The sequence below is a fragment of the Melozone crissalis genome, unplaced genomic scaffold, assembly GCF_028551555.1.
Source record: "Melozone crissalis strain CALT ecotype California unplaced genomic scaffold, PUWL_Pcris_2 ptg000016l_1, whole genome shotgun sequence".
NCBI classification, from domain to species: Eukaryota; Metazoa; Chordata; class Aves; order Passeriformes; family Passerellidae; genus Melozone; species Melozone crissalis.
The window spans coordinates 3,137,289-3,208,281 of record NW_026535794.1 but is presented as its reverse complement, the minus strand read 5'-3'; the positions used below and the strand labels follow the sequence as shown (position 1 = coordinate 3,208,281).

General features: G+C 44.8%; 1 protein-coding gene across 4 annotated transcripts; it reads right to left on the bottom strand.

The window, feature by feature from the left end:
• Positions 1 to 48,134: 48,134 nt before the first annotated feature.
• On the bottom strand, positions 48,135 to 70,388 carry SEC22C (SEC22 homolog C, vesicle trafficking protein). Of its 4 annotated transcripts, none has more exons than XM_054274141.1 (8): positions 70,338 to 70,388; positions 65,922 to 66,110; positions 65,285 to 65,494; positions 62,095 to 62,258; positions 60,453 to 60,635; positions 51,701 to 51,819; positions 50,561 to 50,626; positions 48,135 to 48,782 (listed from the first exon to the last, which is right to left on the bottom strand). In XM_054274141.1, exons 3-8 carry the CDS (start codon positions 65,464 to 65,466, stop codon positions 48,582 to 48,584), a joined length of 915 nt encoding a protein of 304 aa, XP_054130116.1. In that variant the 5' UTR covers positions 65,467 to 65,494; positions 65,922 to 66,110; positions 70,338 to 70,388; the 3' UTR covers positions 48,135 to 48,581. The 4 variants fall into 4 exon arrangements, with proteins under 4 accessions (XP_054130116.1, XP_054130119.1, XP_054130117.1 ...); XM_054274144.1 differs by having other exon boundaries at positions 66,059 to 66,110; positions 70,338 to 70,380; XM_054274142.1 differs by lacking the exon at positions 70,338 to 70,388 and adding an exon at positions 67,610 to 67,698.
• Between the last annotated feature and the right edge of the window lie 605 nt (positions 70,389 to 70,993).

The following is a 70,993-nucleotide window of genomic DNA, read 5'->3' as shown; positions in this document are numbered from 1 at the left end:
AGGATGGGTGCTCAGCTACAGCAAGAAAAGCACAACATCAAGGTGTTTTGGGAGAAAATGATCTTCCTGGGAAATCTGAGTGTGGTTATCCCACCAGATCACCCCACTGAAGCAACTGGAGCTTCCCAAGGCCACTCACAGAACAGAGGACAGAATCCAGGGTTTCCTGGATGTTCCAGGTGTGCTTTTCCTTCCTGACATCAGGAACAGGTTTGTGAGATCATCTCAGGTGCATAAGAACATTATGAATCTGAATCTGCGATTCAGATCTTGGCTGAATCACATTCCCATCAAAGAGCACAATCCCAGCAGTGGCAGCTCTGGGTCCCTGTCCTTGCAGGGGAAAATTTCAGCCTGAGCTTCACTCATCAAAATCAGAGCAACTCCGTGCTCTGCACTCCTCTGTGCTCAGAGGCATTCACTGAAAGTTCATCTCTTTTCCTGTTGATTCTTTATCTTTTTTTCTGCCTTGGTCAGGGTCAGGATTAAATGTGTGAGGTGGAATTTCTTGTTGGGACTCAGATGTTTATCAGTTCTTATCTCTGTCACACTCTCACAAACCCTGAGTTCTGCAGCACTTCACTCTCACAAACTAAAAATGGAGCCCCATCTCTCTCTCTGCAAGGCCTTTGAAGGATCAACTGTCCAATTAAGAAATGACACGTGCTTTAAATCCCTGATTTATTCTTTAGCCTCTGTTTTAGGTCAGCCTGCACAAGGCAGCAGGGATTTATTCAAAGGCCTCCATGGATGCACCTTGGGCAGCACAAGAGCCCAGCCAGGGCTGCACCCAAGATGAACCAAAATGGCCCCAAAATGCACGAGCGCTCCCGGGGTCTCTCCCTGGGATCAGTTCTGCTCCATTTGCACCTTGCAGTTCATTGTCCCATTCCAGCTTTAGCCCAGGCAGTCCCACCCTGCTTGTTTTTCTCTCTCCAGCCCACGGTGTTTGTGCTCTGGGGCTGAGATTTGGATCATTTGTCCTTGGTGCCCAGCTGGAGCAGGAATTGTTTTGTCTCCCTGCTCTGTGCACAGAGCTCACCATGCCCTGATGTGAAGCTCAGACCCACACACTAAAGCAGCACAGAACCTGAAAATATAAAAGCCAAAACCTGAGGCATCACCCCTGACCTCCAACACCCCCTGATGCTCAAAAAGGAGTGAGAGCCTGAGGGAACAATCTTTGCTGTACAACGTGTGCCTTTGTCCCTAGAAGTGCTCTGGGCATTTCTGTGAACATTTCAGCACTCAGATCCTGATCTGGGTCACATAGAGCTGTCCCCATCATTCTGGAACATGGGACACCCCTTCTCAGGAGAAGAAAAGTAGAGAAGAGCAGGTGACACCAGCCTATGACACACGCCTGTTCCTGTGTTGTTCTCCTAAATGAGCAATTTCCAAACAAAAGGAGAAAAAGGAGCATTCTTAAAGAGTTCAGCTGTTTTGATGACATTTTTGAAAGAACCTATTTCCACCCACACAAGTTGTTCATTTGGAAAATTTCCCTAATTGCTCTTTTGTTATCTTAATTCTCCAACTTTGATCGGAGCGCTTTGATTCGAATGAAATGTTTTATTCTGAGGGTTGCAGGAGCTCAAAACACTGCTTTCCCTAATTACCCTGATTGCAGAGCCAGGGCAATCTGCCTGCCTGGCACAGGGGGTGACAAATGGCCGAGTCACAGCTGAGGCACTGAGGCCACCACAACTTCCCAGCCAGGATAAACCCAAAATTCTGGTTATTCTGGTCCTGTTTTGGCTGCTTTTGAGAGATAGGCAATGGAGATGGGCTCAGGAGTCAGGGGTTGATTCCAGCTCTTTTCTTAGGCTTTCCCTAAGGTTTGGATGCCTCTCCCTGAGCTCCTCAGCACACCTGAAATCAGTCTAGAGGACAATTCACCTCATCTTTAATAGGACACATAAATAGGTCAGGCATTTTTCTCCCTAAAAATACCAGCTTCTTCCCTAAATCCATTATCAGAGCCCAGGGATAGAATTTATTTGCCTAAAATCAGGTTTTTAGTGTTATTTGAGAGCCATGGGACTCCACTGTGTGCTCAGCTGCCCCTTCAGCAGCACTGAGCACCTTGTGCATCCTTCCTGTCCCATACAGATATTTAAAATACCCCAGATTGTGTGAAAAGGTACCAAAATCTGTTTAGCGCTGATCATAAACTTCAAGAGACAGAGAAAACCACAATTCTCTGAAGAGTTTGCTCTGATAAGTGAACTGCTGTCACTTTTCATGTTTTTCTCCTGGATTTGTTGTGTTTTTGTCTAGATTAAAGAGCCCATTTAACATCCAACCCCTCCCTGTCAGTGATGTCCTTTTAAAGACAGCAATCAATTCCTCTCTGGACAGAGTGTTTGGGAGATCTTCAAAATTATGAAATAATTCCCATGGAAGGCAGAAAGAGGCAGAGCAGGGCAAAAATAAACCTGGACAGAAGCTGTTTCTTACAGAGAATTCAATCCCAGGCAAAGCACAGAACTCACAGGACTCAAAATTGTACAAAAAGTCTTCTTAAAAAATGAATTTCTGGTTCTTCCTAGCATCATTTCCAGAATTGAGTGTTGTCCATGCTTTTAGGAATGGATATTGTCCCATGCAATAGGAATTTCCTCTTCCCTCACATCTGCTCTTGGCCATCACAACCAAGGTGAGCTCACTAATAAAGGAGATTTTTAGTGCCTCTACAGTGGGAAAAACTCAGCACAGGGAAAGGGAGCTCTGCCAAACCAGCCAAAGAGTTTATGGGAAGGTAATTTGTTAAATCTCTGATTGTTTTTATTACCAAGCTTTCAACCTCTGTGGCTTCAAACAGGAGGAGCAGAGATTTTATTGCAGGCATAAGCTAATGCAGGGAAGTAATTATGTTAATGAAGCAGGCAAAGAGCTCGGTGAGGGGAATAAATGAGCTCCTGGGACACATCAGGGCACCACTTAGCAGGGCACAGGTGGCAAATGTCACCAAGGAATGAGGGATCTGCAGCAGCACTCTGGGAACAGAGGAGCAAACAGTGTTTGCTGCTCTGAAAATAAAAAAAAAAGAGAAAATTTAAAAATAAAGATGTAGAGTTAGCGGTCAGTGATCTGCAAAATATTCAGTTTATTGCTTTGAATTCTATCTGAAGGTCATAAAGCTACTGATTCATGGCTGAGTGCCACACAACTGCCTAAAAATGTCATCAGAAAATGAGCTGGCCTCTGGAAGTTTCTGCTTCTTGTGCCTGATGTAAAGGAGCCTGGGTGACTAATTTGCAATTGTCTGTTGTATTTTAAACATCTGATATTAGACAAACACTGTTCTTCCCCTCTTGTTTCAGTAGATGAAAGAGGAAATGATGGCCCTGTCACAGAGGCTTGGACTGCCTGAGCTAAGCAGGACGAGTACCTCACTGATGTTCTGACATTTTGTGTTTGTTTTTGTCTTCATGAAACATTGTTCATTTAAAGATGGGCCTGCTCATTGTAAGGGCATTGGGCTAGATGACCTTTGGAGATCCCTTCAAATGCAGATTCTTCCATGTTTCTATGATTTGGCTTCAAAATCAAGCCTTCCCTCACCAGACAGGTTTTTCCTGAGTGTTTGCAGGAGTGATGAGAGCACTCTTCTACAAAGCAAGTGCATTTTCAAGAACCCTATACTTCCTTCTTTGCCAATAAATGGGTCCAAAGGAGGATAAAAACCATCTTTCTCCAGCCTGACCCTCCCCATCAGGCACCACCTCAGCTCCAGCTGCTTAAGCTGCCAATTCCACAGGATGTCCCCTCTATCCAAACCTCCTGCCAGCCCCTGTCACCCTTCCAGGGCCACAGGAGGAGCCCACGATGGCCCTGCTGTCCCCAGGCTCCTCAGCACCAGACTGACAACACCCTCTGCCCTGGTTTGAACAGACAGATGTGTGCTAAGGAAGGCAGGACCCTCCCTTGAAATGGAGAATGTGAAACCCCTCCCTCTGAATTATTATGATTTTGAAAGTAAGGGGCTCTCAGGTCCTACTCCTATGGGAGTAGGAATAACAGTTCTTTCAGAGGAAAAAATAAAAATATAAATGCAATAGTACCAAAAAAAAAAAAAACCAAAAAAACACTGTCAGAGTCAGAACATGCTCTGACTCTCTGTGTGTCACAGATAAGTTTTTATGAAAATTCCTTTCCTTAGGATTTTTCCTCCTGAGAAGTTGAGAGGCCTCAGGAACAAAATGCAAACATTGATTATCTGCTGCTGTGGAATGCAACAGGTGCATCTGTGATTGGGCTCATGTGGTTGTTTCTAATTAGTGGCCAATCACAGTCAGCTGGCTCAGACTCTGTCCAAGCCACAAACCTTTGTTATTCATTCCTTCTTATTCCGTTCTTAGCCAGCCTTCTGATGAAATCCTTTCTTCTATTCTTTTAGTATAGTTTTAATATAATATATATCATAAAATAATAAATCAGCCTTCTGAAACATGGAGTCAGATCCTCATCTCTTCCCTCATCCTGGGACCCCTGTGAACACGGTCACCCCTGTGTGTCAGGGCAGTGTCCCAGCCCCATCCCAGGGGGGCTCAGCCCTCCTGCAGTGCCAGCTGTGGCTCTGCTGCAGCAGGGATCCTGCACAAGGGGGGAGTTTTCCTCTGCAGCTCCAGGGCTGCTGCAGATGGGCCTGGGCTCCCTCTGGCCATGCAGGGCAGCAGAAAGCTGCTCCTCTGGCAATGCAGGGGGCAAAGGCTGCTGTGCTGTGCCAGGCCCAGATTGGATCCAGGTAGGAATGCTTGGCTCCGCCCCTGGGCGGAGCATCTCCCCATGGGATGCTGGGATTGGATCAGCCCTGCAGGGACACTCAGTGGCCACGGACAGCAGAGATCTCCTGGAGGGAGGGTTGGCTGTGGCAGAGATAAAGGAAAAACTGCCCCATGGACAGCAGAGGACTGCCCCACATCTAACAGATGGAAATAGAATTCACATCCCAAACCACATCTTGCAACCTGAGACACCTTCACAACCTGCCCTCCTCTCCTGGGACTCCCAGGCTGATGGGATCTCACATCACAGGGCTTTGATAAACAGTGATTGATTTGATTTTCAATTTTATTCTGCAGAGGCTGCTTCCAGGGTGCACCAGACACCTCTGGCAAAATGCTCCATCTGAAGGCACGGAAAAGCCAAGAAGGAATGTGAGTCATGGTGAAGTGTTTTAAATGCACAAAAACTCTTTTTTTTTTTTTTTTTTTTTTATCCTGTGGCACTAAAAGCTGCACACTTGTCCTATTTTTAGTGCAGCTGGCAGTACATCAGCATCAATATAGCTACAATATTTTAATGGGTGACAAGTTATGGAATGAGCCATCAGTCCCTGGCTAATGGATGGGTTCTTGGCTTGGCCCAGTGTGAGTTGTTCTTCCTCTCTTTCCTTGTTCCACAATTTCCTGCTGCTGACAGCTCCCCTGTGACAACTCACTGCCACTCATCTGAGTGATGGCAACTTTTCAGTGGGTCCAGCACAAATGTTGTGCAATGGGCACTGAAAGTAAGTAAATACCCTTAATTAATCCCCTTCCTTCTGCCTGTTCAGGCACGGGAATGTAGCTATGAGCATGTAAAGTAGCTCATTCCTATGAGCCCTAATGATGGCAGCATGATTGAGATGAATCATTTTAAATCCAGGAGTGCAAATTTAAATGTCACTCCTCCATCTCAGGCTGTTGACTGAGGTGTGACATTTTACAAGGGTTTGTGGTGGTAGGATGAGGAGGAATGGCTCTAAACTGAGAGAGGATGGATTTTTAGTTTAGGAAGAAGGAAGAAATTCTTCCCTGTGAGAGTAGTGAGGCCCTGGCACAGGATGCCCAGAGCAGCTGTGGCTGCCCCTGGATCCCTGGAAGTGCCCAAGGCCAGGTTGGATGGATCTTAGAGCAGCCTGCGATAGTGGAAGGTGTCCCTGCCCATGGCAGTAGAGATGGAATTAGATGAACTATAAGGTCCCTTTCTATTCAAGCCATTCTGTGATTCTGTGATTTGACCCATTAATTGACAAAGTCTCAAAAGTCCTTCTAAACACAGGATACCACTAGACATTTTGGTTCATCTTGTGTGCAGCCCTGGCTGGGCTCTTGTGCTGCCCAAAGTGGATCTATTGAGGCCTTTTAATAAATACCTGATGCCTTGTGAAGGCTGACCTGGAACAGAGACTGTACAGAGCTAAAGAATAAAGCAGGGATTTATTAAAACCCTCCATGGATGCACCTTGGGCAGCACCAGAGCCCAGCCAGGGCTGCACCCAAGATGAACCAAAATGGCCCCAAAATGCACGAGCGCTCCCGGGGTCTCTCCCTGGGATCAGTTCTGCTCCATTTGCACCTTGCAGTTCATTGTCCCATTCCAGCTTTAGCCCAGGCAGTCCCACCCTGCTTGTTTTTCTCTCTCCAGCCCACGGTGTTTGTGCTCCTGGGCTGAGATTTGGATCATTTGTCCTTGGTGCCCAGCTGGAGCAGGAATTGTTTTGTCTCCCTGCTCTGTGCACAGAGCTCACCATGCCCTGATATGGAGCTCAGACCCACACACTAAAGCAGCACAGAATCTGAAAATAAAAAAGCTAAAACCTGAGGAATCATTTTCTACTTTATTCTTTAACTCTGTCTACCCTCTGTTCCAGGTCAGCCTTCTCAAGGCATCACAGATGAGCTGATGCTAAACAGGAATCCAGAGGCAGGGAATGGTCTGGAAACACAGCCAGTGTTTCCCTCACTGAGTGGGGAGAACCAAGTTCCCGTTGTGCCACCACTCAGCCTGTAAATTATCATGTTTAGGAGAACACTGCCTTCTCACCCAGGTGGTTTTATGGCTGCAAATGTCATGTGAGCATCTGGTTTAAAGTTCTCCTGTCCCAGCTTTCCTGGGTAGAGGGGGACATTCCCCTCCACAACTCTACATGCTGCTCAGGGAACATTTCACAGGCCAGGACAATCTAACCAGACATGGCACAGAGGACATCCCCAGCCCTATGTGGAGGGCACAGGCTCTTTCTTCCTCCTGAGAGCAGCGCAGCATGCAGAGATCTCTGTCTTCCCTTCCCATCAAGGTTTAGCTGCACATCCAGAGTCACCAGGCGACACCCCAATGCTCAGCATTCACAGCTGGTGGAGAAATTGTGCTGCCACTGCCTCAAGGAAAGCCCCCAGGGCAGGAGTGACCTGACAGCAGGCAGCAAAGCTTCTCCCTCTGTGATGGATCCTCCTCCTTCAGCAGGATGGATGGATGGAGCTCTGATTTCCTGGGCATGAACAATCTGTTGTGCTGAGGGCCTTTAACTCACCAGACAAATGCAGTGGGAGGTACAAAAGCTGTCTGGGCAGACACACAGCCAGGCAGCTGGACAAGAAAAAGGGATTTTAGAGCTTGGTCATGATGGATTTCCAACATACTCAGAACTGAAGTGAGGGCTCTGCTGTGCTCATTCTCCAGAGAATGAAAACAAGGGGTGAAGAACTGAGGAGAGCTTCAGGAACACCTTGGTTTTCCAAGTTAAGTAAGGAGACAAGACAAATTAAAGGCAATAAAAACTCAGTGCTTCTTGGGGTCATTGATTAGGGCAAGAAGTCGACTGTGGCCTCTGCAATTTCATCCTGAGGGATGTTTTCCTGGAAGTTACCCCAGCATTGCCAGGGATGCTGCTGTGCTGGTGTGGCTCCTTTTGTCAGGAAAGGGCCTCAAAGCCACCAGCTCCTCCTGAAAGGAGCCACCAGCTCCTCCAGAACTGCTCTGATCCCCCAGGCACTGACACCTGCCTGCAGGCTCTGGAGCAGGTCTCACCGATGCAGGTACAAACTGCACAAAAAACCAGACAATTCCTGCTGCAAAAGTCTCCAAATCCAAATATAAGACAGAAAAATTGAGAGGAACGTGCTCTTTTATAGACTGGGAAGTGAGGCACAGGTGGAATGTACAATTCCCCCAGGGTCACTCAGGGAGGTTTGGCAGGGCATGGGAGTAAATCAAGATCTCCCGAAAATTCAAATATAAGAGAGAAAATCCAAATATAATCCAAATAAATCCAAATATAAGAGAGAAAAATTGAGAGGAATGTGCTCTTTTATAGACTGGGAAGTGAGGCACAGGTGGAGTGTACAATTCCCACAGGGTCACTTAGGGAGGTTTGGCAGGGCATGGGAGTAAATCAAGATCTCCTGAAATGTGCTGAGCTCCTGAAACCTGGAGTAAATAAATCCCTCTTTGCAGTCACAGCAGAGCCAGGAAACATGAACATCCCTGTGATGTGTTCACAGGAGTTTTTGGCTGAGGGAAGAGACGAGGATCTGACTCCATGTTTCAGAAGGCTGATTTATTATTTTATGACATATATTACATTAAAACTATACTAAAAGAATAGAAGAAATTATTTCATCAGAAGGCTAGCTAAGAATAGAATAGGAAGAAATGATAACAAAGGTTTGTTGCTTGGACAGAGAGTCCAAGCCAGCTAACTGTGATTGGCCATTAATTAGAAATATCCAACATGGGCCAAACACAGATCCACCTGTTGCATTCCACAGCAGCAGATAATCATTGTTTACCTTTTGTTCCTGAGCCCTCTCAGCTTCTCAGGAGGAAAAATCCTAAAAAAAAAAGATTTTCCATAAAAGATGTCTGTGACACATCCCTGCTTGGAAAATGCAGCTGCACATCAGCTGAGTCTCTCTAACACGGTGGGATTTCCCTGGAAGAGCAGGACAGAGAAACTTGTGTGGGATCCCTGCAGTCCAGATGTGCATTGGGGGCCAGATTTTACATTATGGGAAAGAGGCTGCAAACAATGAGCTCTTAACCCCAGAAACAACTTTACAGAGAACATAATTGAACCCGTACTGGAGAACTCAGGGTATTGCAAGGCTTGGCTTTGGCTGTGACACATAGACATGAAATAGATGCTAAAGACCACAAATGCTGTCACTTTGTGGGTGCAGAGAGAGAATTCAAGTGCCATTATTTCTGCTTGGCTTGAGCTTGACAACACAATTTTCTCCCAACTCTTGTTAATGCTGGCATAAAGAGAGGCCAACCACTGACACACACCATCAGTGCTAATAAAAACCACGGTTGCTTGGCTCACTGAGATCCTTCTGAGAGCTCCTAATAAGTGGGAAACTGCTGCTATTACCACTCCAGCTCCTGTGAATGTCAGCCTTTTAAAAGAGGGACTAAACTGCAAGGGGGATGTATCAGCTTTACAGCAGCAATAACATTTTGATTTCTAATCCACCATTATTTTAAATGAGAAACTCTCACTGCTGCAGCTCAGCCTCCCTCATTCCTTTGCTTTTTATGACAATTTGCAGGCGGTCCCATCACTGGGCTCTGTGGGAATTGATCCCTGATATGACCCAATGAGGGAAATGCCCACTTCCCACATCATAAAATCTCCCAGAAAGGTTTGGGTAGGAGGGGACCTTAAAGAGAATCCAGTGCCACCCCCTGCTATGGGCAGGGACACCTTCCACTATCCCAGGTTGCTCCAAGCCCTGTCCAACCTGGCCTTGGGCACTTCCAGGGATCCAGGGGCAGCCACAGCTGCTCTGAGCACCCTGCTCCCCTTGTCTGGATCTAAATTTACATCTAGAAATAGAAGGAGTTAATGTTTCTGCCTGTCCATCACATAATCACCCTCAGGGACCTCACCCATCTTCTCAGCCCCCCTTTTTACCATTTTCCCTGTTCACAGAGGCCAGCCCTGGTTTTTCGGTCCCTTCTGGTTCCTCTGTGACTCTGAGAGGCACAATTTAATCCCAAGGGTTGATGGAGGCATTTCTTTCTCACTGCAACATCTTTCAGTTCAACTCAGCCTTTTTCCTCTATCTCAGGCATGCAACAAGCTCTGAGCAACCTTATCTAGTGGAAGGTGTCCCTGAGATTTTTTTTTTAAAAAGGGATTTTTAGGGTCTCTTCCAACACAACCCATTCTGTGACTGACCCAGCCAGAGATCCACCTTTGCCGATGGCAGCCTTGTAAGCACTTGGGTGCAGGATGAAGGTGAGAGAAAAACCTCAAGGAGATTTTGATGGGAAATACCTGCAATGACAGAGCCTGGGGCTGCATCCTTGGCAGAGCTGAGACCTCGTTAGCACAGCTCTGCACTTATTTGTGGAATTTGGGATACACTTCAGCCTAAAAGGTGCCACATAAATCTAATATTACCAGGAGTTATTAAAGACTCGGGTGATGCAAAAATCAGAACTTTCAGTGGCTTTCTGACTTCATCTTTTGTTCCTTTTCTTGTTTCACTGCAACAAAAAGGGGGTGAGAAGGGGAAGGAAAGGAGCTCAAAGGTACCAAGGGGAGTGGTTACATCAGCTCAGTTTGTGGAAGCCATCAAGCAAAGATAGTGGAAGAATCTTCTCTTTTGAATGAGAATTTTTTTTAAATGCTGAAATGAAGGCTGAGTACGGGAGCAGAAGGAGCAGGAGATTCATTGGGGATGGATCTGCAGGGACTGGGGTTGGACTCAATGGTCCTTGTGGTTCCCTGCAGCGGTTCCGCGGCCGCTAATCCTGTGCCTGGCTAGCTGAGCGGGCGGCCAACAGCTCCACTACAGCGGGGGGTGTCAGTCCCGGTGGCAAGGCCCCAGGACTGGCAGCTTCAGGCACCCCTCGGCGGTGAAAGCCTCGGGCTGTGCCTGCAGGACGAGGTCTCGGAGGATAGCTGCGAGACAGGGCGGAGTAAGCAAGAGCCGGACACTCTCTGGGGTAGAAACTGGTTTAATGTCCCGAGGGACGACCAGCAGGGATGACGAACTGGGGAGGACCAGCAGGGAGTGCCAAAGAAAATGAGCAGAACATGAGATTATAAAGGGGGGTGGTAACTGGGGGTGAACCAATCTGGGGAGGTCAGGGGAAGGGTTTAACACAACAGACTGGTGAAAAGAACCAATGGATACAGTGTAAAGGAGGGGCCCCGGGACCTCAGCCAATCACTACTCCCATTGTAGGGAACCTTCTAGAAGACAGGGAGTGGTGGGGAGTGATTGACTGGGTCCAGGGAGGAGAGAAAATTATACATATTTGGGAATATGGGGCGGGGGAAGTTACATGACAGGGGGCAACCATGGTAACGAAATAATAGACAGAGACTAGGGAGGGGAAAACTGGGAGGACAGAACCATCATAACAAATGGGGGAGAAACGGAACAAACCAACACACCACAACATCTCCCTGTTTTTTGTTAAATAAAATTGAAAAGAACGGAAATGTCTGTATATAAGATTTAAAAGGCTGGATTCTGGGGCTGGTCAGTCCATGAAATCTCTTCCTCTTCATACAGTTCCTGGTGGTATGGGGGTGGTGCAGAGAGCTCCTCTTCTTCTGCGGCTCCATCTGCCTCCGAAGAGTAGTCTCCCACCTCAGGGGACTTTCCTGCCTCCACCTGATTGACACTTGGTGCAGTGGCTTTATTGATAAGTCTCTGGACCAGCCCACGAACCAGCGAAAAACAAGTCAAAAGTAAAAGCAAAACTAAAACAAACTTCAAAACAGACTCTAATATAGAGCTGGCCCAACTGCCCAAGCCCCAGCCCTTAAAAATGTCCCTCAGCCAATCTGATGTTTCTTGTTTTATCTGGTGGACTTTATCTTCCATCCTCAGGATGGTGTGTCTGACGTCCTCGGCTCGCGATGATAAATTCATGCAGCAGAGGCCCTCAAACTCCTCACATCGGTGGTGGTGGAGCAGCAACAGAAAATCTATTGCTGCCCGATTTTGGAGTGTCGCCTTCCTTGTTAATTCCTCGTCTGTAAGGAGGTCGTATATAGCAGCTGAAGTCAAGTTGGCTTGTTTAACTACCCAACACTCTAGGCGGCCCAATTCACCTAGAGATTTCGCCACTGATACCCAAGGTAATAGGATGGTAAAAGCGACGGTTTTGGAATGAGACCAATGGGTAATTTCATCATCACAGTCTTCAGGGAGATCTTTAAGATCTCTTTTAGCTCTAGCCAATTCTGCTGTGATGTTTGTTCTTTTCCAATTCACAATTTGGGTCATGTTGGGGGTAAACAGCGTCAGCTTGCCAAATGTGCACGGCCCTCCGACCAGACCAGAGGGGATGCCTGCCCACGCTCGGTCGCCACAAATTAAAAAGACTCCCTTAGGAAGGGTATATGGGGTGCGACCAGTGGTGGTGGGGCCACTGATCTTCAAAACGGCCTTGCACCACTGGTAAGCTTGATACTCGATTTTATTTTGCTGCACCACTTCATTTCCCTTCTCTATGGGGGAAAGGGAATACTCAAATTGAAAACAAATTGAGGAGTTGGTCGAACCGAGTAGATGAAGTTCAGTGGGCTCGGAGGGTAAAGGATCCAGCCTCCCCACTCCGTCTCTCCAGGCGTTGCTAGAATCAAAACTAGGTAGGATAGTGAGGCTCCGGGCCAAAATTGGAGAAAGGGCTGGCTGAAAAGCGGAGGGGAACTCGCCTGGAGATAAAGGGATCCCCACAAGGCAGGACGACATAGGGTCCTCTGCTGATCCGGCGTCGAGGCATATATGGTCTTGCCCCAACGCTTGAGCCAAGGTACGCCAGACGTTCACCCTTGGCTGAGGGATGATCCAGGCTGCCCATGGTGGTATGAAAGAGCAGATGATCATGAAGAGCACAAAAACGCTTGAGCGCTGACACGGTTGAGGGCTGAGCTGGGCCATGGTGTTGCGGAGTGGGCCAGGCAAATCAAGGAAGAACTGAAAACGTAAAATAAACATTGTTAAAACACAATTTCCTTAAACTGATGGTTCTGTCCCAAACAATAAATTAAGCTCAGAGGAGGAGGAATCGGAAGTCGGGGAGGAAGGCCGGGAGTCGAAAACAACACAAAAAGGGGCACGAAACAAAGGAGGTGAGGAAGAGGATTCCGGAGGGAACCTGTCGAGGAAATAAAAATGGGAAGAGGTGGAAGGTTTCCTCCTCCGCCGCCAACATGCCTCTTGTACCTGTGGTACAGCCTCTGATGTCTTCGCCCGCTTGGGATGGAAGGGCTTGACCCATTTAGATGGAATCCATTTGGGTCCTGAGGGAGTGGACACGCAAGCGTATCCCCTCCCCCAGGTGACCAGGTCAAATGGCCCTTCCATCCGCCAAGTCTCCGGATCCCTTATGAGAACCGGAGGCCTGGCTTTCGGCTGCAGCTGTTGGTGACTGCCAAAATGCCGGACAACTGGAGGATTCAGGTTGTCGAAAGAGCAATTGAGAAAATTGAGAGTGTACAATGCTCTCGACAACCGGACGTGGGGGGTTTCCACCTTCACTGCCGCACGTTGTTTCTCTAAGGTCTTCTTAAGGCTCTGGTGGGCCCTCTCCACCATGGCTTGGCCTGTCGGGGAATAGGGGATGCCGGTCTTGTGTTCTATTCCCCACTGCTGCAGGAAGCTCCGCAGTTTCTTGGAGGTGTACGCTGGGCCGTTATCAGTTTTTAAGGCCCTAGGGATGCCCAGGACAGCGAACGCCAGAAGCAAATGCTTCTGGACATCCGCAGCCCTCTCACCTGTGTGAGCAGAGGCAAAGATAGCTCCCGAGAAGGTGTCAATGGAGACGTGGATGTAACACAACTTCCCAAAAGATGGGATGTGTGTCACGTCCGTCTGCCACACTTCACAGCTCGCCAAGCCCCGGGGGTTCACCCCAGATGCGATGGTGGGCATCTGATGGGCTTGGCATTGGGGACATGTGGCCACAATCGCCTTGGCCTGGTCTTGCGTAAGATGGAATTGCCTGACCAGACCTGGCGCATTCTGATGAAAACACTGATGGCTGATCTTAGCCTGGCCGAACACATCTGGGAGCGGGCCCATCGTGACAGCAGCCGCGGCCAAAGAGTCAGCCCGACGGTTGCCCTCCGCGATGAACCCTGGCAGGTCGGTGTGCGATCTTACATGCATCACAAAGAAGGGATGCTCTCGGCGGGAGACCAATTCAACTAATTTTGAGAGCAAGTTAAACAATTTTTGATTAGAGACCTCCTGCAGAACTGCCGATTCTGCTCTAGACACCACACCAGCTACGTATGCAGAATCTGTTACCAAATTGAAGGGACCCTGAAACCTCTCAAATGCTCGGACGACTGCGTCCAACTCAGCTACTTGTGGAGAAGCCTCCACCATGGCAACATCAGCCTCCCACCGCTGAGTCTGAGGATCCTTCCAAGTCATTACTGACTTATGGGATGCTCCGGACGCGTCAGTAAAAACTGTCAGAGCATCTAGAGGCTTCCTGCTCTGAATCCCTTTAATTGATAATTTAAATTCCGAATTAAAAAGTTTATGGGCCGGCCGATCAACTGCAACGCGGCCAGTGTAGCTGTCTAAAGCAAATTGTAGCATTTCGTTAGTTTCAAGCAGTTCATTAAAGGTCTTCAATTTAAGTTGGCCCGAAACCAATTGAATTGGAAGATGGATGCATGCAAAATCACAGCCTGCCAGCTCCCTGATCCGAGATCTCGCTTTCCGGATCAGTTCGGCTATCAGCTCCTGTGGCCTTGTCATCCTTTTGGACCTGTGGTGGCTGAGGAACACCCACTCTATGATTAAGAGGGGGTCGCCCAGACCCTGGTCCTTTAAACTTTTGTCCCATTGATGGATCAAGCCGTGAAGATGTGGCAGTTTCCCTAAAACAATGAATTTGAAAGGCAGGCCCGGATGGTAGCGGTGGGCCTGCCTGGCCGAAATGATCTTTTGCACCTTCTCTAGGGCTACCCGAGCCTCTGGGGTGAGTTCCCTAGGAGAACTTAGCTCCTCTCCCCCTTTCAATAAATTGAAAAGAGGGGCTAGGTCTTCGGTTGGTATGCCTAGCCAAGGCCTCACCCAATTTAAAGACCCACACAGTTGATGGACATCCGCAAGGGTCTGGACTGAAGTCCTTATAGCCAATTTTTGCGGCACAATGGTCCGCTTCGTAATTTCAAGGCCCAGGTATTTCCAAGGCGGCATCCTTTGAATTTTGTCTGCCTGGAGCTCGAACCCTGCAGCAACCAACGCACTGGTTGTCAGGTCAAGTGCATGGGCAAGTAGATCATCTGTTGGGGCGCAGACGAGGATGTCATCCATATAATGGTGTAACAGGACGACATCCCCGAGGGCTGTACGGACGGGAGACAGCAGCGAAGCGACGTACCACTGGCAGATGACAGGGCTGTTCTTCATTCCTTGTGGAAGAACACACCAGTGGTAGCGCTTGGCCGGGGACTCACGGTTGATGGAAGGAACCGTGAACGCAAAACGCGGGGCGTCATCAGGATGTAGGGGAATTTGAAAGAAACAGTCTTTAATATCGATAATAGCCAGATTCCAATCTTTTGGGAGCATTGTAGGGGATGGCATCCCTGGTTGGAGAGGACCCATGTCAACTATTAGCTCATTAATTTGGCGGAGGTCGGTCAGGAGCCGCCACTTATCTTTGTTGGGCTTTTTGATTACGAACACTGGGGAGTTCCAAGGTGACATGGTCTCCACCAGGTTGCCCTTGAGTAACTGCTCCTGCACGAGCTCGTTGAGCGCCTTCAATTTTTGCTTGTTAAGTGGCCACTGCACTACCTGTACTGGCTCATCAGATCGCCAATCCAGCTTCCAGGTAGGGCGCTCCTCAGTGGCCACTGCCCGAAAAACCTGGGGAGCCTTTGGAAGGTCAATTCTGGCTCCCCACTGGGCTAGCAGGTCCCTTCCCCACAGGGGCTCGGTGTAATCTAAAATGAATGGGCGTACTGAAGCCAATTGCCCATCCGGCCCCATAATTTGTACAACGCTCTTCGATTGTTTGTCCAATTTTAAACCCCCTACACCTTGGATGTGTCCAGCTGCGTTTTGCAAATCCCAATGTGACGGCCAATCCCGCGAGGGAATGATCGTCACATCTGCTCCTGTGTCCAGTAACCCCCGCACGATCTTGCGATCCGCGCCCAGGGACAGTTGACATGTCAACCTGGGCTTTTCTCTCCCCACAACCTGTGCCCAGGCAACCGTTGGAGGCGAGGACCCTTGAGATGACTTGGGTTCCTGCACCTCCTCCGGCACCGGGATGGCTTGGGCGATGACCCGGCCCTTGTGGAGAGAGAGCGGGGGCTGGACGCAGTACAGCCCTAAAGCAAATCGGTCCCGGTCGGTTGCTACCAACCCCGGGACGATGTGTAAATCTATAGGTGTATATTTTGTGTCCCCAACAATGATCCACCTGCTGCGTCCAAGTCTCCTCCAGCTGCCGGGATGTTGAACGTCGGCAGTCAGCAGGTGGAAATTGGTGTCCGTTAGATGGATATCACGGGTCAGCTGCAGCCTGAATGGGGAGAACGAAGACATAGTTGTTACGGCAGGCTGAGGCTGAAACCAACAGGTACAAAACGTCAAGTCCGGATAAGAAATGTCTGAGGCATGTGACGGGCCTTTCTCCGTTCCCTCCTCCCTGCTTGGTATTACTTTGCCCGCCTTATTTCTATCTTTGCGCAGGGAGGGGCTGCGCTCGTTGTCTAGTTTTTTGAAAGCTTCCCTTCCTGCTTTCCAGCAGGGCACTCTTTCCTCCTATAACTTAAAAACTCTTCCCGCAGGGGGCAGTCAGGCATCCAGTGCCCCGTCTTCCCGCACAGATGACACGGGTGGGTGCCTGGATGTCTCCTGGCTGCCCCTGGGGTCGATGATCCAGCGGCCGCTGTGATGTAATCTTCTTCATCGGTGCTATTAGATGAAGCAAATGCGACCGAAGTCCGCTTGTTCTTACTCTGGTGGGCAGGCGCTCCTGGCAGTGGAACTTCCCGCGCTACGACCTCCATCATTTGTTCAACAGTAGGCCGTGGACTACGGGGGAGGGTTCGTATAGCTTTCTTGCACTCTGGATTTGCATTTTTATACGCTATCCGTCGTAGCAAGTTTTCTCTCTCGCCCTCTTCTGACGCTTGCGTTTCCACATACCTGCAAAGCCTCTCTAGGAAAAGTAAATAGGGTTCTTGTGGGCCTTGCTGAGGCTCTTCCTCGTCCTGCTGCGAGAAGACTGAAGGAAGTTTAAAAAAGGCCCTCTCAGCAGCACGGCATGACTCCATGATGTGATCAGGAAAGAGCACTCGCGCCTGTATTGCACCAGCCGTCCATGCCCCCGTGCCCACTAGATGATTGGTGGATATCAATTGGCCCTCTGCATCATGTGCGGTCGCAGGGTTCTCCCAGAGGGCTGGGAGAACTCCAGCGACCTCCCTCCCCCACTCTACCGCCCAGGCCCTGAACTCCATTCGGCCTAAAAGGCTGGAAAAGAGAGCCCTCAGGTCAGCAGGGACCAGATCTCCCGGTGCAAGGACCGAACAGAGGAGCCCCCGGAAATACTCCGATTCCCGGGAGTATTCTCTCTGGGCCTTGCACAGATCTTTGATCCGGTCCTGTGCAATTGGTGTCCACTGAGCCTGAGAACTCCCTTCCCCGCTCAGGCGGTAGCTAACCGGGGCGGCTTCAAAAACCGGGGCTCGCCCTGGCTTCCGATCATCCACCCCCCCCCCCCCGGAACACGAAGCATGGGAACCGGAAGGGAAGGCGTGGGAACCGGAAAGGAGGGAGGCAGAGGCGGGGCCAGATATCTGGGAGGGGCAGGCTGATGGGCGTGGTGGAACAGGAGGTGGCAGCTGGACCTTCCCCGCCTCCAAGGTGGAGTCTGGAGGCAGGGCGGAGTGAGGAGGCGGGGAGAAGGTGGAACCACTGAGGGGAGGAGCGCAGGGGGGAGCAGAGGGTGGGGGCAGAGGAGAAAAGGGAGGAGAAAGGGGTGGATCTGAGGGTAGGAAGGGGTTGGGTTGAGGAACGAAAGGATTGTGGGAAGGAGAAGAGAAACTGGTGGGAAAAGGAACGTGGCCGCCTCCATCTTGGGCTCCATAGGAGCCATCTTGTGGAGGCGGTGGGGCATTGACTGGGGGGACATTAAACCGAACTTGCTTGGGATTTTCAACTGGGAACTGGGAGGAATGGGAAAAGGGGTAGGAAAACCTGCTCCGAGGAGTCTGGCCAGGATCTCCTCGGAGTCCTCCTTTAGGAGGGCCAGGTCGGGCTGCTCGAGAGGGGGCAGAGGGAGGATGGAGCCTCTGCTGCGTGTTGGCCTTAAGGACCCCCCTCAAGGGCTCCGACCGAGGAACACGGGGCGAGGTAGACGGGGTAGGGACAGCAGAACTGGGAGAACTGGGGTGAGAACCTGAAGAAGGTGGATTTTTCCGCAGCTCCCCCTGTGGATTCAACTGGTGCAAAACTTTACCCGCCCAATAAGCGGCCGGGTAGAGTTTCGCTTCCCCAGAGCTGACCTCTTGATCTAATTTGGCCAATACGGCTTTCCAATAACGCGGGTCCTTAAGTTGCTCTGGGGTGGTGTTAGGGAACTGAGAAAAAGTCCACCGTATTAATTTTTTCAAATCAACTTTCGGGGGATCCAAACCTCCCCCAATCAACAAACTTCGAACCTGGTGATAGGCTCTTTTTTGAGGGGAACTCTGCCGCGCACCCATCGCGGAAAGCAAAGAAAAACAAGGAGAAAATCAAAGAAAAGAGTCCCCTACGGTAACAAAAAAACCCACCGAACCGGAATCAAAGGCAAACTAAAACAAGAATCAACCACTCGCCTGCTCCACGCTACTGCTGGCTTAGGGGATCGGTCCCAAGGCAGGCATGAACCCCCCAGAGGCCAAACAGTAAAAAGGATTAGGGAAAGTGAGAGCCTTTTCCTAGCAGCGGTCCCCGTCGGGCATAACCACTAGGCTGCCGGTCCCAGGGCGGGCATGAGCACGGCACCCACAGGAAAGAAAAAACAACAAAGGAAGGGGTGAAGGGGAAAGAGGGATTGGGAACGGTCCCCAAAGCAGGGCTCAGTTCCCGGGAGGGGTTAAAAAGGCGGGAGGGAAGACCCCCAAGGCAGGGGCTTACCAATCGGACGAGTGGCGAAAAGAAATCCGGAAAAGGCAGGTCTCCGCCCTCGGAGCTCTCCCTGGGTGCGAGGAGTTGCAGCTCCGGATCCACCGGGAGCGCCGCTCCTAAAACGGAGCCTGCTACAACCGGTGGTAGGTTGACGTCCAAGGGTCCGATGACCTCTTCCGCGGGGTCCGAGCGACGACTCCGGCCTCGCGGTGGGCGCCAAATCTGCAGCGGTTCCGCGGCCGCTAATCCTGTGCCTGGCTAGCTGAGCGGGCGGCCAACAGCTCCACTACAGCGGGGGGTGTCAGTCCCGGTGGCAAGGCCCCAGGACTGGCAGCTTCAGGCACCCCTCGGCGGTGAAAGCCTCGGGCTGTGCCTGCAGGACGAGGTCTCGGAGGATAGCTGCGAGACAGGGCGGAGTAAGCAAGAGCCGGACACTCTCTGGGGTAGAAACTGGTTTAATGTCCCGAGGGACGACCAGCAGGGATGACGAACTGGGGAGGACCAGCAGGGAGTGCCAAAGAAAATGAGCAGAACATGAGATTATAAAGGGGGGTGGTAACTGGGGGTGAACCAATCTGGGGAGGTCAGGGGAAGGGTTTAACACAACAGACTGGTGAAAAGAACCAATGGATACAGTGTAAAGGAGGGGCCCCGGGACCTCAGCCAATCACTACTCCCATTGTAGGGAACCTTCTAGAAGACAGGGAGTGGTGGGGAGTGATTGACTGGGTCCAGGGAGGAGAGAAAATTATACATATTTGGGAATATGGGGCGGGGGAAGTTACATGACAGGGGGCAACCATGGTAACGAAATAATAGACAGAGACTAGGGAGGGGAAAACTGGGAGGACAGAACCATCATAACAAATGGGGGAGAAACGGAACAAACCAACACACCACAACAGTTCCCTTCCAGTTTGGGATATTCTGTGATTCTTGTCAGAGCTCCTTACACAGCATGGGTATAAAGGAACCCCCCAAAACCATGGGGCAGAGAGAGATCAGATCCCTGAGGACACAACAAATGGCATTCCTGGCCCTAAACCCCTGCATCCCTTCATGGGAAGGAACCTGGCACCAAACCTTTGTGCTGCTCCTTCTGTGGTGTGGCTCACAGGGCTTTCCAGAAAGCCAAGAAATGGAGATTTACATTTGGCCATAGCCATTTAATGTCATCAGCAGAGCCCTGCAGAGAGCTGTGCATCAGCCATTTGTTGATCTCTTGCATTCCTTGGTTTGAACAGAGAGGTGTCTGCTGAGGAAGGCAGGAGCCTCCCTTGAAATGGAAAATGTAAACCCCTTCCCTTTGAGTTATTATAATTTTGAAATTAAGGGGTTCTCAGGCAAAGATATGGGAATAGGAATAACAGTTCTTTACTAGGAAAATTAAAAATACAAATGCAATAGTACAAAAAAAAAAATAAAAACCTAAAGCACTGTCACTGAGAACATGCCCTGCCCCCAGTGTGTCAGGGCAGTGTCCCAGCCCCATCCCATGGGGGCTCAGCCCTCCTGCAGTGCCAGCTGTGGCTCTGCTGCAGCAGGGATCCTGCACAAGGGGGGAGTTTTCCTCTGCAGCTCCAGGGCTGCTGCAGATGGGGCTGGGCTCCCTCTGGCCATGCAGGGCAGCAGAAAGCTGCTCCTCTGGCAATGCAGGGGGCAAAGGCTGCTGTGCTGTGCCAGGCTCAGATTGGATCCAGGTAGGAATGCTTGGCTCCTCCCCTGGGCGGAGCATCTCCTCATGGGATGCTGGGATTGGATCAGCCCTGCAGGGACACTCAGTGGCCATGGACAGCAGAGATCTCCTGGAGGGAGGGTTGGCTGGGGGAGAGATAAAGAAAAAACTGCCCAATGAACAACAGAGATAACTGCCCCACATCTAACAGATGGGAATAGAATACACACCCTGTCACAGACATATTTTATGAAAAATCCTTTTGATAGGATTTTTTCTCCTGAGAAGCTGAGAGGCCACAGAAATGAAATGTAAACAATGATTATCTGCTGCTGTGGAATGCAACAGGTGCATCTTTGATTGGTCCATGTTGATTGTTTTGAATTATTGGCCAATCACAGTCCAGCTGTCTCAAACTCTCTGGTCAGTCACAAGATTTTATTATCATTCCTTTCCTTGTTAGCCTTCTGATGAAATTCTTTCCCTTTCTTTAGTATTTTTCTCTCTTTAGTATTTAGTTTTAATATATGATTTTTTTTAATATAATATATATCATAAAATAATAAATCAGCCTTCTGAAACATGGAGTCAAGATTCTCATCTCTTCCCTCATCCTGGGACCCCTGTGAACACCATCACAACACCCCAAACCACCCCTTGCAACCCAGGACAATTCCCAACCAGACAAGCTGAGATCCAGGCTTCTCTCCAGGTCTCTAAAGCTGAGTAAATCCTCCTCCTTTCCACTGTAGAGCAGTCCACACAGTCTGCAGCAAAGTCTGACAGATTAAATCATTTCCAGAGCCCAAAATGCTGAGGACAAGTTCTTTTCCCCTGCCAGCAGTGAATGCCTCCAAACCATGACACCCTGGACATGATCTACAAGCTGTGGTCAATCAGCACAAAGTTTTAGACAGCTCCTCCTCCTCTTTCCCCTCCCAGGCTGTGCAGAATTGACAATTTTGGCTTTGCTGAGGGCAGGCAGGGAGAGAGCCCACACTCAATAAGCAGCAAGGCACCACAGCTCCTCTTCAGGCTGGAATTTGATTCCCTTCCTTCACAGTCTCTTTATAAGCTGTTTGATCTGACAGGTGGCTTTTGCAGAGCAGGGTAACAGCGCAAGGAAAATTGAGAGTTCTTTGTTTAAGGTACAAATAACTGGGCATTCTCTGTGTATTTCAGGGCAGTGAAATCACCAGATTCCTCCTTTTGGGTTGGTTTTGGCAAGGGGAGCTTCTGAATTTCCTCCCAAAGAGGTGAAAATGCTGCCATTCATTATCACAGTGATGAAATTCAGTTCAGGCCCCAGAAAAGCCAAGACCAGCTCTCCCAAAGTGACCAGGAGGACGCACATCCTGGCAATCTGGGCCACTTCTTGTTTTGCTAGAAAGAGGAAAAATCACTACAAACATGCAAGGGGAGCACAGATCTCTCTAAGAAGTCATTTACATGGCCTGAAGAACACAATTTTCAGACAGGGGACAGTGATGCAGATGGTTTTAAAAGATTTCTAGAGGAAAAGGAAGGAAGGAAGGAAGGAAGGAAGGAAGGAAGGAAGGAAGGAAGGAAGGAAGGAAGGAAGGAAGGAAGGAAGGAAGAAAGAAAGAAAGAAAGAAAGAAAGAAAGAAAGAAAGAAAGAAAGAAAGAAAGAAAGAAAGAAAGAAAGAACAGGAGAAGATTGAGAGGATAACCACAAGGATGATTCACAGATGTGAGAAAATCCTACAACCTGATCTTGGTGGTAGCATTCCTGATCTCACCCATCTAAAAAGTGATTTTAAAGTCCAAAACCATTCCCCAAAGAACATATAATTGTCTTTAAACAGCCCCCCACACTTAGGAGCAGCAGCTTTGTCCCTGGCCAGGATGTACAATGGGACAGAGCAGTGTCAATTATCCTGTAATAGCACAAAATTGGGGCTTTAATGGCTTTGGGCAGCCTGAGTTCCTATTTAATGGCTTTGGGCAGCCTGAATTCCTATTTTATACTTTGCATAAGAAACCAGGTCAATTGTGTTTCATGCTGAAGGGATTCCCTACAAAACAGGGAAGGAAAAAGTAAAAGGAGTGAGGTGGTGAATTTGCTCAGTGCAGAGATGCCACACCAGGTTGAGCCCGTGGATTCAGAGCTCCTCATCCTCCATGCACCTCATTTAGCCAGAGAGTGAAATCCAGCCCTGCTGGGCCCCATGTGAAACCCATAGAAGAGGTGGAAGACAACACAAATACTGGCTGCTGCTTCAGGCTGAGTTTAGGGGCAAAAAGGGGAGGATTCAGGCTCTAGACTCTCATTCCTGGCACCGAGGAGGGCACAAATATTTTACACAACAAGAAAAATTCACTCTGGGGTGCTCCTGGTACCCACCAGGGCTCCTCTGTGCTGAGGTGACAGCACAAGGACAGTGAACACAAGACATCATTCCAAGTGTGGACTCACTGATCTCAGAGGACTTTCCCAGCCAGTATGATTCTATAATTTTCTGATTTTTTTCCAAACCAGCCCCTCACAGTCAATCAAAGCTGTGGAGAGCACAGCAGGGATTTTTGTGTGTGTGGTCGGTTGCTTATTCTGAGTTGTCTTTTATTTTTTTCCCCTCCCCGTTCCTCTCCAAGTCTGAGTTTTCACACATCAACCCTTAAGAGGAAAGGTTTGCTCCCCAGGACCCTGCCTGGCTCTCACACCTCCTCCATCCCCCTCCAGTGCTGCTTTCCCACCTTCCCTCCCAGATTTTCACCAGGGAAATAAAATCTGCAGAGCTTCACTCCCTGTGATGCCCCTGCCCAAATCCTGAGGTTTGTGTGCTCCCTGTCCTCTCCAAGAGCAGGGACTGGGTTTGCTGAGCAGTCCCTCACATATGGCATCACCCTCCCCTACCTGTTTCTCATTCCCAAAGAAACGTTTCCCTTGTGAGAAGTTGAAGGAAATTTCTGATTTTCCTGGTTTGAAACTCTGAGGATAGTGTCTGTCCTGCTTCCTGCACCACCACCTAATGGCACGAGAGAAAACAGCACCTGGACCCAGGGAATGCTGTGGAACAGGTGAGGCACAGCCAGGGCTTGGTGGGCAGCTCTGTCACTTTGGGTTTGCTGCACAGAGCAACTCCTGCCAAAATATCCCGAATTAACGCTGCCTCACCCCTCACAGGCACAGCAGCCCTTCCCAGGGATACAATTCAGCCTCTAAAAATTATTATGTCCATTTTACACAGGAAACAGAGGCCCAAAAAGGACGAAAGGATCAAAGAGTGGAGGCAATGCAGAGAGAGGAGGAATTGACTCACGTTCTTTTGTCATCACAGAAACAAACAGAGCTCCTTCCCTAATGTTGATCCTTTACTTTCTTTTCTGCCTCTGCCAAGGTCAGGATTGAAACACTCAAGATGAAATTTCATGTTCAAATTCAGATATTTATTAGTTCTTATTGTATATCACAGCCTCATAAACCCTGAGTTCTGCAGCATTCTACTAAAGCTACAAAATGGCTCACCATCTTTCTCTACAAGGCCTTTTAAGGATCATCTGTCCAATTAAGAAATGACACCTAGTCACAATTAGTTTTACTTTTAACCCAATAACCAACCACCCATGGCTGCAATGGGGACTTTTTTATCCAATTACACAAAACCACCCAAACCCACGGAGGAGGTGAAGAAGAAGGTGGTGAAGAAGGAGAAGGAGAAGGAGAAGGTGGAGAAAGGTGAAGAAGAAGAAGAAGAAGATGATGAAGATGAAGAAGATGAAGATGATTGAGAAGAAGAAGCCCCCACCCCAAAATCTCAATCTTGCTTTATACCCATTACTACATTCTAAACCCTTAAACTCTGAGTTTGCCACCCTGTGATATCACACACTTCTATCCAAACTCCACACCCACAATCCCAGTTCTGTCATTCCATTTTGGAAGCTTCTCCACGGCCTCAGGTCAATGCAGTGTTCTCTTGGGGGTCAGTGCCTGCCAGCACAGAAATCTGAAATTCTCAGCAACCAGTTCCAACACTTCCCTGCTCCATGTGTGTCTGGGCCAGTCCAGGACTGCTCAGCACAGCCAGGCCCTCCCAAATGGACTTATACAGTTATCAAATAGCACAGGACAATTTAAATTCTACCTCCCCCTCACACCACAGCAAAGCCACCGATTTTTCTGACCTTTTCCTGCACACCAGTGTGATGCTGCATGGTTTATGGGACCTCCAACATGCAATATATGGATAAATCCTGCACTTGGGCTCAGGATTTTTGGTGCCAGCAGATATTTAGGGTTTTAATTCTTTAATGAGACAGTTCAGCGAAAGTTTAAAAGCACACAGCCTGCCTGGGTTAGCAATGAAATCATAATAAAAAAGGCTCTGAGATTTATCTCCATGCTCTTTAGAGCATCTCCCCTCCAAGAATCACCCAGGCTTAAACATTTCCCTGGATTTAAACAAAAAAAAAATTCTGTTTGAACTGTCAGGTACAACAAAAAATGCTGCCAGGTCTGCCAGAGCTGAAAACCACTGGTAAGGGAAGGGAAAAATCAGGATATGTGCTATGTCAGGAATGTCTTGTCCCTTGAAAGGTGAAACACAGGGAGAGAGTTTGCTTTGCTACAGCTCAACCTCATCCCAGGTGTCCAAGGATTGAAATCATCCCTCATGTAGGGTCAGGAGCCTCCCATCACAGTCCTGTGTGACCGTGTTCACAGGGGTCTGAGGATGAGGGAAGAGACAAGGATCTGACTCCATGTTTCAGAAGGCTGATTTATTATTTTATTATATATATTACATTAAAACTATACTAAAAGAATATAAGAAAGGATTTCCTCAGAAGGCTGGCTAAGAATAGAAAAAGAAGGAATGATAACAAAGGTTTTTTGCTTGGACTCTCTGTCTGAGCTAGCTGGGCTGTGATTGGCCATTAATGTCAAACATCCAACATGGGCTAATCACAGATGCACCTGTTGCATTCCACAGCAGCAGATAACCATTGTTTACATTTTGTTCCTGAGGCCTCCCAGCTTCTCAGGAGGAAAAAACCCTAAGGAAAGGATTTTCCATAAAAGATGTCTGTGACAATCCTGCTCCACTCGGGATCCCCAGCTGCTGATGCTGCAGGAGGAAAAAATCAGCAGTGTTGTGGTTTCACTCAATAGAACTTCATTTAACACTCCTGGGTGGGTTTAATCTGTAAAAAAGGAGGCTCACGGGGGACCTTCTCACTCTAAAACTTCCTGACCCCAGAATCAGAAGAAATTACCTCAAGCTGTGCCAGAAGAGGTTTATATTGGATTTTAGGGAAAATTTCCCACTGAAAGGGTGGTCAGGGAAAATTTCCCACTGAAATTACCTCAAGCTGTGCCAGGGGAGGTTTGGATTGGATTTTAGGGAAAATTTCCCACTGAAAGGAGCTGCCCAGGGAGGTTTGGAGTCCCCATCCCTGGAGGTGGCACTCAGTGCTCTGTGCTGGTGACACAGTGAGGATCAGCCACAGCTTGGACTCCAAGGTCTTGTAGTTCTTTCCCAACCTTAATAACTCTGTGATACTTCAGGGAAAGGCATCTGCTTTTCCTCCAACCTCTCTGCATCTCCAGCAAGAGAAACCTTACCTTGTTTATCCACTGAAATTATTTGTGCCACTTGGTGTCGAGCTTGCTGAAGAAGAGGGCTCTGCTCCACCACCCACAGCCAGGGTTAAATTTGCTTTCTCCTCACACCCAGTTTCACAGCTCTGGCTGCCTTTTCTGCAGGAGCTGGCATGACAAGTCCCTGTGTTTGACAGGAGGGGAAGGAACAGGTTTTCCCTGCTGCTATTTGCTTCTCTCCTGGCAGGAGGAGGAAAACAAGCACCACATTGACCTTGGCCACGTAAAACCTGCGGAGCAAAGAGAGGGGAAGGCACCAGCACCCTGAGACCTTTTATATCCCCTTTGTTATATCCCATAACAAGCAAGGAAAATAAAAAGGCAAGCCACACACCTTCTGTTTGCTAACACACACAAATTTCAGCTCCTCAGCTCCCACTGTGCCTTAGCTCAGCTCTGCAGTGTCCAAGTGTGAATTGTCACCTCCCCTCACCAAATTTTGCATGGGCTGCTGGAGTCTCTGGTATAATTTAAGACTTTTTCTGGGTTTTTTGGTTTTAAGCTCCCCAAAATCTGCTGGGCCACAGGGTTTGGGGTTCAATTTACCATCCCCAATGGGATTTGGCAGCTGTGTGTGGGACCTGAATCCCACCTGAGACCTGCAGGGTCAGGGAGCTGAATTCTGGGCTTGTGGTTTCTTTTGTACCCCTAGAAAAGGATGCCTGGGTGACAGGTTTAGATTTGAAATTTGATTTTTACATGTTTTTAGCCTCTGCTAGAAATGCTGGAGTTGCTCAGCCTCAATAAGAGAAATCTCTGGGGGGTGTTCATTAATTCCTACAAATTCCTGATGTGTAGGGAGGAAAGAAGATGGAGCCAGATTCTTCTCATTGACAGGACAAGAGGCAGCAGGCTCAACCCAGAGAAGGGGAAATTCCACTTAGACATAAGGAAAAGTTTATTCAGGATCAAAGTGTGGGCAAATTTTGGAGGAAACCTCTGAATTGGGGTCCTCTAGAAAGCAAATCTTAGTGGTCTTTCCCCCAGCTGGGTTGGGAAAAGATTTCTGCAGAGAAAAGTAGAAAAAACCTGTTTATTTAACAGGCAAATAATTTACTAGCATAAAAAATGAATAATGCTAAATAATAATATTTATGTTATTATTTAAATGTTAATTGGACATGAGCAGGAAGTCAAGGCAAGGAAAGGCTAAAACCCAGGAATTCTACAGCAGAGCAAGGGATTAATCCCAAGTCTCCTGAGTTTTTTTAAGTTAATTTTTTTTCCCACACCTCTTAGGAACAGGATTTTGTCTCTGTCCTGTCCCTGCTTTCTCCATGGAGAAATGATTGAATAGCTACTGAAATCAGCTGTTAGCTCTGCCTAAACCATCCTGATGATATTTAATGGTTGTGATAAGGTTTTTCCAGGTTTCCTTCCTCCGGGAATGGAAACTTCTCCCAAATCCTCTCAGATTTTGAACCAGCCTCACCACGAGGAAGCTTTCCTAACATTTAACTAAAAATCTCCTGTTGTAGCATCAGTCTACTATTTCTGTACCTCTCCCTTTGGAAATGGGAAAGAGTTTATTCCCTTCACTTGCTCAAAGATAATAAAATCCCTCCAGTTCTCTCTCCCAGCACTGAGGAATAGAACTGAACTCACTCAGTTCCCCCAGCCTGGCTCCAGATCAGAGGGGCTCCAGCTCTTAGAGATCTCTGTGGACTTTTCTGGACCCACCCCAGCAGCTCCATATCCTGATGTTGGGACCCCAGGGCTGCCACACTGCAGGTGGGGACTCAGGAGAGTGGAGGAGAGAATCAGTGTCTTGGTTTGAACAGACAGGTGTGTCTGCTGAGGAAGGCAGGAGCCTTCCTTGAAATGGAAAATGTAAACCCCTTCCCTCTGAATTATTATAATTTTGAAATTAAGGCACTCTCAGGCAAAGATATGGGAGTAGGAATAACTTCTTTAATAGGAATAATAAAATATAAATGCAATAGTACAAAAAAATTTAAAAAAATAAAAAAAACCAAATAAAAACTACTGCCAGAGTGAGAGCAGTCCCTGCCCCCTGTGTGTCAGGGCGGTGTCCCAGCCCCATCCCATGGGGGCTCAGCCCTCCTGCAGTGCCAGCTGTGGCTCTGCTGCAGCAGGGATCCTGCACAAGGGGGGAGTTTTCCTCTGCAGCTCCAGGGCTGCTGCAGATGGGCCTGGGCTCCCTCTGGCCATGCAGGGCAGCAGAAAGCTGCTCCTCTGGCAATGCAGGGGGCAAAGGCTGCTGTGCTGTGCCAGGCTCAGATTGGATCCAGGGAGGAATGCTTGGCTCCTCCCCTGGGCGGAGCATCTCCCCATGGGATGCTGGGATTGGGTCAGCCCTGCAGGGACACTCAGGGGCCATGGACAGCAGAGATCTCCTGGAGGGAGGGTTGGCTGTGGGAGAGAGAAAGAAAAAACTGCCCCATGAACAGAGATAACCGCCACACTTTTAACAGATGATAAATAGAATACACACCCCAACCATATCTTGCATTTCCAACCTAAGACAATCAGCCCCTCAACTATTGGCCACCATCCCTCATTCTCTGAAAAGTGCAGCTGGAGGTAAAAGAGGCAATTTAAAAGTGAGGATGGCCCAGCCTTTGGCACCTGAGCTCAACCTCTGGCTCTTTTATTTTGAAATCTGCAGAATCTTCTATTTGCCACAATGGAAAGTTTTTCCAGACCAGCTCATATCCCTGCTCACAAAGCAATGTCTCACCCTGGGGTCCTGTTTCCACCCAGGGGAGACACGCAACAAACAAACACACCCAAAAATATGTGCCCAAACCCCCTCATGGTCCAAGGTGTTGAGTTCAGCCCTTCTGCCACCTGGCCAGGCTGATCCTCTCAGTGTCACTCCTCTCCCTCCCCCAAGCCCTCATCCATTAGCTCATTTAATTGCAGCATTTCTGAATCGATGGGATTTCATTGATTCCTGAGGAGCTGCTCTGGATTTACTGCTCAAACACATCGGGGCCAGCTGGCAGCTTTGTTCTGTGTCCTCCCCTCAAATCAATACCTAATGGATGAGAGGGATCCTTGAGACTGAATACACTTTTGGGATGGAAGGTGTTTTATACCCCGACTCTCTGCTTTGTTTCCTGCAGTCTGTTAAAATGATCACAGGCATAACTCACCTCAAACAAAGCAAAGCCCCCCTGTGCAAGATAATGCAGGAGTGCTCTGGGCAAACCTCCTTCTGCAGAGATAAATGGGTTTCATCACTCTTCTTAAAAGATCCAGCCAAGCTCTAGAGGCAAAATTGTACTTCAAAAGCAAATTCAGCTTGTTGAAGTGTCGCATTCACATTCTCTGGAAAATCCCTTCACCCAGGATTTTTCTCCTGGGAAGCTGAGAAGCCTCAGAGAAAAAGGAAAACAATTCTTATCTCATTTGCTTCTCCTGTGTTGGGCTCACATGTGGAATGTGTTTGGAGATTGTTTACCCGCAGGTGATTGTTTCATTGGATTCTGGTGTGTTTGGACTCAATGGCCAGTCAGTGCCTCTGGAAAGAGTCACAAGTTTCCATTATTATCTTTTTAGCCTTCTGTAAGTATCCTTTCTGTATTCTTTAGAATAGTTTAGTTTAGTATTCTTTAATATAATATAGTATCATAAAATAATAAATTAGCCTTCTGAGAACATGGAGTCAGATTCATCATTCCTTCCTGCCACGGGGCACCCCACAAATACAATATTTAAGGGGGAATGGTGCTGGATACCCTGATTTAGATGGAGGTTGGACCTGGTGATTCCAGAGGTCTTTCCCAACCTCAGCCATTCTGTGGCTCCAGAACAGCTCCCAGTGCAAACACAGAGGCACAGAGATTTGCATCATCACAGAAGATTTACATCACTCACCCTGCTGCCAGCTCAATGTGTGTCATTCTTATGGCATCTGTGGTTTTCCTAAAGCTTCAGACCTCCAAATTGTGCAAGAATATTTAGAGAATTAGCGAGCCAAGGTCACTGATTGAAGCCTTTAATGAGGAATGACCCCCACTGTCACCTGTCCTCCCATTCAAACCAAGGCTGCAGCTCCCTCCTATAAAAAGGTAAATTTACGCCAAATAAATTCAAGGTAAACACAAAATTAAGCAATGGAAAATAGAGAAATAAAGAAATAACTCCACTCCCAGAGGAGAAACCACAACTGAGCTGGGCTGGCTTTAGAGCACAGTGACAGCCTAGACGAGGGGATCTGGATAAAACAGGAGAGCAGATGATTGAAGCAAATCCCAGAGGAGCCGGGCAGGATTAACCCCATCATCAGCCCCACCAGCTGTGTGGATGCTCACTGATGTCTGCATGCCTGGAGGAAAGGGAGCTCTGAGATGCTTTATTGCTTTATGTGGTGATTTGTTGGAGTGTTCCCCTTGTTGACGGAGTGACAAAATTGTCCTTTGTCTCCTTAAAAAGGAAAAAAGCCCAGAAGTTTCTCTCTTCTCTTAGGTAAAAAGGACCTTGAGGACTTCACCTCAAACTTGAGGATAGCAAATTGGACAGAAGCCAAAAAGTCCTGCCTAAGCAATGTACTAAAAAAGAAGACAACAAGGGAACTAATTGCTTTTGTGAAGTGTTTTACCAGGAGCAAGAACCTCTTGCCCTGGCTCAGTTTTTCTCTGTAAAGAGCTTTGTTATTTTACCTCTTTATGAAAACTTTTCTGTTTCCAGCACTGCCACAGAAGCCATCCTGCTGATTTTATGCCATCTAAGGTAGCTGAGCTATCTTGGGTGTGATATAGATCTCCAAGAGCTTATGAGACCTGGCTTGAGGAGACCCCAAAATCAGTGATTCAAGAAATAAATCACATTTGCAGATGAACATGAAAGGATGAGGCCAATACAAGTCCTCAGGTTGCCCAGAGCAGCTGTGGCTGCCCCTGGATCCCTGGAAGTGCCCAAGGCTGGGTTGGACAGGGCTTGGAGCAGCCTGGCATAGGGGAAGGTGTCCCTGCCATGGCAGGGGTGGAACTGGATGAACTTTAAGGTTCCTTCAACCCCAGGCTGTTCTGGGCTGCTGTGGTTCCATGATTCAGTGTTAAGACACCTGAAATGTCCACACAGGACTGGAACACAGCCCACAGGAGACCCAAACTCCTGGGTTTGGACCATGGGGCCAAACAAGAGACCCAAACAAGAGACCCTGTCACAGACATATGTTCTGAAAAATCCTTTCGTTAGGATCTTTTCTCCTGGAAAGCTGGGAAGCTTCAGCTTCTCCATTTTTTGCTACTTTGGAATGTGATTTGGAGAATTGTTTACCCAGCATGTGAATTGTTTTTAAATAATGGCCAATCACAGTCCAGCTGTGTTGGGCTCTCTGAGTCTGTCACGGGATTTTATTATCATTCCTTTCTTTTCTAACCTTTTGATGTCTCCTTTCTCATTCTTTTAGTATAGATATATAATTAATATAATATAATATAATATAATATAATATAATATATCAGCCTTCTGAAACATGGAGTCAAAATTCTCATCTCTTCCCTTATCCTGGAGACCCTCAAACACAACCACATTACCCCAAAACCCAAAAATGGATATCCAGACACCTGAATGTCCCTGTGCACAGCTCAAGGAACATAAACATTCACAGACACACGTTGACAGGGCTCCTCACCAGAGCCACATTAATATTCAGATGTTTATCACACCACTTATGCCACAAATCATTTCTCTTTAAGCCCTGCTTTTGTGTGCTTTGTAGAAATATCTTAGCAGAAGAAAACCAGCAATTATGCTAAGCTCTCTTCAAGTAATTTGAGCCTTTTTCATCCAGTCCCAGTGTCTGCTTGTCTAGGATGTGTACTACACACTCTGTTTGCATTTTATGACTTTCATAACCCATTTTGAGACTGACAGGTTTTGTCTAAATTTCTGGATAAAAACCACACTGCTTCCACACTGTCAGAGAGCACCCGAGGTGCAAAATGATGGAAAAACTGTCAAGTAACTTTTAAATTTAAAATCTGAGAAGTTTCCCCTGCTCTTTAGAGATATCACAGAATTATAGGATGGTTTGGGATGGAAGGGACCTTAAAGCTCACCCAGTTCTAATCCTTCCACTAACCCAGGTTTTTAACCAGTTCCTTCCCTTCATGTGTTAAATAAGGCCAAAGAGGGTGAGCTCAAACCTTCAGACTGAAATAAAACCATAAATACTGAAGGCAAAAATGAAATGAGAGGGAAATACCCTGAATCTAATGACACCAGACATTTAGGCAACTAGAAACTAGCAAGTAGTTCACACCTGCAGAACTCGGGGTTAAAAGTTTGTCAGACCTCCTGAGACACAAAATAATGGGATGGGAAAACAGTGGGAATCAAATTAATTAATAATTAATTTTCTGCCACTGCCTGGGGGGGATGAGCACAGCATGGAGAGGGGGCAATGTGAAATATCACAAAATCAATGCCCATTGATTTTCTGTATCCAGTAAATTGATCTATTTGACTCAAAAGTTTCATGTTCCAAGAGATTTTATTGGTCTTCCCTGGTGGTGAACATGAGCAAACCAAAAAAGGTGAAGCCTGCAAAAATATTCCCAGCTGGGGCCCTGGAGGGTTTTTGACTGTATTATTTTGACTATTTTGCTCATTTTGGTTGGTTGTTCATGTTCCTGGGATCTCTGGCAGTAATTGGAATGAAATCTCTCTATTTGTCCAAGACTTGGTGGATTTGGGCAATCTTGTACTGATATCTTTCTTATGGATATATACAGATAAGCTTGGGATTTGGTTCAGAAGCTGTGGCTGCCCCTGGATGCCTGGGAGTGCCCAAGGCCAGGCTGGACAGGGCTTGGAGCAGCCTGGGATGGTGGAAGGGGGTTGGAACAAAATTATCTTTGAGCTCCCTTCCAACCAAAACCACTCCATGGTGGATTTGGAGGTGTCAGAGGTGTCTGTAATTAAAGACCTGTGGGGGTTTCTACATGTTTTGGGGCTAATTGTGGGGTCCAGAAAACACAAAAGAGATACTGGGATAGATGGAGGGAGAAGAAGGACAGGGAAATAAAAATGGGTCAATGGCAACACCAATGAGAGTGACTGAGAGCAACCAAGAAATAAGATTGCAGTGGTTCTGGTTTAATTTATTGCATCATATTTAAGATGTGAAGTTGGAGTATTTTTAGTGCCCTTTAAAGTGCAGCCAAAGGTAAATCTGGCAGCCCCAAAGCCGTGCCCGTGCTGGAAAGTATCACATGCTGCCACCCTGGCTGCCTTTTAACTTCCCAACTCAGCTGACCAGGAGGATAATGGATGGCTGGAGAGGGAAAGCAAATGCACACTGAGCAGTTCTTTCAGTTGCTCTGCCCAGCTTGTGAATCCAAGTCTCCAGTGGCACTTTGCCCAGTTAATTTTCCTTCAGCAGCTGGTGAATGAATATGTGATGAGGAAGCGTTTCCAATAAATGTAATTACTCCTCTGCTGGGGGGGGGGCAGTGAGGGAAAGGCAGCCCAGCAACATTTTATATGAAACAATGAAAAGGGAGAGAAGAAATGATGAGAAATTCCAGCCAAACTTGGTTCTCCTGGGTTAGAGGAGATCACCTAAGTCCCAACCTGGTGACAATCAGAATTAGCTGTGGAAGGAATTCCCTCCAGTGGATCTTCCTGTGACCATGTTCACAGGGGTTTTTGGTTGAGGGAAGAGATGAGGATCTGACTCCATGTTTCAGAAGGCTGATTTATTATTTTATGATATATATTACATTAAAACTATACTAAAAGAATAGAAGAAAGGATTTCCTCAGAAGGCTGGCTAAGAATAGAATAGGAAGGAATGATAACAAAGGCTCTGTCTCGGACTCTCTGTCTGAACCGGCTGACTGTGATTGGCCATTAATTCAAAATATCCAACATGGACCAATCACAGATGTACCTGTTGCATTCCACAGCAGCAGATAATCAATGTTTACATTTTGTTCCTGAGGCCTCCCAGCTTCTCAGGAGGAAAAATCCTAAGAAAAGGATTTTTCATAAAAGATGTCTGCAACATCTACCCACTTCGATACTGCTAGAATGGCAGATCCAGGGAATCATGGAATCTCCGAATGGGTTGAGTTGGAAGGGACCTTAAGGATCATCCAGTCCCATCCCCTTCCACTATCCCAGGTTGCTCCAACCCCTGTTCAACCTGGCGCTGCACATTTCCAGGGATCCAGGGGCAGCCACAGCTTCTCTGATTAACCTGTTCCAGTGCCTCACTACCCTCTAAGTAAAGAATTTCAGCCAAACATCTCATCTAAACCCATTCTCTTTCCATTTTGAACTGTCTCTCCTTGTCCCATCCCTCCCTGCCCATATAAAGTTCATTTTCTGGCAGGAACAGCTGGATGCTCCCCTTGGAAGAAGCTGAACAGCCACATCTCCTGCCACAGCAAATGTGGGTTTTGCCCCCCAGGCATTTGGGCACTGAAACTCTGCCCCATCCACTCTGCAGCCACAAAGGGTGGCCTCTCTCTGGGCAAATATGCCATAAAAACTTGCCTGGCCTAAGTTCACACAGTTCAAAGGCGCTCCTGAACGTCCTGCTTTAAATGAAGAAGAGAGGAATTATCTGCTTGGAGATCAGATTATTCCTTTCTGTTCAGGTGTGCCTGCAAAAATATTGTTATGACACAAATGAAGCCAAAAAACCTCAAAAACAATAAATAAACAAAGAAACAAACAAAAACAAACAAAAAAAAACAAAACAAAAAACAAAAACAAAGCATAGTAAAACAAACAAAAAAAATCTGAGGTGGTTTGTTTATTGGCTTTTTTAATAAATTCTACTGAGGGCTGTTTAATTGATCCCAGAGTAATGAAGGGGAATGCTGTAAGAAAAGTTTCACTTTTCTTTCTTTCACTGGAAGTTGCAAAATGCTGTCTGGTCATTTTGTTGAGTGAAATTTCATCAAAGTAGGCATTTTGACTTTTTTTCTGAATTTCTCTGAATTTTTCTTTGGAAGAGAACAGTTCAACAAAAAGATTCTGCAGCTCTTTGAGGCAGGAGGAAGTGAGGCACAGAGAAAGTGAGAAATCCCCATATCCTGAGTGGGGATGACAAGAGCCTCTCATTGGTCTGGGATTTGTGGATCCCAAATGAATTTGATCCTGGAAAGGAGATGCTCCAATTCACTGCCCTGAGCTCAGAAACACTGGTTGGCCATAAAACCTGATTTCTGCATGGCTTTAAATCTGTCTGAAGTCACGCAGGGAGTTCCTGGAGAGCAGGAATTGATCCCAGCTCCCTTCAGCTGGGTCACAGCCTCCCAAGCCCTTTGGGTCATGGAACTCTCCAGTGATCCCTGGGGTGCTCACTCCAAAATAGGAACAATTGAAGCCTTCCAGTTGGAAAAGCACTGTCAAATGGAGTTATGCTCAGTTTGATCATCCTGGGGGATGAGGTTTTTGACCTCTTGAGGGATGAGGATTTTGACCATCCTGAGGGAAGAGGTTTTTATGACCATCCTGAGGGATGGGGGTTTTCACCATGCTGAGGATGGGGGTTTTGACCATCCTGAGGGATGGGGTTTTTTTGACCTCCTGAGAGATCACGTTTTTGACCATCATGAGGAGTGGGATTTCTGACCATCCTCAGGGATGAGGTATTTGACCATCCTTAAGGATGAGGTTTTTTAACCATCCTGAGGGACGGGATTTTAACCATTCTGAGGGATAGGGGGTTTTTTACCATCATGAGGAGTGGGGATTTTTTACCATCCTGAGGTTTTTGACCATCCTGAGGGATGGGGATTTTTTGACCAACCTGAGGCCATGGAGAAGCTTCCAAAATGGAATGACAGAACCAGAATTGTGGGTGTGGAGCTTGAATAGAAGTGTGTGGTTTTGACCATCCTGAGGGATGAGGGTTTTTGACCATCCTCCAGGATGGGGTTTTTGACCTCCTGAGGGATGGGATTTTTGACCATTTTGAGGGATGGGGTTTTTGACCATCCTCAAGGATGGGGTTTTTTGGCCATCCTGAGGGATGAGGTTTTTGACCAACTTGAGGCCATGGAGAAGGCTTCCAAAATGGAATGATAGAACTGGGATTGTGGGTGTGGAGTTTGGATAGAAGTGTGGTTTTTTGACCATCCTGAGGGATGAGGGGTTTTTTGACTATCCTGAGGGATGAGTTTTTTGACCATCCTGAGGGGTGGGATTTTTTATTTTTTACTATCCTGAGGAATGAGGTTTTTGACCATCCTCAAGGATGGGGTTTTTGACCATCCTGATGGATGGGGATTTTGACCATCTTGAGGAATAGGGATTTTTGACCAGAGGGAATGGGGTTTTTTGACCAACCTGAGGCTGTGGAGAAGGCTTCCAAAATGGAACGATAGAACTGGGATTGTAGGTTTGGAGTTTGGATAGAAGTGTATATTTTTGACCATCCTGAGGGATGAGGTTTTGACCATTCTGAAGTTTTTGACCATCATGAGGAATGGGGATTTTTGACCATCCTCAAGGATGGGTTTTTTGACCATTCTGAGGGAATGGAGATTTTGACCATCCTGAGGGAATGGGGATTTTTACCATCTTGAGGAATGGGGATTTTTGACCAGAGGGACGGGGGTTTTTGACCATCCTGAGGCTGTGGAGAAGCTTCCAAAATGAAATTATATGACTGGTATTGTAGGTTTGGAGTTTGAATAGAAGTGTGTATTTTTGAGCATCCTGAGGGAATGGGGATTTTGACCATCCTGAGGTTTTTGACCATCCTGAGGGAATGGGGATTTTGACCATCTTGAGGAATGGGGATTTTTGACCAGAGGGAAGGGGGTTTTTGACCATCCTGAGGGATGGGGTTTTTTGAAAAACCCGAGGCTGTGGAGAAGGCTTCCAAAATGGAATGATAGAACTGTGATTGTGGTTTTTTAGTTTGACTAGAAGTGTGTATTTTTGACCATGCTGAGGGATGTGTTTTTGACCTCCTGTGGGATAAATATTTTGACCTTCTAAGGGATGGGGTTTTGGCCATCCTGAGGGAGGTGGGTGTGCAGGGGCTGCCCCAGCTGCCAATTGCAGTGGGGCTGTGCAGGTTTGAGAAGGCAAAGCCCATCACTCACTGCAGACACCTTCACACCGTGTTTAATGCCCTGACCTTTTGCATTATTGAATATGCTCATTGCTATAAAAAGGATTGATTTTCCTCCCTGGCAGTGATGGATGGAAAGATCTGATCCAGGGGGAAGGGCTGCTTAACAACCTGGGTCAAAAACATTCTCAAAGGCATTTTCCTTTCTTGCCCACATCCCCAAGTGTGCCTAAGGCAGCAGGAGGTGCCACAATGAACCAAGTGAAGTCCATAATTCCTCAGTACATCAATGGATTTGGAGGCTACACAGCTGACCAGGCACCGAAGGATGACTTAATTTGCAATCATTAATTTATTAAGCACTTAAATTTTTTAAGTCAGTCTTAAAAGGCGATGGGGTCGCCACAAAACTGAGCAGTGAATTTTAATGACTCAAGACTGTCAGAACAAGGGCTGAGAGCAGTTATACCCTGCCTTTAAAATCTTTATGGGATTAAACTCTTTGATCAGAGCCCACTGTTGCCGTTTTTTGGCTTTTCTGGACAAAAACTCTCTCGAGTTTAACAAAAATTTCATTTTCAGGATGTTTTCTTTTTGACCTTTATCAAGATTGAGGCTGACTGGAAAGTATCAGTTCAAATGAAAATTGCAGCATTTCAAGTTTGCTTTTCTTAAAGACAAGTTTGGATTTTTCTGTTTGTGACTGAAACACCAGAAATCTCAGAATGGTTTGGGTTGGATGGGACCTTAATTATCATCTGATTCCAATCCTTTGCCATGGCAGGAACATCTTCCACCATCCAAGGTTAGTCGAAGCCCTGTCCAACCTGGTCTTGGACATTTCCAGGAATGAGGAGGTACATTCATGAAAATCTGCAATAAAAAGTATTTTTAGGTCGTTTTTGGAGGCTGATGTGTCTCAATCATCAGAAAAGTTAATTACCTTAAGATACGGAACAACACCACATTTCTAACCCCAGCACCCTTCCTTCCTGCTTTGGAAGGCACTGGTGGTGCCAGGTTATTTTAACTCTCCCATAAACCTATCAGAAACTTGTAAACTGAAAATTTATTGAGTCAGATTCCTGATAAGTGGGGGAAAATAAAAGTTTTCTAAATTCTATTGATGCTCAATTTCTATCAAGAGAGCTTTCAGCGAGAAACATTTGATTTGGGGTTGTTGGTGGGGATTTTTGAAAACTGTGCTAATTTAGGACCTGAGTGCTGTGAAGCATTTGAGCAGCATCCAGAACCCCTCAATCACAGGAATAGTGAAGTGCCAGAGATGCTGGTGGGCAGGGACATTAAATCACAGAGTGTCACAGGTTTGTCAAACCACAGGGATGTGTTTGGAAGGGCCATTAAATCAGGGAGATGTGGCTGGAGGGGACATGGGGTGTGACTGTGTTCACAGGGGTCCCAGGATGAGGGAAGAGACGAGGATCTGACTCCGTGTTTCAGAAGGCTGATTTATTATTTTATGATATATATTGCATTAAAACTATGCTAAAAGAATAGAAGAAAGGATTTCATCAGAAGGCTAAATAAGAATAAAAAAAAGAAGGAGTGATAACAAAGGTTTGTGGCTCAGACTCTCTGTCCAAGCCAGCTGACTGTGATTGGCCATTAGTTAGAAACAACCACATGAGACCAATCCCAGATGCACCTGTTGCATTCCACAGCAGCAGATAATCAATGTTTACATTTTGTTCCTGAGGCCTCCCAGCTTCTCAGGCGGAAAAATCCCAAGGAAAGGGTTTTCCATAAAAGATGTGTGTGACAATGGAGTGCAAGCTGTGGCTCGGGGCAGGACTGACACCCGCACTGGGGCAGCTGTGCCCAGCCATGATGGGTCAGGCTGGGCATGGAGAAACCCCAGCCTGGGCATGGAGCTGCTCCAGAGCTTCTCTTCCCTCCTGGTGCAGTTCATATCCAACATCCAGCCTGGATCTGCCCGTTGCAGTCACAGAACCACAAAGGCTGGAAAAGATTTCCCAGGTCCAGCCTTAACCCAGCGCTGGGTTCACCACCAAACCCTGTCCCCAGGTGCCACATCCACAGAGCTTTGAGCACTGCCAGGGGTGGTGATTGCAGCTCCTCCCTGGGCAGCCTCTTCCAATGCCTGAAAACCTTTTCCATGAGTAAATTTCACCTAATGTCCAACCTAAACCTCCCCTGGTGCTAATTAAGGCTCTCTCTCTCCTCCTGTTCCCTCTCCTCCTGTCCCTGTTCCCTGGAGCAGAGCCTGAACTGGCTGTCCCCTCCTGTCAGGAGCTGTGCAGAGCCACAAGGGCCCCCCCAGAGCCTCTTTTTCTCCAGGCTGAGCCCCTTCCCAGCTCCCACAGCTGCTTCAGCCCCTTCCCCAACCCCATTCCCTTCTCTGGACATGTCCTTTATTCCCAAAACTGACCCCAGGATTGGAGGTGCACCAGAAGAGCTTCACTCTTTGCCAGTGAAGATGTGGTACAGGACAGCTCAGCATTCCCCATGCAATGATCAGGAAGAGATATAAAACGAACAAACAAACAAACAAACCAAAAAAAACCAACCAAACAAAACTACAGGGAAAGAAATTGCTGAAAGAAGTCCCTAAAATTATAGCTGGGAATTGTTTTCGTGTTTCAGAAGTAGGTTTCTGGTAGATGCAGAAATTTCTTGTAGATGCAAACAGGACTCTCCTCCCCTTCACTCCTCACCAGCAGCAAATTCACTGTGGGGTGAAGCGGGGGGAAATCCATCCTGCTTGCCTGCTCCTGGCCCTCTGTGCCCCCTCCTCTTGCCGAGGTTGCAAGGGCAGCATCACCCCCTGCCCATTTATCAGCAGGTTTGGGAACAAGGCTTTGCTGAATTTCCAGGCAGTTTCTGCAGATGGATTAAGGACCAGGGATGGATGGATGTGTGCCTCAGACACCCTCCAGTCCCTTCCTGGATCCCTGAGGCTGAGAACAAAACCCCAGGGCTCAGACCAGGAGAGCCTCTATTCAGCACAAAGAGTGAGGTTTGTTCCTTAAAGACACCAAGCTAAAATGTAAAAGTGGTCAGAGCCCACTGTTGCTGTTTCTAGGCTTTTCTGGACAAAAACTCTCTTGAGTTGAACAAAATATTTCATTTTCAGGATGTTTTCTTTTTGACTTTCATGGAGATTGAGGCTGAGAGGGAAGTATCAGTTGGAATGAAAATTGCAGTGACTTTTTGCTTCTGGCAAACTGGTTCCAGCCCTGCCAGTTATCACTGGCCGTGGTCTGTGTACAAATCACCAACAGGACAGAACTGCTGGGAACGTGCCTTGAGCTGTTTTATTTTCCTGCATCAGTCTCATTACATGGATATGACAATGGGAAGATGCCAGCAGCTCACATCCCAGTCAGCAGACCAAGAACTTAATGTTATAACTTACTTTAGAGGTTTTTTGACCAATCACACAAAGCAAAAGCACACTGACAGTAGTTCCATCCAACCACTATAAGCACAGGTACCTCTGGTCAAACAATGCTTGCTTATTTCAAATACAATACCTGCTTGTAAGCCTTAAAACACAATTCACAGAGCTCCATTATTAAGCTTCAAACTTCCTAACATCTCACTAGATAAACTTTCTGCAGCTTAGAGAGTTATTCTAGACAAGGTTTAATACACAGACTATTATTCTATTTGTCCTTACTTTTCTACTTTTTAAATAACTTTTCTGCTGACCAATCTCATGGCTGCTGCTTAGCTCCAATCACAGTTCTGCTGTCTCTGAGGCCTGCCTTTTGCAGCTTTCCCAAAACCCTCTGATTTTGTGGATTCCCACACAAGTTAAGCAGATTTTCAGCCCCAAAGTGATCATCCTACAGTCTCCAGGGTGTTTGATCTCCATTTCAGGAATCCTACAGCAAAACCTGCCAGAAAAAGTGCAGCATTTGTAGGAGCAGGTAGGGAATCTGGCAGGCTCCCCTCAGCTTCCTTCCCAGCCTTGTGCGCTGGTGCCTCCCAGTGCCTGGAAAAGGGAGAAGCAGAAAGCTCTGAAGAATTGAATATTGTTTCAGTATTTTTTATTTTACATCAAAGTATTCCTTGCTATCATAGAGCCACAGAATCTGAGAATGGTTTGGCTTGGGGAAAACCTTCAGATCATCAGGTTTTGAGGCAGGGATGCCTTCCACTAGACCAGGCTGCTTGAAGGCCCATCCAGCCTGGCCTTGAGCACCTCCAGGGAAGAGTTATTCACAGAATTCCCAGAATGACCAGGTTGGAAGTGTGACCGTGTTCACAGGGGTCTGAGGATGAGGGAAGAGACGAGGATCTGACTCCATGTTTCAGAAGGCTGATTTATTATTTTATTATATATATTGCATTAAAACGATACTAAAATAATAGAAGAAAGGATTTCATCAGAAGGCTGGCTAAGAATAGAATAGGAAAGAATGATAACAAAGGTTTGTGGCTCAGGCTCTCTGTCCAAGCCAGCTGACTGTGATTGGCCATTAGTTAGAAACAACCACATGAGCATAATCACAGATGCACCTGTTGCATTCCACAGCAGCAGATAATCAATGTTTACATTTTGTTCCTGAGGCCTCCCAGCTTCTTAGAAGGAAAAATCCCAAGGAAAGGAATTTTCATAAAAGATGTCTGTGACATACACCCAAACCAAAACTCCATCTGCCGTCTCTGGGATGCCTCAAGCACCAGAGGTTCCTGCTCTGGATCACCTGAGTGTTTCTCAACCACCTGGAGGTTGCCTGTCCACCCTTTCTGAAAAATATCTCTCCTGAAATCCAACCCAACCCTCCCCAGGCTGAGGGAGAACCTGGCACAACCTGAGGCCATTTCCTCTGGTCCCATCCCTTACCTGGCCAAGGAAACCACCTGTACATAAACCTGGGTCGCCCCTAAAGCAGAGACAGCACATCCCAGCGTGAGGGACTGCCACTGGCCCAGTGCCTGTCCCCCCAGCAGCTGTGGCTGTGCTGTCACCTGCTCTGAGCAGCACTCAGGGCACATTGAACCCCCCAAACGCAGCTGCAAGCCTGGAGGAACCTGCACAGGTTTGTTCAGCACCTTCATTGCAGCTTGGTTGGGTTTTTGACCTCATCTAGCAGGTAAATAGGAGAATTTTGGGGCCAACCAGGTCAGGTCTGTGCCCTTTGCTACCACCCAAGGTAACCACAGAAAGAGGAGGTGGCAGCTCCCTGGAGAAACCCTCGTGCTTGCTTTGCCCTCTGGTGGGCACTAAAGCATTTCAGGGCTGAACTTTCTGCCTAATTTGTTTATTATTTCCCTATGAAATCAGGGATTTGGGATTTATTGTGGAGTCTTTGCTTTTTTTTTTTTTTTTTTTTTGCCAGGGTCAGGATTAAATGTGTGAGATGGAATTTCTTGTTGGCACTCAGATGTTTATCAGTTCTTATCTCTGTCACACTCTCACAAACCCTGAGTTCTGCAGCACTTCACTCCAACAAACTAAAAATGGAGCCCCATCTCTCTCTCTGCAAGGCCTTTGAAGGATCAACTGTCCAATTAAGAAATGACACCTCAATTATTTTCACTTTTAACCCAATAACCAACCACCCATAGCTGCAATGGGGACTTCTTATCCAATTACACAAAACCACCCATGGAGGAGGAGGAGGAGGAGGAGAAGGAGAAGGAGAAGGAGAAGGAGAAGAAGGAGAAGGAGAAGGAGGACCAGCCACCACCCCAAAACCTCCTTCTTGCTTTATATCCATTACTCTATTCTAAACCCTTAAGCTCTGAGTTTCCCACCCTGTGATATCACACACTTCTATCCAAACTCCACACCCACAATCCCAGTTCTGTCATTCCATTTTGGAAGCTTCTTCACGGCCTCAGGTCAGTGCAGTGTTCTCTTGGGGGTCAGTGCCTGCCAGCACAGAAATCTGAAATTCTCAGTATCTAGAGTTCCAACAGTTAATTATTTTTCCCTGCAGAATGAAAGGATTTACCTCAGCCTTCCATGTTGTACTGACTGGTGCTTTACCTTTTAATAGTCATTATTTCAAGCCTTCCTTACCATTCCTACATTAAAAGACATTTATATTCCACCAAAGAGAATTTTAAAAGCATTTTGTGTTTTGCTTACTGTGTACTTTAGGTGGGAACAGGAAGCAAAGACTTTTTAGGGCTCTTTGGTTGGTGTTGCCATTTAATTACTTTGTCAAGGATTCTTCCAAGAGCTGGAGAAAAGTGGCCCAAGGGAATCCCAGAATGGTTTGGGTTGGAAGGGGCCTTAAAAATCATCTCATTCCATCCCCTGCCATGGCAGGGTCACCTCCCACTGTCCCAGGCTGCTCCAAACCCTGGCCTGAGCTCAGGACAAGTGGCCCAGGGCATTTAAAGCCATGACCATTGAGAGGGACACTCCACCTGTCCCCATCTCCTGCCCGTCCCTGCTTTTGTGGCCATGGTTTGCTTTCCCCCCTCACAAACAGTTTTTCCATGCAACTGGGTCACCTTTGAAAGTCAGCAGAAGTGGAGTTACTTTGTTTGAAATAAAAACATGTATTTCTATCACCTCAGGAGTCGTTTCTGTTTCAGCACAGGGACCCTCTGATCCTCCCACCTCCTTTTATCAGCATCTTCAAAAGAGAAAGGCAGTTATAATTGCTTTCTCCCCTCGCCACAGAAGAAAGGGAGAGGCTGCTGTTCCCCTGCACTGGGATCCTGAGAAGAAACATGCTCTGAGCAATCATTTATTTACAGAACAAAAATAACATCTGGATTTCAAAGGGCAGAGCAGTTCAGAAGAATGAGGCTCTCTCTCCTCCTGATTCCCACTCCCTGCTCTGCCTCTCTCCTCACTCCAGGGGCTTCTCCCTCTCTTTCTGAGCATTGTTCTGCTTTTGCCACAGAATCCCAGAGTGGTTTGGCTTGGAAGGGACCTTAAAGCCCATCCAGACACCCCAGCCATGGCAGGGACACCTTCCACTGTCCCAGGCTGCTCCAAACCTGGTCTTGGACATTTCCAGGGATCAGGGGCAGCCACAGCTTCTCTGGGCACCTTGTGCCAGGGCTTCCCCACCTTCAGAGTGAGGAAATTTCCTAATATTCAATTGTTAACCCTGCCCTCTGTCAGTTTGAAGCCATTAGATGCCCTGTGGAGAAGCAGGGAGCAGAAAAATGGGAAGTAACCAGTAGTTCCACAAGCCTGGTTTCTTCCAGCTCTTTGATTTTTGCTTTATTTCCTGGTTCCTGATTCAGCAGAATCCTCTGAGTGCTGTCACACAAAGCATCTCTCCCACACATGAACCCCATCCCATTCCAGTGAATTTTCTGTCACTTTAACCCCTTCACTGCTTTGAAGCTGATGAATTGGTGTCTTCAGAGCCATTAGCAAAGGTGGCTGATGTTCCCCAAAAAAAGCCCACAAGTTCTTAGTAAGGACAAACTAATTAACAATTCTGTTTTTATTAAGGCTAAAAATGCACCTGCAAACTGCCACATCCCCACTGTCCCTGCCAGGCAGCTGGAAAGGCACCTTTGGGATGTGTCACATCTCATTTCATCTCATTTCAACACACAAATTTTGCAGGAAAAACCTCTGAGAATCCCTGAAAATTAACAGCAAGTTTTTTAAAGCCACAAAGAGATTCCATCACAGCCTCCTGCAATCCCCTGCTTGGATAACTCCATTTCTATAAATGTATTTACAAATAAATATGTATAAATGTGTTTATCCAGTTCAGCTGATGAACTGGCCACAAGGATCACTAAAGATACCTGCAAAAATGAAATGATTGATTAACCTCCTCATATAATCAATAAATTCCAAACACTCCATGAAGACAACCATTACAAAAAAAGCCATTTATTAGATATATGTACATATATACATATACATGCAAAACGATTTTATACACATTTACACAGGTTCAATTATTAATACAGTGCAAAAATGTCTAAAAAGGTACCAGCCCACCTTCTACAAACTCAACAGATCTTTGGGAGAAAAGGAAAAAAAAAAAAAGAAACCAGAGAATTACCAGCTCCATTAAGTGACTAAGCACTGAGCAAGCAAATCTGGAAATTATTGAAGTTTATTCTTTGCCAATTTGCTTGTGCTGAGCTGCTGGGTGAGGAGAAGAGCTTCCAAAGAACTTCTCTTGCAAAGTGACAGAATGAAGAAGATGCAATTCAAACCACATTAACCAGTTTAAAGCTGAAAAAAGGGATGGATTTCTCTTTGGGGATTTGATTCAATACAGGAAAAATCCCACCTTATGAGTCAGATTTTGTGTTCTCAAACTGCAAGTCGTTCTTTTTTATCAAATCTTAAAGCACTGAGATCAATGTAAACTATTCAATTCCTCTTGCCAAGAGAAAATGTTTAACTGTATTAACACTGCGTGGACATGGGATAAATACCAAATAAAAAATAAAAATAGATCAAATTCTGTGTGTTCTGCCTCATCCTGGAACCCCAAACCTATGAAGTGCACACAGACTGACCCATGTAGATTCCTTAATATGGTTTACACCTATTACAGGAAAATAAAAGGTTGCAAAGGGATTAAGACCAACACCAAAGCAGAGCTTTGTCTCTGGGCAGAAAACACCTGAGGATTCAGCCACATTCCCCAAAAATCCACAAAGCAAAAAAATACAAGTTTAGGCAAAGAACTGAACCAACTGATTTGGTTTGGTTTTACTGAAATGTTTTCAGGAAAACCAATTCAAAAAAAGCTGAAATTAACCTTTCTCCACTCTGTTAATTGCACAATTATGCAGACACCCTGTTCCAGCACTCCTCTGCAGAGCTGTGGCTGCCATCCCCTGGCTCAGGGATGGGTTTGGTTCAGGACAGAGCAGTTGGATGCTGGGGAAGCAGCAGGAATGTTAAACTTTTCCAATCAGCTCTGAGGAATGCCCTCTGGAAATGCTCTGTGTGGAGAAACAGGAAAAGCTCTTTTGGATTGGACTTTTGGATAAAAACTCTTTAGCCAGAGTGAGGATAAAAAGGCAGGAGCAGGGATTTGGCTCCTGTCCTAAAGTCCTTTCCATGGAGATCTGTCTGTCTGTATAACATGCTTCATCCCTTCCCCACATTAATCCAGTGGGTTGATATCAATTTATGCTCCTGGAAAACATCACCAGTCACTAGATCCATTATCCTTAAAGTGTTGCATTTTTAGTGTCAGATTTTTGGGGTGTTCTTTTTGCAGATTTTTTTTTAAACTTGTAATCCAAACTCTGAGTGGCTGAGTTCCCTGCAGTCTCCAGAAGTAATTTACCAGGGAAACTGGGAGTGAACAGTTTGAAAATTAAGAGCAGCACAAAACCCCTCACATCTGTGGGGTCATCTTGGTGTCTCAGGGACAGTGCTTGAATTGTGGCTTCATTTCTCCACAGACAGAAAACTGGGATAATGACAGACAAACAACTTTAATCCCCTCCTTTAGAACAGAAAACCTTTCCCTTATGACACACAGCTCAAGCTGTGTCCTTAAATGCCTGGATAAAACATTCCTCCATCATTCCTACCAGACTATTGCTCACACTTTGAGGTTTTTATCATGTTGTTGTTCCAGTAAGTGCAGTGAAAAAGAAATCCCTACATTTTCCTCCTGGCACAAGTCCCCTGATGTCCTACAAACTGTCCAGGTTGGAATGAGCTGCCCATGGATGCTGCTTCTGCATCCAGAAGTGCTTCCAATGTCCAGCACCACAAATTTCTGGTCTTATCCTCGTGTTTGCATCCTGAGATTTCAAGAAAACTCACTGAGATAAAAGAAAGGAATTTTCTGCCTTATAACAGAAAACCTTTCCACTATGGCACACAGCTCCAGCTGTGTCCTTAAATGCCTGGCTAAAATATTCCTCCATCATTCCTACCAGACTATTGCTCACACTTTGGAGGTTTTTGTCATGTTGCTGCTCCAGTAAGTGCAGTGAAAAAGAAATTCCTATATTTTCCTCCTGGAACTAAGTCTCCTGATGTCCTACAAACTGTCCAGGTTGGAATGAGCTGCACATGGATGCTGTTTCTGCATCCAGAAGTGCTTCCAAAGTCCAGCACCATAAATTTCTATTCTGATCCTCGTGTTTGCATCCTGAGATTCCAGGAAAACTCACTGACATAAAAGAAAGCAATTTTGTCAAGTGTCCTTGCAAAAAAAGACAACTCTGCTGCATGTTAATCTCTTTGCAACCAGAGGTAGAGACTATGTGAGAAGAAAAAGAAATCTTTGGTGAAAGAAATGGGAATGAGCAGAAAGAGAAAAAAAATAAAAGGAACTTTTAGGACCATAATTCCACAATAACATACCTACAGTGTGAATCTCTACAAGCCCTCAAGGACAGCTGCATCAAACTGCTATGCATTTTTTGAACAGCCAGCCTAAATTATTCATCTATGCCCTAAAATGCCCCTGTGCACCTGGATCCATGACAAAATAAAACAGCCAGTGCAGCAGAGGTTGGGAATTCCAGTCCCCAATTCCAAAGTGCACACCCAGAAACGCAGATCTGAGTGTCAGAATTCACCACCATTAACCACAGGTGTTCTACAGAACAAAGAGAACCTGCTCTTGCTTTCCATTCCTGGAAATGGCTTCCTACTCACCAGCTACTCATTTTATTAAAAAAAGGTGAAGGAGTCAGTGGCCTGTCATAAATAGGCTTGGAAGATTTATTATCCATCCAGGCCAAGCAAACATGGAATTGCCCTTATCCTGAAAGTGACCTTAGCCAAGGAAACAAAGGCCACAGGAGCTGACAGATCACTTACACCCACTTGGATTATTTTCTGCTGCCCCAAGCATATTTGCAATTAACCCATGAGCACACACTAAACTGCAATGGGCTGTTCAGCAAGATATTTATAGACTTTATGGTTTATGAAAGAGCCACAGCCTTTCCCTGTCCTTCCAAACCTAGAGAAATGATCCTGAAGCTCACCCTCAGCATTTTCCCCGCTGATTCTGCACTCACCTAATTACAGCAAACAGCCCTTTACTCACATGTACACCAAGACAATTGAGAGACAGAAATGTTACCCATCACTTGACCCTTGTTTTACCACACTATTGGAGTATTTGCAGCAGCAGGGCAAGACTGACCTGCCCAGCTGTCCCAGAGCCAGTGAGACAAATGGCAAAATGCTGTCTGCATGGTGGCAACCAAGGAGGAAAAGCCTGCTGAAGGTAAGAACTTCCCTCTCTGGTGACACTGACAAGCCCCACCATGTGAAATAGAGCTGCACCCCTCGCTGTGTGCTGGACAGAATTACAGGATCCTGCTCATCCCAAGTTGCTTGGAGCTGTTCTCCTTGCAATAACCATTGCCATGGATGCTTAAAAAACACTCTGAGCTATTTTTGGCCAGGTGAATACAAAAAAAAGAGTTGTAAAAACAGAGTAGCAAACCCCAAGTTTGTTGTTTTTTTCATACACCACAGTCAGGCTGCTTCTCCAGGAGCTGCCTTGTCAGGATCTGGTAAGAGGAAAGAGAAGCCACTCCTATGTGGAAGGAGATTTGCCAGAGGTTCCTCAATCCATACAAGTAGATGTTGCATGAACAGACACAGAAAAGGAGCACAAATGTCTTCACCTTCCTGGCTGAGCTGTAGAAGAGGTACAGGTAACACTGCAAAGGAGCAGAGAGGGAGAGTTAGCCCTGAACTCTGCACAAAACCAGGGAATTGCTGCCTGGGACCATCTGCTGAGCATGTGAAGGGCAAAACCTCACAGGAGAACATGAAAAGCTCCCAGTGCTGACAGAGGAGTCACTTTTGCCCCTCAGGCAGTGACAGATCAGCCTTTGTCAGCTCAGGTCACAGTTTCCAACTGTGCTGATGCAGAGGTCAGCACGTGGAAAGCACTGCAGGTTGTGCACAGCTTTTGGGGAGAATATAAATCAAATATAAATCAAAAGGAGAAGAGAGAATTCTCCTTTATTCAGCTTCCCTGGCTTCAGGTACTCACAGGGAAAGAGGCAGCACAGAGCCTTTCTTTGTGAAAAACAGCTTGCATCAAGTACTTAAATCTAAACTCATTTATTAGATCTAAATTAATCTATTAGATCTAAATAAATCTATAAGATCAAAATAAATCCATTAGATCTAAATAAATGTATTAGATATAAATCCATCTATTGGATCTAAATAAATCTATTAGATCTAAATAAATCTATTAGGTATAAATCCATCTATTAGATCTAAATCCATCTATTGGATCAAAATCCATCTATTGGATCAAAATCAATCCATTAGATCAAAATCAATCCATTAGATCTAAATAAATCTATTAGATCTAAATTAATCTATTAGATCAAAACAAATCTATCAGATCTAAATCCATCTATTAGATCTAGATAAATCTATTAGATCAAAATAAATCCATTAGATCTAAATAAATCTATTAGATATAGATCCATCTATTAGATCTAAAGCCATCTATTGGATCAAAATAAATCTATTAGATCTAAATCCATCTATTATATCAAAATTAATCCATTAGATCTAAATAAATCTATTAGAGCAAAATAAATCCATTAGATGCAAATAAATCCATTAGATCTAAATCCATCTATTCACTCCAAAGCTCTGCCATGAGCAAAGGTGTAAGAAAGCTGAAAGACACTAAATTGTATCATAATACAACAAATAATCCCATAAATACATCAAAGTCCAATAGTGGTCCCCAACCCATGATCCAAAAGGAAAAAGGACAATGAATACACTGCAGGCATCAGTTATTCCTAGAAACAAAACTGCAGCACCTTTCTGCAATGCCAGGCTGAAAGCTGAAGATTTTCCAGCATGTATTGCCCTCAAGTTAAAGGTTGTAGGATTTTTTAGGAATTTAAGGAGCTTTTCAAGGAAAACCAATTTGTAACATGTTGGATTTTCCTCATTGAAACTCTTCTGTGTAAGGTCAGAGGAAATAACCCCATTATGGAGAATATGGGAAATATGGAAGACTGGAATATGGAAAAATCCCATTAAGGAACCACCAGGATTCAATGTGATTTTTCATGTAAATTACACCATTTTCAATAATGTTGCTGTCCAATATTTGCTCAGTCCCCAAGGTGGTTGTGCTGCAAAAGCCCATCACTAAGTCAGACACTGACAGAAGATGTGTCCATCCCTTTGGGAATAAACCATCTTTGGGATGGCATTTATCCATCACACCCAGCCCCTCTGACTTGTCCCAACATGGGAGCACTGAAAAAGCCTGAAAATGCGATTTCCCAAGGATCAAAGTGTGCCTTGAACTGCTTTTGTGCCACTTGACTGGAATAAATCAGTGCAATCACCTGGGTAGGATATTAAAAACCTCTGCTTAGCTGCAAATGGCTCTGTCTTGTGAATTGTAACAGCAAAATAATCAGCAAAAAATTGTTATTTGCAGTTAACATACCTGAAAAACACAGGCTAGAAAAGGTAGAAAAAAAGCGATCACATTTCCAATTCCTTCATGGTCCTCCTGTTGGGATTAAAAGAAGTGACAACCACGTCAGGCACAGCTTTTAGCAAGTGCTGCTTGATATCTGAGAACATTTTAAATATAGTCAAGAACCTCTCATCCCAGTTTATGCTGATTGACTGTAACAGTGTCAAACACCAAGATCAATATCTTTGGAAAAGACACCAAGAACTGAGGCTTATGTGACAGTTCCTGCTAAATAAAACTGTGTCAGGATACAATCAGCACACTTTTTCTCCCCTTTTTTAAAGTTTTTTACAGTCTCATGTTTATTTTAAAAAAATTACAGAAAAGGATATAAAATAAATAAAAGAACGGAGCAAAAAAAATCCAGGCAGCCTGGTTAGAATAAATAAATTTAAAAATAAAATTTCTAAAAATTATTAAATAGCTATTTTAAAATTATTGAATATTTAAAATAAATTAAATATTAAATTATATAAACTATTATATAAATAATTGCATAATAATAAATAATTATATAAATAATATATAATTTATATTATATATAATATTTATATATAATATATATAATATAATATATAATAATATAATATATATTATATATAATAATAAATAACTATATAAATAATTAATATTAAATTATTTAAAATATTGAATAATTTTTAGAGTTAAGTAATAAATAATTCAATAATTATTTCATAATTATTTCATAATTATTTTAATAATTAAATGATTGATAAATAATGTAATACTTTTTATTTATTTTAATAATTAAATAATTTTAGAATTCTAATAATTAAAAAATAAATTAAAGAATAAATAATCAAAAAATAAATTTATATTCTTAATACATTATTATAAAGAATAAATAATAAAAATTTTAAAAGATAAATAAAAATATGTCAAAATTTAAACTTCTATAGAACAGAATAAAATGCAGAATATTGTGATGTACAGAAACATACACAAGGTGTAGCAGTCCTGGAGAAACAAAACACTTCTTGTGGAGAGATTGTGCTCAGCTGAGGGGCAGAACAGCCACCCTTGAACTGGTTACCCAAAAATTCTCTGCCTCTCACTCATTGTCAGGTCTGGGAGCATCAGGGTTACCTGAAAGGAATATTCTGCCAGGTGAACTCCTCGGATGAGGTTCAGAGCTCCACACATGATGTTCAGAACAAGTGACAGAATGCCCAGGGGGGTCACAGGCTGCATTCTGTAAGTAGGGACTGGAAATGAAATGAAAACCAAACATTAGTGAAAGTTTGCTCTATTACTTTCAATCTTTTACTAGAGAACACCACAATTACCTTGTGTGGGTTTTAAACACTTTCAAAACCTTCAATGCTTGCTCCAGGGAAGATTGATTATTAATAGAAACCCCATTTTTTTGTTGTTGTATTGCAGTATTCAGTTCTTCACACATCCAGAAATCACTCACTGGAGTACTTTTAAACAGGTCAACAACAGATTTTTCTTGACCTATTTGGCATCAGTGTCTTCCATGGTGCACACAGATAATTCTTTGTTTATTCCAGCAGATGAGGATGCTCAGCACTCCTCAGGTCAGCAGAAAAACCAAAGGCTTTCCCCACCCAAAGGTCTGGGGAAAGGCTTAGATTTCACCCACCACCACAGCAAGGCAGCAACTCATCTCCTCCTTAACCAGTAATTAAACATTTCATCCCACCTGAGGGCTCAGGCTGCCCCCATTTCACAGGTAGTGAATTATCTGCCTCCTTCCTTTCTCACCTTCTCTGCTACTACTTAACACCCACACTGCTGAGCAGCAGTTCTGCATGATAATCTCATTGATACATCCCTAATTAAGGTCAAAGTAATTATCATAAATGTGTGTTTAGCTTTGGAACCTGCTGCCTTTAATTCAGGCTTGGCCAAGAGCACACCTCCAGTTTTCCTGCACTTGTTCAACAACAGATTCCACACCTTGATCCTCACCTACATTTCATCCCTGCCCTTGGATCACCACAAGTAGGACACTGCCAGTTTCATAAAAAATGATAATTTGCAGCTCAGATATCAAACTCAGATGTTCTGCTGCACCCAAGACACAGGAGAGAATGAATGAGCCCTCAAGGAAAACATCTCCCTATGCCCATGTGTATCCAGATCCTCTTTATCTGACTATTCATCTGTTTATCTGACCCTTTATCTATTCATCTGACCATTCCAGATAAACTGCACCTCTGGCTTCCCTTGAGTGACAGATGAATTACCACAACACCCACCACATGGTTTCAGAGAGAAAAACACTCCTGCCATCTCCTTCAAGCCAGATTCTGATAGATGGATGGAAAAAACTCTGGTGCCAAATTAATAGAGGGATGTAAAGCACCTTTCATCTGTGTGTCTGTAATTAATTTGTCTGGCGTGCACTCACACATCCATAATTTCAGCTCCAAAGGAACTGGATCAACTCAATTTGATGAGTGTCACATTATTGGGTGTTACAGACAGAATGCTCTAACTCTGTCACTCAAAGGCAATTTGGCTTTTCATTTGCTACACAGTGACATTTACAGAGAACTTGTAGCAGCATCTTTATTCATTCCCTGACCCCAGATTTCAGTTTCCTTCTATTTTTTCCTGCTATTCCTACTTTTGATTAATTAAATAATGTGGCAGCTATAGACATGTGTAACTCTCCCACAGATATTTCCTAATAAAGACTGCTCCTCAAATTTTAAGGTTTACTTCAGAGGCACAAAATATCTCCCAAACAAATAATTATTAAACACAAATGTCATTCATTGAGCAAAATCTTGCAAACCACACATGCCAAGAATTCCCAGTCCCTAGGGAAGAACATGTAGGTCTCAATATATTGCTTCTGCAGCATGAAATATTATGTAAAAGTTACATTTTTTTTTTTTTAGTCCAGGAGGATAAAAAAGAATTGCTGTCACAGATGCAGGGGAGATTAAAACATCCAGTTACTCAGGGTTCAGATTTTGTGAAAACTGGGCTTGAAATGGTTTGCTGCAGAGATTTATTTGTGCTGTTAAATTCTGAGGTTTAACTCACAAACCGAAATTGCACAGAGAAGTGAGATGGGTCCTGCTAAGGGAAAATTATTTCACTTCCTTGGGTGAAGTCAGCCATATTTTTATAAAGAGAATTTCACACTGGAACGGCCTATTACATTAAATAAGGGAAAAGAAGAGTACAAACCCTCAGTTCAGGACAGCACCACTCTGCACAAGCCCAAATAAACAGCAATTAGGCTTCATATTAAACTGCCTCTTCAAGCAGAGAAATTGTGCACTTCAGAGCACAAGATCCACACAGAAACATTCTGGGAGCTGTGGGTGATGCACCAGCAGGTTTGACCACATGCAGAATAACTGCAAACACCCTCACCCAGTGAAGAAATTGAAACCTCTGCCCAGGAAAGATTTCTGGCAGAGGCCCGTGGCCATTTCACTGGAGGGAGACACCAGAGTGTGCAGCAGCAGCTTGGATCTGCCTCCTGCAGGCCCAGCACAAGGCTGGACACTGAGTCACTCACTCAGAGCTCTGCAGAAACAGCACCAGGAGTGAGAAATGAAATCACTCCAACAGCCTCAGCTGAAAGACAAGCACACAAAAGGCAGAGAGTGAGACAGCTTCAAAAGCAGCCCCTGAAAAGGCCTCTGCAGGACTCCCTGTGTGCCTGAGGAAGATGAAGAACACTCACCAAGGGGAGCTGCAGGATTCACCAGCTGCCTCACAAGAGCAGTGGCACAAATTGTTCTGCTGCTTCCCAGAGGCAGCTGTGATGTGCAAACCCTCCCTGCCCACAGAGAGCCCCCTGTGCCCTGCACCCAGCCCCATGTCCTGGTGCAAACCCCAAACCCTCCCTGCCCACAGAGAGCCCCCTGTGCCCTGCACCCAGCCCCATGTCCTGGTGCAAACCCTCTGTTCCAGATTGCAATGCAAGATGTTTTCCATTACCATCTGTATGGCAGATTCCCTTTGTCAAGTGGGCAGTTTGCCTTATCTCTCTCTCTGAGTGACCACAATCACTCCTCCCTCAGGAGGGGACATCTGCTGATAACAGACTATTGAATGTCACTGCATGTCTGATAAGAACTACAGCATCCCATTGGGAGATGTGAGCCCAGAGGGAGGAGCCAAGCATTCCTACCCAGATATAATCCAGAGGTTTTGAGACACCAGCACGGCTTCTCCACTGGATTCCCCAGAGGAACAGCAGCTGCCTCTCCTTCCACTGGATCTTCAGAGGAAGAGACTGCACCTTTCTACAGGATCCCTGCTCCAGCAGAGCCACCCCTGACACTGCAGGAGGGCTGAGCCACAATTCCAATGGGACTGCCACCAACACCCTGACCCACAGGGTGTCAGGTTGGGTTCTGACTCTGTCAGTGTTGTTCTAGTGTACTGCATTGTTTATTTTATACTTTTATTTTTTTTCTTTTCCCTGTTATTTCCTGCTCCCATATTTTTGCCTGAGAGTCCCTTAATTTAAAATTTATAGCAATTGGGAGGGGTGGGGAGGGTTTACATTCTCCATTTCAGGGGAGGCTCCCGCCTTCCTTAGCAGACTCCTGTCTTTCCAAACCAACCTTTCCTGCCCACAGAGAGCCCCACTGTGCCCTGCACACAGCCCCATGTCCTCTGTGCCCACACTGGCACCAGAGAGGCTCTGAGCAGCAGCCAGGGCTCTGGGGGTGCTGATCAAGGGTGCAAGGGAAGGGTTTTTGTAGCCAGAGTTGGGCTTTGTTTAGTTAACAAAAGGAAAGAACAAGCAGCAGAAAGAATGGAAGTGAAAAGGGGGAAAAAAAATCTCTTGTTCTCAAGAATACTAACAAGGAGAAAGCTGCCCTGACTTTTGTGGCCTTTTTCACAGCAAACTGAAGAGCCAGAGGATGAGCTCAGCCAGCTCCAAAGAGGCCAGCAGCAGCTCCAGCCTTGTGAGGAAGGGATGTTTGGATCATCCCTGGATCAATCAATCTGCACCAGGGAGTGCAGTCACAATTCAATCCTGCTCTCCTGCAGCCACAGCATTTCAAACAGGCTCTTGTAGAGCAGAGCCCTGGTATAAATAACATTAATATGGAACAAACACTATGCACACAGCTAAACTTAGAGCAGCAAAGTGGGATTCAGCTGGGAGGGGATGATGAGAGGAGAGAGACACAAGCCAGGAAAGCTGACTCCAGTGGAGGCAAACAGATGATCATAAACATGAGCCTTAAAATAAAGGCAGAACAATCTGTGAGAGTATTTGGGTTAGACCAGAGAGAACAGCCAGAAATAAAAAGCCAGATGGAAAGTAAAGGAAAGCAATTAGGAATAAGAGGGAAGTGAAAATATATTTCTGATCTGTGGACACAGACTAGATCACAAATATTTACTGGCACTGAAGCTGCTCAAAATTTAAAGAAAAAGTGCAAAGAATTTAAAGAAAAAGCGCAAAGAATTTCTAAGCCCTGTCATAACATGAAAAGATTTAACCTTCAAGCACAGCTCTGAGGAGCACTCACAAATCTGACTGGCAAATAAAGTGCTTTCCATTCTATTTTTAATTCCTCCTGGCCAGTGCCCTTCCATATTCTAATTTAAAATACCTATGTCAAATTAGATTCCAGCTCATCTATCACAAATATAAGATTGAGCAACTGGAACTTAATTTTATTAGTGCTTCATAAGCCAAGAACAACAACAAAAAAAAAAAAGGAAATACAAGCTCATGGCACTCCAGCTGCATTTAAACCACCGTGCTAATAGGATTAAAATAGAGAATGGTTTCGTGGTGGACTTGGCAGGGTTTGGCTTCTGGTAGGATTCAATGATCTGAAAGGTTTCCTCCAACCTAAATAATTCTCTGATTTCATTTGTGGAGGAGGTAGGCAGGACCTTGACTGTGCAACTGAAACACAACTAAGAGGTACCATTTTTATAATAAAGAATTAGAGGTTGGTGCTTCAAAAGCAGGTAAAACATCAGGTTCTGTTATTAAAAAGGCCCCTGTCAAGCCTCTGTGTTATTTATACAGATACACAAAGCCTCTTTCAGAATTTTAGTCAAATGAATTCAATTTTAAAAAGCAAGGTAAAAGGAAAAAGCAAAGAGTGGAGAACACCTCAAGCCAAACAATGTGGGAACAAGAGGTTACCCTCAGCTCATATTTTTCTCATCTTCTTTTCCCTCAAGGCTGAAGAAACTCATTCAGATTGTAATTACAGATCTTTCATTATGAGTTTGCAACAGGCAATGAATGAATCAGTGGAGCTTCTTTAGAAACTTGAACAAACAAGGGTTTGAAGAGAAAATATCACATGGAAAATATCAAGCCTATATTTTCCATCCAGAGAGGAAGATGTAAGGCTGGAAAAAGACTCCACAGCAGCCACCAAAGCTCTGCTGCATACCTGCTGCAATGTAAAGCCCAAATGTTGTTTACTATGATGGAAAAAGCCTTTTTTGGTTTGACACACACAATGTAAATAAATTTTTCTTGGTACACAAGGAACCTCCATGTGTTTTTCTGCCATGTGCTGTGGGCCATAATTCATGACCAAAAAATTAAGCACAGCAGATTTGTCCAGCAATTGAAATCTGACTGCCAAAACAAAATTGATTTTTGAGGTAGAAAAAAAAAAATAGGAACCTCAGTATTGGCCCCTGGGGTTGTTGCTGCAAAAACTTAAAAAATTATATGAAAATTAAAAGTGCTAGCTAAGTAAGCAAACTAAGGCTACATCCTAAGCACTGAATGAGCTGCTAAGTAATGCCAATAACACCAAAGCATGTAATACTATAAAATCAAGCAGCAACAGACTTTTCACTGCTTGCCCACGGACATAACTGCCAGGACTTTGAAAAGATGCTCTGCTTCAACCTTTCTTCACACTCCACATCCAGAAGCTGAAGGAGCAAGGAAAGGACTTAAAGCTGAGAAAAATTCAGGTTACATCAATGAACTTTTCAGATAAGATGGGTTCCACCTTTTGCCAAACAGATTTTTGGGTTGTAATCATTGTTTTTACCGTTTTACTCAAGTTACCCTGTTAAGCGTCTGGGGAAGTTTTCATAGTAGGAAAAAACAGAGGAGTTGTGGGAATGGAATAAATGTAATAAAATGTAATAAAGCTTTGCTCTGGAAAGATCTACCATGGAGTTTTCCCCACCTAGGCTGAAAGAGAGGACTCCCCTCATGGTGCTCTGCAGCACTAATGCCAATCCACATTAGAAATCTGTCTCAGTTTGAACAGACAGGTGTCTGCTAAGGAAGGCAGGAGCCTCCCCTGAAATGGAAAATGTAAACCCCCTCCCTCTGAATTATTATAATGTTATTTAAATTCCCCCATTGGCCAGTTAACCCTGCCCACCCCAATTGTTCATCCCCACTACAGATTGCTGCTCTTTGTACCATCCCTGTACCCTAAAGTCACTGACCCCATACTTAAGCCTGTGCAGACCACATGGTTTGGTCTCTGTCCCTGATCCCTTTGGCATGGTGGATGCCACAAACCTGGGCTGGAATACATCACACAAAGGCCCTTCCTGTCCTTCTTCCCCTGAGCTATCTGTGGTGTGTGGACTTGAAATGGCTCCCGTGGCCTTACTCAGAGCAGCTTCTGAAGGAGATGCTTTGAGGGAGGTTGTAGCACTTCTACTGTTATAGATAAATATTGTAATATTGGCTTTTTGCAAATATTAAACTAGATTTTATATGTGTATCGTTAGGGTAACTTTGTTATACAGTTTTTATTTCTGCTGTTAATTAAGCTTAGACATAGCAGTGAAATACTGATATGTGGTATAGATACAATTATAATATTGGCTTTTTGCAAATATTAAAACAGATTTCTTATGTGTAGTGCTAAAGTAACTTTGTTATATAGTTTTTATTGCTGTTGTTAATTAAGCTTAGACATAATAGTGAAATAGCTGATATGTGTTATAGATACGTATCGTAATATTGGCTTTTTGCAAATATTAAACTAGGTTTTATATGTGTATTGTTAAAGTAACTTTGTTATATAGTTTTTATTTCTGTTGTTAATTCAGCTTAGACATAGTAGTGAAATAGCTGATATGTGTTACAGATAAATACAATAATACTGGCTTTTTGCAAATATTAAAACAGATTTCTTATGTGTAGTGCTAAAGTAACTTTGTTATATAGTTTTTATTTCTGGTGTTAATTAAGCTTAGACATAATAGTGAAATAGCTGATATGTGTTATAAATACATATCATAATACTGGCTTTTTTGCAAATATTAAAATAGATTTTATATGTGTGATGCTAAAGTAACTGTTATAAAGATATAGTTTTTATTTCTGTTAATTAAGCTTAAACATAGTGAAAGAGCTGATACAAGTATGCGTTATAGATACATAGTATTACTGGCTTTTTGCAAATATTAAAATAGATTTTATATGTGTCATGTTAAAGTAACTTTATATAGTTATATAGTTTTTATTTCTGGTGTTAATTAAGCTTAGACATAGCAGTGAAATAGCTGATATGTGTTATAGATACATATTGTAATACTGGCTTTTTGCAAATTTTAAAATAGATTTTATATGTGTAATGCTAAAGTAACTTTGTTATAAAGATATAGTTTTAATTTCTGTTGTTAATTAAGCTTAGACATAGTAGTGAAGTAGCTGATATGTGTTATAGATAAATATAATAATATTGTCTTTTTGCAAATATTAAGCCAGATTTTATATGTGTCATATTAAAGTAACTTTGTTATATAGCTTTTATTTCTGCTGTTAATTAAGCTCAGTGCAATAGCTGCTATCAGCATGCTTATCAATGCCTGCTGGGATGGGATAACACCCAATGCACACAGGATGAGCACACCTGGACACATCTGCCAACCATCAGCACTCACCCTCTGAAGGCAGTGTGGGCCAAACCCCAAAACAGGAGGTGATAAAAAAGGACCAAAACCACAACCAAGGAATGTGCATGCTCTAAAAAGGCAGACCCAAGGAGGAGCTAAACAATTCTTGGAACATGTAAACTAGTTTGGGGGAAAGTTTACTATGCACAAGGGTCTGTGAATATGCAAAGGGCTGATGTAATTAAAAGGTATTTAAGGAGCATCCCTGAAGGTAACAGTGTGCTCTTGGCTTAGTGCCAAGATGCATCCAGCCATAATACCCTTGCTCTATTGTCCTTGTCTCCTATTGTCCTTTAATACAACTTTTCCCATTTTCACAGAGGAGTGTCCTAGACTGCAAGGCAATATGTATTCTATTGCCATCTGTTAGAGGTGAGGCATTTATTTTCTGTTCATTGGGCAGTTTTCTTTATCTCTTCCACAAACCAATCCTCCCTCTAGGACATATATGCTGTTAATGGGCTACTGAATGTCCCTGCATGGCTGACAAAATTCCATCATCCCATTGTGGGATGCTCTACCCAGAGGGAGGAGCCAAGCATTCCTACCTGGATATAATCTCATGTTTTGGGACACCAGAGCAGCCTTTCCACTGGATTCCCAGAGGAGCAGCTGCCTCTTGCAATGGACTTTGAGAGGAAGACTACACCCATCTACAGGATCCCTACTCCAACAGAACCACCCCTGACACTGCAGAAGGACTGCAACCACAATTTCAATGGAACTGCCACAGACACCCCAACCAACAGGGTGTCAGGTTGTATTCTGACTCTGCCAGTGGTTTTTCTTTTGTATTATTACATGTATTTTGGTTTCTTTCTTTCCTTTTCCTAATAAACTGTATTTCTGACTTGGAGTCTCTCACTAGTTTTGCTTTCAAACCAGAACAAAGAGCGAACGTGTTTTTCACATCTACCGCTGTGCCACAATGTGAGGGTGAGGAAACCTCCTGTGACCTGGTGTAGAAGTAACTTACCAACCTCCACATGGCCTCCTGCATGCCCTCCATTGCTCAGCCCGTTCAGCAGCTCTGTGTTCTCCAGCTGCAGCTGCACTGGGGGCTGCAGCCTCAGCTCCTCCTCCACCCTCTGCCAGCTGCCCTTGGCCCTGGAGCCACGGCTGCTGTTGAAATGCTGTTTCACCTTCTGAATGGTGTTATCTGAAACAACAGGAAAAGCTGCTCAAGTCACCTCTGAAAGGCTGCTTAATTCATCCTTAGTGGTGTTAAAACCTCAATTGTGGTGATATTTTATCGTATCGTTTTGATTGTTTTAATTTCTTCATTTCATTTCAAAAAATTCCATTGCTGGTTAGGGAACAAAAATACTTCTTTTAGGTATTTTATAGCACAGAAAGGTTTGGGATGGAAGGGACCGTCAAATCATCCAGTTCCACCCCCTGCCATGGCAGGGACACCTTCCACTATCCCAGGCTGCTCCAAGCCCCATCCAACCTGGCCTTGGACACTTCCAGGGATCCAGGGGCAGCCACAGCTTCTCTGAGAACCTGTGCCTTCCCATCCTCACAGGAAAGAATTTCTTCTAATATCTACTCTAAAAAATTATAAAAATTATCTGTAACTGCCAAACAAAATGTTAAAATCTTGAGCATCAAGCCCATCTTAGATTTAACACAGGAATGGAGATCATTAAATTAATAAATAAATAACCACACAGCAATATTTGGCACTCAGTAATGTGATAAAGTATAAGAGTAAAAATTCTTTTAGAAATGTATTTTTTTCTTTGAAAAATCAGCTTTATGCTTATTAAAAGCCTAGATTAAAATATTAAAGAGGTTAGTTTATTAGTGTCTTTATTATACACAAATTTACACTGAAATCATTAGCCTTATTAAAGAGGCTAGTAAATTAAAAGAGGCTAGAAATTCCCCCAACTCCTACTCAATTAAAAAAAAAAAGGAGTAATGTGGATGTCAATATGAAATTACATCCTGGCTGTAATGTGCCCTGCAGGGAATCCACCCAATATCCAAGATGGCTCTAAAAGAAGCTTTCCTGATGGATTTCTCAAGTTTTTAAGCCTGAGTTTAACACTGTTAGTGAAATCTGGACTGAAGAGTGCAAACACACTGCAGGATATTATCCTTTCCCAGAAAACTCTCTCACTGCAAGGGAATTGTGTCTTTCAAAGGTGTGAGGTTCAGTAGAGCAGCTGCTGCTTGGCAAGAAAACCAATTATTTCTGGCTAAAAAAGAACCTCTGGGCATGGTTCTGAGGTATTCTGACTCCAAGTCATGCCAGAAATAAAGCTGCCCATAATAATCTATTCTGTCTCCCTTTTTTCCTGTACTCATCTGTCCTCACTTGTCAGATTTTTTTAATTAAGTTCAAAAGTGTCTGAGGTATGAATTTCTTTTTTCTCCTCTGCTTGTTCATCAATCAGCACAGCATTTTGTTCATAAGAGATGAACTCTCAGGAACTCCAAACCAAACCCTTCAGTAGTTCAGGGCATTAAGATTTCCCCCTCCTCCACACATGCAGGCAAAGGCACTCCCAGAGCCACTTTCATCATCAGCCTTTAGCCAGGAGATGTTGTTCAACACCATCAATTTGGCAGAAGGAGGGTTTTTACTATTAGAGAACAAAGTTACAAACCAAATTCAATAAAAGCATATGGTCTGGAAGCTGAATTGATGCTCCTTGTGTTGTAGGAAGCAGCAAATTCCCAGCGAAGCTCTTCCAGGAAGCAGAAGGCCATGATGGTTGAGTAGCTGCTGGAACAGATTGCCATGCAGGCAATATCCCCAGAAGAAAGGAAACTGAAATAGAAATTAAAAAAAAAAAAAAAGATCACATCAACATAAAAAGGTGAAATGAAGGTAAAAAGGTGAGGATGAAGCTGGGCTTTCTGTCAGAACAAAATGTACAGGCTGAGCTGAGAGCAGACTGAAAAATAAAAGGATTTTTGTTGTTGTCAAAGTCCTGCAATTCCTGCAGATCTATTTTTTCTTACACAATTATTTATTCTTAACTCATCCAGGATGCCTGGGCACAGTGAAGAGCACAACCCAGACTTTATTAAATTGGTACATTAGTACAAATCCAGCACATTCTTTCCCCAGGCTGGCTTTAAATCACCTGAATAAAAACCAAGGTGGTCAGAAAACCAGTTTTGAAAGAAAATGCAGAAAAAAAATAAAAGCAAAGAATTTTGTTCCCAGGAAGCAGATGGATTCCTTCCTTCCCTTGATGGCAACATCATATTAAAAGCAAGAAATATTTGCTAATTTGCACAACCCAAGATTTTCAAACACTTCCTGCTACATCACAATGAAAATTCTACTTTAAAAGGAGCTCCTCTAACACTGAATGCATATTTTTGTAAAAGTTTCCACCTGCAGATGGTTCAAACCTTCCAGGAGATTTCTCAGGGACATCTTCCCTTCCCAGCCATTTGTCAGCAGGAAATCACTTTAACACCCAAGTTTTGAAACTGAACAATTTGTCTCCTTCCTCCTGTTCCCATATTTTACCCCAACTTCATTTCCCACTCACCGTTTCTATTTCACCTCATTTTCATTTATTTGCTGTACTGTGGACTTGGGATTTACAGCTTTGCTTGGCTCTGCCAGCCCAGTTCCACTGGGGATCTTCCCCAAATTCCTGCTGCTCCCAGCTGGGATCAACACCATGCCTGCCTAAAAGCCCCCTTCCCAAGTTGTCCATAATTTATGGCCTTTTTGCCACGGATCCAATTGCACTGCTCTCACTGCAGAGCCAGCCTGAGCTGCTGCACACACCACAGCACATTGAAGGCTGCAGCACTTGCTGCCATCAAAGGGCACGAGCTGGCTTGGAGTGAAAAGGAATTGAGATGAAAATCTCTGCTTTTCTGAGTGTTTCAGTGGAAATTGCTGTATTTTTTAACTCCCCCCAAAAAGGGATGCTTAGTTTTAGCTTCACCTAAAGTTTTCTTCCATTTGCTCACCAGAAATGCAATCACCAGGTAAAACTCGCTTCTTAAATGAGTTTAAACAATTTTTTTCATTTCTTTCTCTGTAATTTCTTTAACAAATTTCTTCTCCTAAACCAAATCATTCCAAGGTACTTGGATGCCTTCTTAAAGGGATTTGTAGAAATCCATGATTCTCCAGCTGCTAAGAGCAACAAGCACTGCCCATTTTTGCTGTCCAAAATGAAAATGAACATGAGCAAAATATATATAAATAAGAAATACACAATATATATAACTAAATGTGTATAAATATTGTGTATCTATAAATATATAACTAAATGTGCATAAGTATTGTGTATGTATGTAAAATATATAACTAAATACATACATATATATACTGTGTATGTATATAAATTATATAAGTAAATATGTATAAATATTGTGTATGTATGTAGAATATAGAACTAAATGTGTATAAATATTGTGTATGTACATAAAATATATAACTAAATGTGTATAAATATTGTGTATGTGTATAAAATATATAACTAAATGTGCATAAGTACTGTGTATGTATATAAAATATATAACTAAATATATATAAATATTGTGAATGTATACAAAATATATAACTAAAACTATATATTGTGTATGTATATAAAATATATAACTAAATACATATATATACTGTGTATGTATTAAAAATATAACTAAATGTGTATAAATATTGTGTCTGACATAAAATATGTAACTAAATACATATATATACTGTGTATGTATATAAAATATATAAATTTGTATAAATATTGTGAATATATCTATAAATATATAACTAAATGTATATAAATATTGTGTAGTTATCTATAAATATATAACTACTTATAAATATTGTGTATTCATATAAAATATATAACTAAATACATATAAATATTGTGTATATATATGAAATATATAACTAAATATATATAAATATTGTGAATGTGTACAAAATATATAACTAAAAATATATATTGTGTATGTATATAAAATACATAAATGTGTACAAATATTGTGAATATAACTATAAATATATAACTAAACGTGTATAAAAATTGTATAGGTATCTATAAATATATAACTGCATAAATATTGTGTAGGTATCTATAAATATATAACTCAATGTGTGTAAATATTGTGTAGGTATCTATAAATATAAAACTGTATAAATATTGTGTAGGTATCTATGAATATATAACTGTGCATAAGTACTGTGTATGTATATAAAATATATAACTAAATACGAATCTACTGTGTATGTACATAAAATATATGACTAAATATGTATAAATATTGTGAATATATAAATATATAACTAAATGTGCATGTATATAAAATATACAACTAAATACATATATACTGTGTATGTATATAAAATATATGACTAAATAGATATAAATCTTGTGTAGTTATCTATAAATGTGTAACTAAATATTAATAAATATTGTTTGTGTATGTATATGTACATATGTATAAATGTATGTGTATTTCTATGTATAAATGTAAGTGCAAAATGAAATTTATGTAAATATAATACAGCATAAAACAAATAACAGTTATGTAAGTGTATTTATATAAATGAACATCCAAAATACAATATATGAACACAAAAATATAAATAAATATATACAGATACATAAGTAAGCACATGCTTACTACACTGAGCAGGAACTCAGGAATAAGCTTCAAAATCACTGGAATTCACACCCTACACAAGCAGCGTGGCACTTCAGGCTGGAATCAGCCACTGCAGACCACACCCACAGCATTATTTCAATATAATTCCAACCCCCAAGAGCAATATTTCAAAAATTAAAGCCAAAAAAGCCCCATCAGAGCAGAGCAGGGACTCACTGGATGCTGAGGTTACGTCCTTTGGCCGTGCCCCGACTGGGGTACCGCGCCAGGACGGAGGACAGAGCCTTCAGCCTCTTCCTGCACTCCAGAAAGTCCTGGTTGAGATGGAAATCTGTGGAGGCTGAGAGGGGAAGCCCATCCCTCACCCTCACCACGCAGGCAAAGAAGATCATGGACATTCTCCACGGGAGTATTCATGAGGACAACCTGGAAATGAAAGGTTTGAGTCAGTTCTTTCTGAAATTCCAGGCAGGATGAGGGCGAGTTCACCACTGGAACTGAACAGCACCTCTGGTGACACCTCTGCCACTGCAAGGCAACCAAACTCTTCTCAAAACTCATGGCTGAGCCAAATTCTTGCCTCTCAGATTAAAAGATGAGGCAGGGGATATGATAGGGCAATTATCTACCTGAAAAATATTCCTGTTATCCCTCCTACTTTGCCCAGAGCATCAGAAAGGCTGAGGAAAGCTCTCACAGGAGTTTGTGGAAGCTGCTGTGCTGATCCCACATCCCACTGATGTGCTGCATCCAAAACCCTGCCTGAGCATGGCACTTCTCTATTTTCTAGTGTAACACACAAATCCAAAAATAAATTTTAGGCTAGAGCCCACCAGGTTCTTTTTAAACTCACCTAGGGCTAAATATAGAATAAAAGTTGCCCTCTCTTGACTTCTTCCTCTTTAAGAGGTCACAAACTCCCGTGGAAAGTTATTCTTGGGCTTCACCTGGCAAATTCAGAACATGCAGAGATGTGTCCTTCAGACATACCATGAGGATCCAGGGCACGGTGTCAGAGGATTAACAGCACTTCATATCATCTCTGAAAGAGAATCAGAATGAACTAATTAAAAATTAGTTTAAAAACTTCATTATAAACCTGTATTTACATGCATTTTTGCCATCAGATCTCCTGTGCAGTGGGAAAACAAATCCTAGGAAGTGTTTTCCCTGCAGGAAAACAAACAAATAATTTTCTTATGTAATATATTCATTTCTAGACTCAGTCAAAGATGCTGTGGAATTGCATGCAAAATATTTATGATGCCCCAATCATAATTTTTTTAAGTTATGTCAGTAAAAGAGCAGCTCTAAATCAGCAGATTTTAAGGGATTATCACAAACAACTCAAGGAATTAAAAAAAGGCAAAAAAAGGAAAACCAAAGGCATTTACTTGGCTTCAGGCAAACTACATAAATAAAGCAATGGGGAAATAAAAAGAAAGGGAAAAAAATACTTTGTGAAGTCAAACTTTTGATAGAGAGAACAACTGCTTTGACCAGGCCTGTATCACACAATTCATTAGGGTGCTCAAAGTGGCTTTGAAATGTGGCTCTTCATGTTGAGCTTTTCTTGTCTGAGAAGTCCTGAGAGCAAAACCTTCTCTAATTCAGGCACCACAAACCCTCCTGATGTCTGATAAGGGCTGAGCTCCTGCCACAGGCAGCACTGAGAGGGTCTCATTTCTCCCCCACAGGAACCATTCCCACAGAAATTGTGGGAACCATCCCTCTGTCCAAGGTGCCAGCACGTTAAAGCAACTGCAATTATCAGAGGGTAATTATCAGAGGAATTAGCAGAAAGCACAATGGCACAAAACTTGTTTCCTCAGTAGTTTAGATCCTCAGTAGATCTTCTGTAGTTCCTTGAAACTACAGAAGATCAGACATCTCTTGAGAAGTGTTATCTTGAACTTTTCAAACAGAGATTAAAGAATTAGATGTGATTTTTTTTTTCCACATTCCCTCTGACAGTTCTCTTCCAGCTGTCGTTTCAGTTGTGAAAGCAAACTAAGCTCACAAACTCCAACACACATCAAAAAGGATTTCAACAATAATCATGATTGTTGTAAATCAGTTTGAAACATCCCATCAGTCTTCAGTGTGCCAATAAGCATTGATAAAACAGTGTAGAAAATTTTCAGATGAAAGTGAAATAAGCCCCAAAAATATTAACTTTAACAGAAATATAACATAAATATATGTTAATATTTAACAGAAATATTAACTTTAACACAGACAACTTGTTGCTCAGAATTGCTCAGAAGTTTTAGAGTGCAGGGCTGCTAATGCTGATGAAGTTTAGCTCCAAAATAACTCCAAAACAACCAGATGATCAGGACAATGAAAAAGCTTGAAACTGAGAAATCAAAGACATTTTGTAAAACCTACCCAGCCCATGAAATTATTCAGCTCCCTATGCCACAAACAGCAAGAGTTTAAATTTAAATATCCATAATTTTTTTAATCACCAAGGATAACATCACCTACAGTTAACCAACTGCACAAAGAGAGTTTTCCAACTTTCCAAGATGTACAAACCTTCTTGATGAAGGGCCTAATGCTGCCAGCTGCCCATCAGAGGGATCCTTTGCTCTGGGAAGGAAAAATCCAGGAAAATTTCCGAATTAAATGCCAGACTTCACTCTCCTTCCTCAGAAAAAGAGGTGCTGGGTGTTCCTTTGGCACAGCCCTTGCTGCTCTCCCATCAGAGGATGGTCAGAGCTGCGTGGCTTTGGCAAGTGACAGCCACCACTGGCACTGCCCTTGGAATTTTAACTACTTGCGAGCCAGTTCTGCCACGTCACCTGTGCCCAAGCACAAAGTGTCACAGCTGAGCAAGGTGCGCCCACAGACAGGTGGCTCAGAGCTGTCCCTGTGTCACCGTGGCTGCCCTTTCCTCCTGCAGACTCTCTGTTCGCTCACCATCATCAGTAGCCCAAAGATCTGTCACCGCCAGGACGTGGCAGCTCTTTGCCCTTGGCTCTGAACTTGGACAATGAACTCGAGGCTCTGCACTCAAATCTGGCAGAGTTCACAGGTGATAACATCATGGCAGCATCTGGCACAAGGCAGAACCTTGGGAAGGATTTCAAGGAATTATTTCAGAAGAACAGGTTATAATTTAGGACTGAAGGAAACAAAGTTGGGGGTTTTTTTTCATTTATTGAAGCACCTGTACATCCAACAATGCTTCAGAGTAAAACTGCCCAGTGCAAGACTCACATTAACAGCCCCAACCTCAAGATTAAACAATCCCGCAGTGTATCTAAGTGACCTGGAGCACAATTCCCCCTTCCCTCACTTCCCAGCGAGCAGCCAACTCTCCCCTGGCTGAGCAGGGATTATCAAGGCAGCCTCAATAAAAAAAAACCTCCTGCACTTTACTGTGTGTTACACAAGCTCCTCTGGATAAGAAGATTATACCCAACCCACCAGGCCACACTTCCCCAAATACTCAACAAACTCCAGCCTAATTGCCTGGACTTAGAAAACAATCTGCTCAAATGCAAACCAGTGCAGAGTTCATAAGGGAGATTGTATCAAAAACCTGGTTCTTTCACAAATTATCTCACCAGCAAAAGCAGGTTTCCTTCCAAGAATGGCACACTGCTCCCAAAATATGTGATTTCTCTCAAGCATTCACTGTCTCTCCCTGCTCAGACACATTTCCCTGCTCTCTAGGGTGTCCAGCTTCATCCCCATCTGCTTTGCTCAGGTCTGACCTTCCTGCTGAAGGAAGAGCCAAAAGCTTTAGCGGATGTTTCCATGGCCCTGAAGCAGAATGTGAAATTTTTGGGACACATGACAGATTGATATATGACCACAACTATTGCCCTAAAGCATCCTTGCTCAGGCAGGTGATCCCCAGAGGGAGCCCTGGACAGCTGCAGGTGGGATGAACATCAAACAGATTCAGGCTGACTCATCAAACACAAAACCTGAGCTGCAGCTCCAGTGCTGCTTTGGGTCTCACCCAACAAGGATGTGGTTCATGAGGGAGATTTATCACCTCCCCGAGGGATCACAAAGTGGAGCTTATCTTCTTCTCAGATATATAAAAAAACAAATCCAGACCAGTGTTAAATCTCTCATTTTCTAAGATTGCACCAATATCCACCTGATCCTTGCCAGTGAGCTGCCTCCAAGCCCCCAGCAGTGTTGAGCAGCTACAGACACCCCAGACTCACCTTCCAGACTGAGCAGTGAATAAAAGCAATTTGAAAACATGCTACTATCTCAAAATTTAACACAGGATTTGTGCATATCCAGAGCTTTTAGGCTCCTATAAATCCTACAGGCTTACTCTTATCCCCAAGGGGAAGCATGTGGAAAAAAACCCTTACCATCACAAATCTGTCTGCAGACACTCCTGTGGATTACCAGAAATGAAGCACACACAAACCTCCAACCCCAGCATCCAGCTCCCACATCAATCCCACTGTTCCAACAGATAATCCTCCAAACCACACTGCAACAACTCTGTGATGCTCTGAGGCTCTGCCCCACCTTCATCTCTCAGAAACACCAAATTCACCTGGTCCCAAATATTCACCCACCCCATCCACCTCAATCCTGTCACCTCCCCAAGCATAGCAGCTCATCTGTGTCCCTTCAGGGTCCCACCTAAAGACCCATCCTACATCCATCCTGTTCCATTTACATTACACAGAACTACCCCCCCACTCATACCTCTCCTCCCCACATTAAGCACCCTAAAATCCCTCAAAGAACCCCCTTCCCACACTCTTCAATAAACCCGGGCACCTCGAAAGCAAACACACCCATGCCCCCACTCAGGGCTCTGCTTTGTGCTGACAAGGCCTTCCACACATCCCTCCAGCACGCAGACACCCCAAAACCTTACCCCCAACCCCAAATGCTCACGTTATCCCTGCTCATCCCAAACCACCCCCAACCAAACTCCTCCTCCTCTACCCCTCAAGGAACACCCCCAAATCCTGTATCCTACATCCTAACACACGCATCCCCTCACTCCCCACATCCCCAAACTCCCCTCATCGCCTTCCCAAGCACCCCAATCCCCCAGACACCCCAGTTCCACCCCGGTCCCTCCCAGTTCGCTCCCCACACACATCCCGGACCGCCCCGCCCCGGGGACAGGGGCACAGGAAGAGGATGCGGAGCAGGGCCGTGTCCCCCTGCCCAGCCGGACCCTCCGGAGCAGGGCCGTGTCCCCCTGCCCACCGGGAGCCTCCGGAGCAGGGCCGTGCCCCCCTGCCCACCGGGACCCTCGGCCGCCGCTCACCTCCCGTCCCCCGGCGGCCCCGCGGCCTCGGCCCCGCTCCGCCCGGCGCCGGCCCCGCCCGCATCACCAGCGAGGAGCGGCGGGAGCGGCCGCGCGGGGAGCGCCGGGACAGCGCCGGGAGGACCGGGAGAGCGGGGTGGGAACCAGGATTGGGAACGGAATGGGAACGGGAGAGCGGGCCTGGAAAGGGGATGGGAACAGGGCTGGGGACTGGAACTGAGAACCGGGCTGGGGAACGGGAGAGCGGGATGGGAACCGGGATTGGGAACAAGGCTGAGACCGGGAGAGCTGGGTGGGAACCGGGCTGGGGAATCGGACTGGGAACGAGAGAGCGGACTGGGAAGCCGGGACTGGGAACGAGGCTGGGACCGGGACTGAAAACCGGAATTGGGAACCGGCCTGGGACCAGGATAGCTGGGTGGGAACCGGGCTGGGGAACGGGACTGGGGACCGGGACTGGGAATTGGGGAGCGGGCTGGGAACGGGACTGGGAACCGGGATGGGGAACGGGACGGGGAACCGGGATGGGATCGAGGGAGAGCGGGCTGGGAACGGGACTGGGGAAGGAGACTGGGATCAGGGATGGGGACCAGGCAGAGCGGGCTGGGAACCGGGTTGGGGAACGGGCTGGGACCAGGCAGAGCGGGTTGGGGAAC

Excerpts from the sequence above, each read along its gene's own strand:
- SEC22C (XM_054274141.1), bottom strand. The coding sequence starts at position 65,466 with ATGTCCATGATCTTCTTTGCCTGCGTGGTGAGGGTGAGGGATGGGCTT. Across the intron at positions 60,636-62,094 it reads ATATGCTTTTATTGAATTTG|ATAACACCATTCAGAAGGTG; the intron begins GTTTGTAACTTT and ends CTGTTGTTTCAG. Across the intron at positions 51,820-60,452 it reads AGGAGGCCATGTGGAGGTTG|TCCCTACTTACAGAATGCAG; the intron begins GTAAGTTACTTC and ends TTTCATTTCCAG.